The following is a 71,658-nucleotide window of genomic DNA, read 5'->3' as shown; positions in this document are numbered from 1 at the left end:
ATTGCTTCATAAATATTGAAATATGTTCTTATCTGCTAATGCCCTGGTTTTCTATACTTGGACACACTCTGAACACAATTATTTGGTGATTACTCTATTTTTTTAAAACTTTCTGTTCATTAGTCTTTTGGTGAAAGTTTATCCAAGCAAAGATCACACTGAGTTGGAGCGAAAGAAATATGTAATATAGATCATCCCATGAATACAACAGGAAGACAAGAAAACACTTCATAATGTTGACTTACTAAGATTCTGTCCTCCTGGGGCAGGTGAAACATCAACTTTTCTCCTATTTCTCCATATTGATCAACAGTCAGTAAAAGTCAATACAACTGAGTCAATCCTAAAGTTACCTCGTTGAGTTCTTTAATCATATAATATATGAAGAAAGTGTAATGGGTTGAATAATTGTCCCTCAACAACATGCTGGCCATAGACCATAGAACTTGTATTCATGATCTTATTGGAAATAGGGTCTTCAGATTTGATCAAGATTTAAGATGAGGTCCCCCTGGATCAGGGTGCCCCTAAATCCAATGACGACTGTCCTTATAAGAGACAGAATACGAGAGGCAAAGACACAGAGGAGAAATCATGTGAAAACCAAGGCAGAGTTGGGACGTCTTGGACTGGAAGACTCTCCTCACCTCCTTTATTCTTTATTACAGGGAGGAAGGTAGAGTGTACTGAGGTCACACCTGTACAGTCCTGGGCTGGATGACCCCTTCACCTCCTTCATTCCTATGGAGGTCACATCTGGGGTCACCGAGTGGTATTGGCAGTGGTTGTCCATCCGTGGTAGAGGGAAAGGGGACCGGTCCACCCTGGAGGACCACCAGTGCTCTGTGCCAGCATCCCTGGAGCTCTCAGAGCCTGCTGGCCCTGCTGCTCTGTGTTGGCCTCCATGGTTCACTTACATCCCTCAGGATCAGGAGTGGGGGAGAAGGGGAAACTCATCCCACACCCTAAGTGAGCCTGGACCCCACTGGGTCAGCTCTCCCTCACTGGTCAGGGCCACACGCCTGCTGCTGTTCACTCAGACGAGGACGTAACCACCGTCCGTTTCCACAGCCTTTGCTCTTGGCAGGGGTCTCTCACGTGCCGGTTTCCATCACCAAACTTTAGCAAGAGATCACAGAGACCATCTCTAGCCTCCTGGGAACGGGATGGGGATTCTACACTCCCACAGTCTTCATCTCCTAGTGCACGAGCCACTCAAAGGCACCCCTCCCTCGGCTGCTGTCCCCCAGTCTTTGAGGAAGATCAGCCTGTCAACGGATATTTTCTGCTGTATTCTGGTCATTGTGTAGCCTGGGGGCTCCCATCCGGCAACAGCAAGTATACTCCTGTCTTTCTGGACCTTACAGTTGAGGTCCCACAGCTCCAGGGATGGTCATTTCCCCCCCCCCCACCACCACCGACAGGACCACAGGGACCCCAGTCAGGATGGAATTGACTGCCCCTTCCTTCTGTTTCTTACGCCAACACACAGCTCCTGTTCAGGCTCCCTCCATACAAAAAATAGCCCATCTCTATGTGGGCAGGACCACTGAGATAGAATTTCAGTCCTGAGCAGAGCCTCATGGTCAGCTCAGACCAGCTGGTGCTGGACCGTGCCCTCTGAGCCCTCAGGCAGCAGTTCCACTGCTGGTAATGGAAAAGACTTGTTCAGCAAATTTGAACCGAAATATAACCAGCCCTCACCCGTTCCCCTCGGCATCAGGCCCAGGCACCTGGCCGGGGAAGAGTTAATTGCCCACAGGTTTACGATGTCCCTAATTGGAGTGGACATGTCCCGTGAGCTCTGACCCCCACTGGGCTGCCAAGATGCCCTGGACGCTGGACGGCCTGGGTGTTATTTAGTACCTGTGAGAAGCCAGCAGGCCCTTTCCCTCCATGTGAAAATCGTTAACCGCAGGGCAAGATCCCACCCCTCCACTTTGCAAGACGGTGAAATTAACTTTTCCACGTTACCGCTGCCGAGAGGCGGCCGTGAATTGCCCTGGAAACAGACTTTTCATTGATTCTGAAGAAAGCTCTTATCCATATGTAACAATGATGACCTTTTAGAAGGTTTGGGAAGCAAATCTGACACCCCATTAAAAGGCAAATGATTTTTTTCTCCACACAAGAAAAAGAAACTTTTAAAACACAGAAGGCTATTAATCAATAATGGGGCTTAAAAAAAAAACATATAGGAAACACCGACATGAAAGTGAAGCCATAAACTTGATCAGAGAATGTGTGCTGAATGTTGTGGCTTAATTGTCAAGCCTGGGACGGTCTCGTTTTTTATTAGCTGCACAAAAGGTATTTTATGGAATGTCACATCGTAATTTGATTTTAAAAGGAATAGGAGGAAAAAGATGTTTTCTGGGGTTCATAATACTGAAAAGACAAACAAACACAAAAAACACCAACGCCGTATCCACCGTAAGCACCACGGCTACACAGAGGAATGTCCTTCCTCCCAAGAACTGTTAAACGTCTGACACATCCAGATACTCCCCTTTGCTCATTGTCTGTGAAATGGTGGTGAGATTTTTGAAAACGAAAAGAATGGCATAGTTCACACTCCAGAGGGGGGAAAATATCTAGAAAAAGTGGAAGAAAAAGTTGACATGCGTGACTTGAGGAGCTGTGTTTGTACACATCACTTATTCATAGGTGAGGGTTTTCCAGGATGAGAGGGATCGTCATTAAAAATTCATGGGCTGAAAGGGTAAACTCGAAATAGGAAGTTGGCCTTTCTGAGTCCCCTGAAATGCCTGGAACACCTCGACGGCATATGAATAATAATAACGAGTAGGTGAACACAAGTCAGATCCAGCTCTCCGGAGACTTCTGCATGTCAACCGTCGGGGCGGGGGGTAAAGAAATAGCATCTGTTGTTTATTAATAACCCACGACTTTTCTGACTTGCATTCTGAAATGAAGAAGTGTCCCAGCTCAGCTTCTGGAAGGCAGATGCTGAAAAAGAACTTTCTGGCGGGAGGGTCCACATTGGGCTGCCTCTGGCGCTCTCCCCAAAAAGGAGAGACCTGGTGTCCCCAACCCAGGGGCCTCTTTCCTATTTCTAACCTTCCTTCCACGGAGATTTGTAATCACTGCCCTGAGTCTACAATTAAAGTAAATACTTGTTGATGCTTTAACCCAATTCATGCTTTCCCAGATGGTCTAAAATGAGCTGTCTCTGCCCTTGGGTTGTTGCCACCGGGAAGACAAGACCAGAGAGACCCACAAATACCAAACCAGCAGACCCACGAGCTGACCATGGACCACGGATGTGGATAATGACCTGCCCCAGTGGGTGACAACTACAAAAATGCGGCTCTGGGAAGAGTTTCTTTTTCTCACACACCTCCCGTACTAGCAAATATCTGGGTGCATTTGCCTAGGGTTGAAGTTCTATCACTTCTCGGAAACATGAAAAAAAAAAGCTCCTCCCACATTCACTCTGCAGAGTTTTTAATAAATTGATACATGGATTCTGGCAGTTTCCACTGGTCACTTCCCACGAAACACAGACCCCGTCGGCCAGGACATCTCTGGTGCCCTGTGGCAGAACCACTGTGTTAACATCCCCTTCCATGGAGCTGAATCTGACAGCATGTAAAAGTTGTCTGGTGACTGCAAAGACATTCAACGGTGGGTTCATTTTGTTTACTTTTTCCTATTTCTCATAGCCTCGTGGGAGATTAGGCTCATAAGTATGAATTGTTCTTCAAAGATTGATTGATCAACAGTTCCCTCTGGCGCTCGTGCTCATTGGTAGCCATGACAACATTTAAAAGCACAAAGGTCACCCTGGGTTAGTGGCACCAACCCTCACACTGTCCCATCAGGGGTGACCAGGCACTCCTGCCCTATCCTGTTCTGCCCTGTCCCCCAAGACGTGTGTCCCCACAGCTGCATGTCTCCTGAGTCCCTCAAAAAGTCTGTTCCCAATCCCTGCAGATGTCACAGCTGAAGTTTAAAGTAGCCCATTTAAATATGACACCAAAAGCACAGGCAACAAAAGGAAATATAGATAAATTGGACTTCATTAAAATTTAAAACATATGTGCATCAAAGGACACTATAAAGAGAATGAAAATAATAAAAAAGAAAGTGGAAAAAAACAAACCCAGGAAATGGGAGAAAATACTTGCAAGTCACATACCTGATAAGAGTGTAGTACCCAGACTTTGTAAACAACTCCCACAATTCCACAACAGAAAAGACAAGCCACCCAATTTTAAAATGGGCAAAATATCGGAAGAAACTTTTCTCCAAAGAAAATATACAAATGGCTGATAAGCACATGCAAGGATGCTCAACATCATTCATTGATGGGGAAATGCACACCAAAACCACAGTGAGATACCGTTCACACCCACTAGGATGGGTATAATTTTTAAAATGAAAAAACAACAGGAGTCAGTGAAGATTTGGAAAAACTGGAACCTTTGAAGGCACGAAACATTGGGCAGCCTCTGGGGAAAAGAGTTTGACCGTTGCACAGAAGGGTAACCCCAGAACAACCAAGTGATACAGCAATTCCACTCTTAGGTATAAACACCAAAGAATGGAAAATAGGAACAGATGCTAGTACACCTATGTTCATGGCAGCAATGTGCAAAATAATCAAAAGGTGGAAATTGCCTAAACGTCCATCAACAAACGGATGGAGGGCTTCCCTGGTGGCGCAGTGGCTAGGAATCTGCCTGACAATGCAGGGGACACGGGTTCGAGCCCTGGTCTGGGAAGATCCTGCATGCCACGGAGCAACTAAGCCCATGAGCCACAATTACTGAGCTGGTGTGCCACAGCAACTGAAGCCTGTGCACCAGAGCCTGTGCTCCACAACAAGAGAAGCCACTGCAATGAGATGCCCACGCACCACAATGAAGGGTAACCCCCACTCAAGACAACTAGAGAAAGCCCATGCACAGCAATGAAGACCCAATGCAGCCAAAAACAAACAAACAAATAAATAAATTTATAAAACAAAACAAATGGATGGATAAACAGAATGGGTTTATCTATCCATACAATGGAATATTATGCAGCCACGAAAAAGAATGAGGCACTGACATAGGCTTCATCCATGGTTGAAATTTGAGGACATAATGCTCAATGAAATAAGCCAGACACAAAAAGACAAACACTGTATGATTCCCTTTATATGAAATATCTGGAACAGGCAAATCCATAGAGACAGAAAGCAGATTAAAGGCTACCAGTAGCTGGGGCGGGGGAGGAAGGAATGGGGAGCATCTGCTGAGTAGATGTGGGGCTTCTGATTGAGTTGCAGAAAAAGTTTTAGAAATAGAAAGGGGCGGTGATGGTTGCACAACATTGTCGATGTACTAATGCTACTAACCGTATGCTTAAAAATGGTTAAAATGGCAACATTTACATTCTATATATTTCACCGCTATTTAAAAAAAAAAAGAGTTGGGGAAGAAACGTAGCCCAAATCAGTGAATGATGTGGGTTCAAAGCAGCAGCAAACGTGATCTATTTCAAATAAGCCCAAAATGGAAAGTTCCGAGAAAATCTGTGAGCTGGAGATGCACGGTCCCACGTTCATGTCTGGGAGCTGAAGGAAAGAGCAGTTTGGAAGATGAGACCTTGGGGAGGTGGGGTCCCCTTGAGGCTCTGCTCACGATGCCATGTGAGATTTGTCTCCTGCAATCACTAAAGAATACAGCTCATCTGTCAATCGCCAAGAGGGCCATGAGCTCCAGCCCAGAGCTCCACGCATGACATCATCACAAAAGGGCCTCCAGGAAGACCCGCCCTCCCTTCTACACGCCTTTGTCCTGCAAAAGAGATGCTGAAATGCAACTCAGGTTTCCAAGGAACAGAGAGAGAATACTAGAATACACGGTCCCCTTTGTTTCAGGACATTTTCACTGCTCCACAAGGAAATGCTCCCCTTTTAACCAATAAATAAACCAAGAGTCCTTTAGTCACTATAAATGTTCGTGAACCACCATTTAGACCGGGGTGGGCAAGCTTTCTGGGTAAAGGGCTAGATGGACAATATTTTCAACCATACAGAGTCTGCTACAGCTACTCAACCTGTGGGATGAAGCAGGAAAGCAGCCACAGGCTACATATAAACAAATGGACATGGTTGTGTGCTAATAAAACTTTATGGAAAATAACAAGCAGGGGGCCAGATTGGCCCAGGGCTGTGGTTTGCTGACCCCTGACTTTACAGCACCCACAGCAGACATTCACATCTGCTGCTGGGCTGTGCCCACCCCTGCATCATTCCCAAATTCTGTCTCTGACCCTGCCCCACACCCCTGGCCATATCAACTTCAACTTTGAATTTCCCCAGTCCTGGGTTCCCAATCCAGTGTCTGCTCAGGGTAAGATTTCAACAAATGTTTATCAGTTTAAAAGAACACATGCCTATTTCCCCTGAAACAAATGAATACATTTTCCCCACTTTCCTGGTTCAGAAAGACCTCATTTTTCTAAACAATCCGAATCTGGGAGTTATATATTATCCTTATGACATATACGATCACATTATGTTCTGTCTCGGTGTTCTGTGCTAAAAATACTGCAGCTGACCCTATTTTATGATGAAATCCACTAATGATAAATAATGATGCATTCCTGAGATGCCCCATGGGGGGCCCTAATTGAGCCTGGTTAATTTTAGATGCTAACAACGGAATATAAAATGTCACCGTAAAAAAAAAAAAAAATGTCACCGTAAACTCGGTGGTGGTGGCCTAGACTGCATGGTTAAAGACACAGGATTGAAGATCATCGAAATGTTTCTCTCTAAATCTTTGTACCTTCCACTCAATTTTGCCGTGAACGTAACACCACTGTAAAAAAATAAAATTGATTTTTAAAGAGGATGTTTCCTTCTCACAACGCCAGTGACAGGACTGGTGCATCTCTGGGAGACAGATTTAATCCAAAAAGCAAACGCATGAGGACAGATTCTACCACCTAAGTGTGCATTTGTGCCCAGAACGTGGCAAGTCACAGGACGTCCCAGTGTACCCCTAACCCCATCTCCATGTCTTTCCAATGGTAAAATTTTAAAAAGGACACACCATTTTCCATAATCATTCTTTCTGGATTTAGAAAGAAAACAGAATCCGTCTTCCAATGTTCAACGGAACAGCCACCCTTGAAAATAGTTTGGCGGTTCCTTAAAAACAACTAAAGTTCTCTACATCTGTGGATGCCAAGGGGGGAGGAGAGGTGGGATGAATTGGGAGATTGGGATGGACATATACACACTACTATGCATAAAATAGATAACTAATGAGAACCTGCTGTATAGCACAGGAAACTCTACTCAGTGCTCTGTGGTGACCTAAACGGGAAGGAAATCCCAAAAAGAGGGCGTAAATGTATACGTACAGCTGATTCACTTTGCTGTACAGCAGAAACTAACACAACATTGTAAAGCAACTATACTCCAATAAAAATTAATAATATTAAAAAACAAAACAACAAAAAACTAAACGTGCAGCTATCCTATGTCTGAGCAATTACATTCTTGGGTGTTTATCCCAGAGAAAGTAAGAGTAATACAAAAATCTATACACGAATGTTTATAGCAGTTTTATTCATGATGAGCAAAAACTGTAAACCGCCCAGATGTCCTGCAGTGGATGCATAGTTCAACAAAATGAGATCCACCCATGCTATGGAATACTTACTACTCAGCCGTAAAAAAGGACGACAAGCGGCTTCCCGGGTGGCGCAGTGGTCGAGAGTCTCCCTACCGATGCAGGGGATGCGGGTTCGTGCCCCGGTCCGGGAGGATCCCACATGCCGCGGAGCGGCTGGGCCCGTGAGCCATGGCCGCTGAGCCTGCGCGTCCGGAGCCTGTGCTCCGCAACGGGAGAGGCCACAACAGTGAGAGGCCTGCGTACCGCAAAAAAGAAAAAAAGGACGACAATTCATCCTTGAAACAACATGGGCGAATATCTGGGGAATACGATTAGTGAAAAAACACTGATCCCCAAAGGTTACCCACTGTGTGTCTACGGCACGTTCTTGAAATAACAGAATTATGGGGAAAAGGAGTCTGTGAGTACTTTGCGTGGAGAAGCAGGGCCCGCGGGCAGGAGGTAGTGGGCGTTGTCTCCAGAAGCCCAGCAAGAGGGGTCTTTGTGATGGAATGTTGTGCATTTCACTTAGGATCTCAGCGCCCCTCACGGATATCGTCCTATACTGTTGGCAAGACGGTACCCTTGGGAGAAACCCGGCACACGGTACACGGGATCTCTCTACATTATTTCTCACAACCGCATGTGAATCCACAATTATCTCAAAATTAAAAGTGTAATTTTTGAAAAAGAAAGAAATCTTCTGGGAGTGTCTGCATGCACTGTGGACATTTTTAACATGTGGAAACATGGCGTTCCTGGTCCCAGTTGAGGTTCTATTTGAAACTCTTCAGGTCGGGGGTTGGTGTAGCCCTTGATTGGACGGTCTTATGTTTTTCTCCTTTATTTCCATAGCTCGTATTTTAATTTCAGCCTGGAGCCCTCTAATTGGAATGTTGTCCACATCCTGGGAGACTCCACAATCCCCTCTGTGAAGGTGGTGTCTGTTCAAACTCGGGTATCCGTCACTTTCTCGGCCATCACCTGCAGAGCTAGAAGCAGCCAGACACTCACCTGTGCGTGGATATAAACCAGGCGCATCTCCACATGCCAACCATGTCATCACCAGAAATACTGTCCCCTCTTCTGCACACAAACCCATGCTGGACACCTGCCGGGGAACTCATCACCCCCTCCCCCTGCCAGTGACACCAGTGTTCCTGACATCTCACCTTGGGGAAATCCTTCCTTGGCTACAGTCTTCCGCGGCCAAAGTTGACCAGGCCAGACCCCTCCTTGTCTTGAACTGACCAGAGGGTGGATGTTGACCTACACTGGCCCTGAACTTTCAGTCTGCAGGGGTGCAAAGTGACAGGGAGACCAGATGTCTGAGGTCAAGGTGTCCCAGGACCGTGCTCCCTCCAGAGGCTCCAGGGGAGGGTCCTTCCTGCCCCTTCCAGCTTCTGGGGGCTCCAGACGTCCCTGGGCTTGTGGCCACATCCCTCCTGTCTCTGCCTCCGTCTTCACGTGGTTTCTCCTCTGTGTCTGTGTGTCTCCTCTTCTGTCTCTTAGAAGGACGCTGTCATTGGATGTAGGGCCACCCTCCTCCAGGAGTACCTCATCTCAGATCCTTCACTGCGTCACATCTGCAGAGACCCTTTAGCCAAACAGGGTCCCGTTCTGCGGTTTCAGGTACTCATGACATTTTGCAGAGGTATTCAACCCAGGACACCCTCCAAGTCTAGGAGGCCCAGAACTTTCCAGGGTATCCCCATCCTTGCTGCAGAAAACCAGTCTGTGTTTGTCTTGATTTCAACTGAAAGGGCTGCCTGATTGAAAACAAAAAAGCACAGTGGCTCTCCTCCCTGCCCCTAAGAAGGGACCACATAGACAATGAGCAAAGAGCTCACACAGGGGGCATCCCAGACCCCAGCAGATGTGGAGGCACAGCCAGAGGGCAAGAAAGCACGAATATACCCCCCAGCTCCGTCTCTCCTCTCCCACCCCAGCCACCTTCCGTCTTACCTGGAACAGAGTCTGCTGCCCGGTCGCCCACTGCTGCTCTCACCCCTTCCCCTCTGTTCTCCGCATGGCACACTTGAGAGACACGGTCACCTCCCACCTCACCTTCTGCCTTAAAACCTGCAACATCCATTGCACATAAAAAAGAAGCCGAGTCCTCGTCCCAGACCAGAGGCACTGTCTGTGCCATCTGTCCCGTGTGTGTCTCCTGCCATCTTTCCCAGAGCCCACACACCTGTGTGGCAGCAGCTGAAACCCAGATCCTCACCTGTCAGGACCTTTGCCCCCTGCCTGGAGTGCTCTCCCCCAGTCCTGGCTGCTTCACCCTCATTCTGAGGGCAGGGAGCCCATGGGGCTGACCTCTCCTCCAGGTTTACCTCACTGATCCAAGATCTGTATTTCAACAATGGTATGGAAATCACACTTATATATTAAAAAAAACAAAACAAAAACCAAAACCTTCTAAAGCTATGCATTGGGAAAAAGAAGGGCTAGTGAAATTGTGCCCCAAATGTGAACAGTTACCTCTAGGTGGCTATAGTGTGAAGAATCATTTTCCACCTTCTTTTCTCCGTTTGCCAAATTTTCCTTAGAAAGCATGTGCTACTTTTAGGAAGGGAAAATTAATAATAGACTCTTTTTAATAAATTCAGTATTTAAAACTTCCAGGTAGCGCTTGATGGAGAAAGGCAGCCCGTGGAGAATTCTTCTGTAAAAATGAAGCACATCCTATTACTTCCCCATTTTCAAATGTAATCTTTCACTATGTCTGTCTCCTTTAAGAAAGCAGATACCCTATCTGGGAGAAAAGGGAGGGTACTTAAATCATGTGCTTTTATTTTCACTGCACTTTACCTGGGAAGGGGACGTTGTAGTGTAGATCTTTGCTGCCCAGTGGGATGGGATATTGAGATTTAATGTGTGAAATGGGCTCACACAATTTTGGAGACTGAGAAGTCCCAGGATTTGCCACCTGCAAGCTGGAGACCCAAGATGGTATATGTTCCAGTCCAAGGGCAGGACAAGATGAGATGAGATGCCCCAGCTCAAGCAGAGAGGCAGGAGAAAAGGGGGCAAGTTCCACCTTCTTGTGACTTTTGCTCTAATCTGACATTTAACTGATTAGACAAGGCTCACCCACCCTGGGGAGGGCAATCTGCTTTACTCAGTCCAGAGATTCAAATGCTAATCTATCCAGAAACACCCTCCCAGACACACCCAGAGTCACGTTTAGTCCAGGGGCCCTGTGACCAGACAGGCTGACACATGGAATTAATCCAAGGACTGTTCATTCTGCCCTGGCTGTTCCTCGAGACCGGGGGGTCCTTGATTTGATTTTCTTGTGAACACCAGTTGGGATTGGGTCCAGGGCATTTCCCTTCACAAACGCCCCCTGGATGCACCCCCAGGTCTCAGGGATCTCCACACGACTTGAGCATCTTTTGCATAAAACTCTGTGGCTTCCACGTCCATGTTGGGGTTCTGAACCATCTTCCCCGCCATCGATTTACCTTGCCAGTGTCCAGGCTCGGAGACATGCCCTGTGGAGGATTAACAGGGAAACCACTTTCAGAGGAGTCTTCGCTACTAAGGGGGGAAAAAAGCACTAAGTTAAACCCACAGGGTCTGCTTCCTTTTTCTTTATTACTGTGCACCCAATAGACTCTTTATTTTGCAAAATATATCGACTGCATGCTGACTCCTGGATAACGGGCTTCTCTACTCTGTTACGAGGATTAAATTATTAGCGATCAATGGCGCCCCTCGTAGGGATGCAGAATGTGCAGTGCGTATACAGATGTGCAAGCCCCTCCAACTCTAGCACTCTCTCAACTGCATCCGTTTGCTCAAAGGTGGCGAATCTCAAGCAAGAGGGGAGAGGGAAGCAGATAGACAGAGCGCCTCCGGGGAGCATGCTCAGGATGGAGACTAGCTTCCACGGCGACAGGAAGGTGGATTTTCTCAAGCCCGTCATGGGAGAATCCCTCCGTGTCTCCTCTGTCTTCCTGTTCCCTTGGTGAGCACCAATGGGAAGACCCTTGGCCACCAGCCAGTGGCATAAATACCAACATCACGGACACTAGCCAACGTGGATCCAGGACAGCATGTGCTGGAGGTGTCTCTCTGAAAGCCCAGAGTCCTCTGCCCGCGTGGGGTGGACTCTGGGCATTGGGGTGTCCCGGGATGGGCCTTCCCAAGTGCTGGGAGGTGATTATGAGCTCAAGCGGAGCAGGTGATCCACAATCGTCCAACCCTTCACTCAGTGCCCACTACCCCCGGGCGCTGAGAAGGCCAGCTGGACACGACAGACAGTGTCTCGGGGGAGCACGTGGACAGATCCAGAACTTGGGAACGAGGCCAGTGGGGAGTGCCTGGGGGAGCCACTTCAGCTGGGAGGGGCTCTCCATGCACCTGTGGACTTTGGAGGCGAGAGAAGGGTGACGAGCCGGGTGTCCATGGGGCAGCGCAGGGAAGGACCTGGCAGTTTGAGGAGCCCCAGGGCCACAGAGGACGGTAAGCACGCACCTTACCGAAGGGCCGAGGAGAGGCCCCAGGGACCCTGTGGGACACAGCGTGGTCTTTGTTTCAGCGTGGGTGCCGTGGAGGGATAGCTGGACAAATTGGGAAAGTCCTGGAAACAGGAACAGAGCCAGGACTAAAGACCAACAAGGAGGCCCCACGATGATGCAGGCGCAGCAGCAGGGCGTGGATAGACCAGGATTATGCTCGGATGACGTGGACACCCTTCGCAAGGTCTCAAAGGACAGACGTGAGCACCAGGCTGTGAGGACACTGCCCACGTAGACCTGCTTTGTCTCCACCAACGAATGAAGAGGGAACAACCTTAATCGGTGGCCCATCCCCTCCCAGAACCAAGCTCACGGCACGCCCAGGTATTAGGAGAGTCAGAACACCGAGCAGGTTTGTACACCTCTGCAGGTCAGCATCCATGAGTCTGGGTATCTGGGTTACCTGCTTTCCTCCGCCGTGGCACAACTCCCCACAGGCTACGAGGCTTCAATTCAATGAAACATCCGACATCCAGGGATGTCCCAGAGACCCCGTGACCCTTCCCTTGTGGCTCAGGCACCCGTGTGCTGTCCCAGCTCCCCAGAGAGGAGCTTTCCTCTCACGTGAGCCTGCAGAGGCTAATCTCCCAGGTAGTTCTCTCTGCCATGTGGGTGCTGTCTCAGCCACTTGAAAGGGGAGCCATAGACAGATACCAAGCCATCATTAAGATGCTCGTGCCCAGAATGAACGAACCAACAGGATCACAGAGGACGTCTCCTGTAGGTGGCCGGGGCCCTGCCTGGGCCTCCAAGGGGGTCCCCGCCTCGCCGGGGTCAGAGCGTCTCCGTCACCAGCGGGACCGGGCACCCATGTGTGCGTCACAGCCCTGACCCGGCCCCTCGGGATGCCAGGGCCTATTCTACATACATTTTTTCGCTTCCGACGTGGGCCGGTGCTCGTCTGTCTTTAATAGATCTAATTATCAGAAAACGCACTTTGCAATCAGCCCCACACGACACAGGCCTGATTCTTCCGGCGTGCCAGCCAGCTGTGTGGAAAGGCACAGCTCTAATCTCTCCCCCTCCACATGGTCCAGCAGATGAAAGTAATTTTGTGCTCAACTGTCTATAAGTAATTAGGCTGCGATGTAAAGGGGTCTTTATGAATCCGTTCGGAATGAGGGTATTCGGAGTAATTATGAGCAATCGTCCCCCTTACTAAGATACACCTTATGCATTTTACATGAGCCCCCATTATTAGCATAACCTGACTATCAAAGCCCCCCGGATCCACTGACTTCCTTTTCATGTAACAGGCTGAAATTCCCCAGAAATATAATAATTTGAAAACAGGGGCGATGACGGTGATCAGCTTCAGCTGTAATTTGTTACATTTCTCTCCTTTGTTTTTTGCCGGGTAGAGATGCCGGCCCATGGAGGCCCCATTGTACACACGAGCGAGCATTCCTCCTTCACCGCGAGGTGGGTTTCGGTGTGCAAGCGGGGTCTCGTGGCCATAACGCACGTCAGGCACACACACGGAATGCCGTCATCTTACTCATTAGGAGGGCACAAGACGAGAGCTCCATTATGCTGAGTAAGTCGGACTGACTCCTGGGCCCTGTGACTTTGAAAGACGGGTCATATTCACCTCCGACCAGACACTCCTTTAGGGTTCCTCCGTTCAGACCTTCTGGGGTCACGGTGAAGGGTCTGCATTGGAGCCCCCAGAAGGTCTGCCCCCAATAAGTTTCATTGCACCCTCTGTGCAGAACTGGCTGCCCTGTGCCGGCCAGGTGTTAGAAGGGGCTGCTTGAATCGGAGGGAGAGCGTGAGCCCTCACATCACGTGGACGTTCGGAGACCTAAAAGGAAATAGGTGGGACAGTATATTGAATGTGCCTGAGATGTTTTATGGCTCTGGGTTTTTCACGGCCAGCCTCCTGGGTCAGGCATAAACATCCTTTAACTTTCTCAAGATGCCCCCAACTTTCTTGCTCTGGAGTGTCCAGGAAGAGGTGGTCAGAGATGTTTGGGGTATGTAGAGATGGTGAGAAAAGGAAGAACCAACCCAATGTCCATCAACAGGTGAACGGGGTCCATGCACACAGTGGAATATGACTCAGCCGTGAAAAGGAGTGAAGCCCCGACACAGGCTACCACGTCGATGGACCTTGAACACACGATGCTCAGTGAGAGAAGCAGACCCAGAAGGACACACAGTGTGTGATTCCGTTGATAGGAAACGTCCAGAACAGGCAAATCCACAGACAGAAAGCAGGGTTTTGGTGCCAGGGGCTGGGTGGGGGGGCGACTGCTCATGAGGACCGGGTTTCCTCGTGGGGGGATGGAGATGTTTCAGAACCAGATAGAGGTGCTGCTTACACGACATTGTGAGTGTGCTAAATGCCTCTGAATTGTTGCTTGGAAACGGTTCACTTCCCGCTATGCAAATGTCACCTCAACTTCTTAAAAGGAAGAGAGAAGCTATATAGATACATACATATATATATACACACATATATATACGTAACTTATGTGAGACTAATTTCATGCTGTAGAATCAGCACTGCAAGACAGAACAGGATAAAATACCACATCCATACAACTCAGAGGTATTTGGACATTTTTATCTATACAACTCAGAGGTCTTTGGATATTTTTATTTATGCAGCTCGGTGGCATTTGATCATTTTTATTTATGCAACTCAGAGGTCTTTGGTCACTTTTTCCGATGAAGAAAACTGTGTACATCTTTGCTTAGAAACGAAATGATCCAATTTATGACAAGGGACATAAACATTACCTCACACACAGGACTCCCCTCAACACGTGTGACCTCAGAGTGGGTCCTTTGCCACCCGAGGTGTTTGCTGTTCACCTCGAGTCCACAACTTGCTCCCTTCCTCTGGGAAGGCTGTTCTGGCAGCTCCCTTCTCCAGTTTAGAGTAACCTCCACCACGTGCTGCAGGTGACATGAGATTATGCCGTGAGGCCCCGGCAGGGCTACACAATTCACAGGGAACCCACACCAGCTCTCCCAAGGTTCGCTCTGCTGGGGAAAATGGTGGTTCCTGCAGCTCCGTGGGGACCTCGCTGATTCCCCCCAAAACTCAGGCTTTATCTAGACAAAGACCAGCATTCCCCCAAGCGGCGTGTGTCTGCTGCAACTCCAGCCATACGCCGATCTGAAAACTCTCTTGCTCCCTTTAGAATTTATGTCAGCAGAGACCATCCACCAGAAAAAAAAAAGAATTGATTTTTCATTCACACACGCGAGCGAGCATGGGCTCCCAGCTCTTAAAGACGATAATTACATTGTTTTCAAACATCCCCCATCACACCAGCTCCATTAGGATCCAAATTGCTTTCCCACAATTTGAAAGGAAAATATTTCTCTGCGGAGATGATGGCAGACGTTACATTTTCCGCAGCCGTAATGTCCACTCCGTGCAGAGGGCTGTTAGGACCACCTCCAAGCTGACAGATAACCATGATGGGATTTCACTCATCCTGACCTGGTGATAAATAAGCGGTCCAGAGGCAGCGATGTACTGGGTTGGTGATGCTTGTTACGCGCTGCTTCAATGATGATGGAGTGGACGCCCGATTGCCTCGTAATTGCTGGCTTGGTAAACATCCAAGTGTTCGTCCTCAGTGTTCCGCTAAAGCGGTTAAGAGGTCTAACTCCTTAATAGCCGCGAAGGAAAAAAAAAAACAGCCGGCGGGGCTGGTGGGGTGACGGGGAAGACTATTTCTTTGGACACGTAAATGCTTTTGGGCCGCTGGCTAATTGCACTGGTCCAAAATGTCCTTGAGGAAAGCCAGGTCAGAGTTTTGTTTTTCTTACCTCATCTGCATTGCTTTTTTTTTTTTTTTCTCCCTCAGCATCATAACTGGACCATCAAGCATTTCTCTAAGGCTTCAGGATTCTGTTTACAAGAGAGACACTGGCTTGGGAACCAAGGGGCCTTTGGCCATGTCCCGTGCTGCCACTGAGAAGCTAATATTAAAAAGATAATGCTGGCCACTGACACCAATCCCTTCCCAGAAAGAACTGTTCCTGGAATGTAAAGAAGAATATCACTGCAGAAAAAGTACCACTAACTGTGGTGTCTTAGCAATTCCCTGCACCTCCAATGGGTGGGGGGGAAAAAAGGTATAATTCACTGTATTTCCAAATAACATTAAATTGTAGTCAAAATATTTAGTGCTCCAGTCGATTTGGTCCAAAGAAGCCAACTGGTTGGAAAGAGTTTGTGGAATAAACACAAAAATACAACGTAGCAACGATTAGACAAGACCCATCCCAAATTTTATCAGCCTTCTTAAAACCAAAGAGTCATCAGTAAAATTTTTCAATGGGATCCAGGTTCGATTTCAATGATGCATGTCACTGGGGTCAGGTAAAAAAGGTTTTTGTTCGGGTTTTTTTTTCTTTTTGGCCACAGGAGGTTCAAGCTGCCCTTTAACACCAAGATGGTTCGAGGCATTTATAGACTCATCAGCCCTATTTTCAGATTAAGATTCCGTAAGGGTGTAACCATGCATTTTCCCATCTTCAACCCCAGGTGAGTTCTGTAGTTCATCATGGCGTCCATCTGATGTCCCTGGATGCAGGTGACATCGTAGATATCCCAGAGGTTGACTTTCTGGGTTTGAGATCTCAGCCGGACGCCCAGATGTGGTGTCTTATTCCTCTTGCCTGTTCCTCCAAAGCTCACTGCAAATTTTAAAAGGCATAAACCTTTAAGCAATGGCATTTTGAGCACCCGTTTCCCCATGAGAAGGGACCTGACATCACAGCAAATGTGTGAAAATGGACTCCCCTGATTTTGTTGGCCAGAAGCACACAGACCTGGCAGAGAGACGCAGTGACATCAGGTGATGTTTGGGGTTTAGCAAAAAAAAAAAAAAAAAAAAAGTATTCAACTATTTTTTTCAAATATTTTGGTCTTGGCAAAGCCTACTTTTTTAAATGTGTTTTCCTTCATTTTAAGACCCATGAGTATTTCGAGGGAAATGTAATCCATCTGACAGAAGCATTTTTTTTAGCTCACCACAGACAAAGTGAGAAAGCACCACTTTCACTGGTACTTAGAAACCATGGAACTGCTGGGGGAAGTGTGGTCATTTCCCAAACTGAAATATCGTGCAAGGTATGAATGATAAGAAGACGACGAAGAATGCAGTGACTTACCCAGAAGCAACAGATTCGGAAAGGAAATTCAACAAGGGAACCAGAAGTAACTCCCGCTACATGATACCTTTATTCTTTGTTTGCAACCAGACTATATCTAGAACACATCCTGGGCATGGCAGGGAGAAAAGAAATAGAATAAAACACAAACTCTGTGTCCTCTCATAAGTAGCATGGTTCCTAAAGACAGAGAAAGAATTGGAGAGCAGTGAAAACGCAGCAGACACAGCTACAGGAGAGACTCAGTTCCGCAAACTCACTGGCCACATGGCCACAAGTACCTGCATCTTGTGGTTGTTATGTCTTTCCGTGAGCAGCTACTGGGCTCCAGTGAAGACACAGAGATGGACAGACGTACCAGGAGGAGATCTGGATACAAGTGCACTCGTTGCAGGAATCAGAACTCGGTGAGTACTCCTCAACCAACTTTTTATTTTGTCTGTTTATAGAGAAATAAAAGCCCCAAAGGCAAGGAGTTCATTAGAGGAAAGCAGAACAGAATCTCTGCCAGGGAGGAGTCCCCAGTCCACGGTGAAGGAGCCCTCAGTCCATCCAAAGAGGAGGGGAGAAATCTTCAATCCATGGCAGAAGAGCCCTCGGTCTAGTCATTGTAAGCCAATTCTGCAGAACCGAGAAATGAACCACGGCTCAAGTCACTGGGGCCTCTGATCTCCTTGGACCTCAGGGAGCTGTGCCCACAACACGGGGGAGCTGAGCTGGGTACCAGGGGCCACCCACTTATCTCATCCCCAAGAGGGACAGAGGCAGGCGCAGGAGCGGAGGGTGTGAATATCCCAACGAACAGATACGCAGGCATTCCTGAAGAATCAGAGAAAATTTAGCCAATAGGGTTAACACTGCCTTAAAGGGCTTTTCCACAGGGAACATCCGATTAGTTGCCAGGGGCCAATCTTTCCTGCTTAACAAAGCTGCAAAATATTCTAATGTACTCCTCTGTACGATGCTAGGGATCTGCGTTAGAACGTCATCCAGCAGAGTCAGCATTGCTGTTTCTGTAACGATGGAAGCCTCTATGTGGTGGTTAATGTTGTGTCTACTCGGCTGCACCTTGGTGCCCAGAGGTGTGGCCAGACATTCCTGCGGATGTGTCTGTGAGGGTGTTTCAGGATGAGATTCACATTTAAATCGGTGGACTTTGAGTAACGCACATTGCTCTCCATAACGTGGGTGGGCCTCATCTCATCAGTTGATGGCCTGACTGGAGCAAAAACATTGATATCCTAGAGCAAGAGAGAATTCTGCACAGATGGCCTTCAGACGTCAGCTACAACATCGGCTCTTCCCTGGGTCTCGAGCCTGAGGTACTACCCCAGAGATTTTGGACTTCTAGCCCTCACAGTCATGTGAGTCAGTTCCTTATAACAATCTCTTTCCCTCTCTCTAGGCTATGGATATAGACAGATAAATAGCAGATAGATAGATGAGAGATAGATAGATAAAAGATAGATACATAGATACACAGATAGATGCACAGATGATAGGTAGACAGACAGGTAGATACATAGTCACTTCTGTTGGCTCTGTTTCCCAGGAGTACCCTGGCTAATACAACCTGTCTTCCTTTTCGCTCCTACCGTGTATTTTCTGGCAATGTGACTCCTGTGCAGCATTGTGGGTGGCAATGAGACAATAGCTAGAAATGTACAGATAAGTGTTATGCCGTAATTATCATCAATAGGAAGCCTTGGCAGAAGAAAATATTGACATCGTCAGCTGGCCCAAGGAAATGTGAATTGGATGTATCCTTGTCACCTGCTTCAACCACCGGGAAACTCCAAGACAGGAAAATACAATAAATAACCTGAATTCTTTTTGCAGGTGAGTTCTATTTAGACGTTTCACCATGTTTTAATTCCATAAAATTGCCTACTTGTGTGAGAGAGGAATGCTTGGATATCTACCTGGAAATTTCACAGCATGTTTGGAAACACAGGGACGTATGTTATAGCCCACGAAAGGGCTGGATCCCAAGGACCCCCACAGCTACGGTCCTTGCCATGAAAACAAAGAATTGAATCATCTGTAGGAAAGGCGTGTTTGATTTAATTTCCTGATCTCTGCAACACGGCCTCCCTGTACTTGGCGAGGGTGGCGGGCAAGGCTCCCAGCCCAAGTGCCCGTGAATATTCCATTAGAAATCAATTAACCCACGTCTGCTCAGAAACACTCCAATCATCCGAGGTTACACGCCGTGCCTGATGCATTTATAGCCCCCATGTAAGTAGTCCCCGGAGACCCCCTAATGTGTAAACAGCATAAAAAATGATCCTTTATTCCTGCGAGCTTCACCTGCCACCTTAATTGAATAAATGGGGCTGTGATCCAGGAACACTTCTGCACACACGCATCACGGTGACTCATCCACCACACGTGGACACACGCCCACCTCCCCGCTCTCCCCTCGCTGAAGAGATAGTCCAGGACGATTCTCTTGTATTGAATGCACATTCTGCTCCAAATACTGCAGGTCCACACTTTTCTCCTCTCCCCATCCCCAGCCTGCAGAAGGAATAGAAATTAACGTTTAAGGCAACCGTGTCTTATGTCCTACGTATTTAATCGTATAGAAAGGACACGTCCGACTGTGAGGACCATGCCCCAGATGTAAGCTGATTTTACCTTAAACAAAACCCTACCTGCCGGTCAGGGAACCACCTGTCATGACCCAGTTTTGCCAGTCTGTGGGACGTGGCCCAGGCTTGCCCGTTTAGAAAGAAAAGGAATGACAAGCGTTTTGGAAAACGCCCCCAAAGCTGCACAAGTCAACACCAGGCACAGTCCCCAAATCTCCCTTAAAATGAGCTCCATGCCTCCGCCATGGCCCTGGGGCTCTGCCCCGCCCAGAGCCCGCCTGCCCTCGACGCCACCCACCCCGACGCTGTCTCAACACCAGTGTGCTTTCCTGGACACACCCCACCCCACCACTACCCCCGACCACTGGTCACTTTCCCTATTTGATGCCCTTAAGAATTCTCAACAGTGCCTGGGTTGTGTCACGGATGAACTAGGTTCCACTTTTGTCATCTTTCTCCCTCTCCTGGAATGCATGCTTTTCCCCCCGGTAATCTTCAACTGTGATAAAACAACACAACATACAATTTACCACCTTCGCCTTTTTTAAGTGCACAGTGGAGTGGCATTAAGTCCATTCACATGCCACCATCCCCACCATCTTTCTCCAGAACTTTATCATTGCCCCAGACTGAAACTCTGTGCCTGTCGCATTCTAAATCTCCGTCCCCCTCCCCTACCCCTTAGCACCGCCATCCTACTTCTGGTGAATTCAGGAATCACCTGAATGATGAGTGGAATTCTACAGGAGTTATCCTTTCCTCTCTGGCTTATTTCACCGAGCATCATGTCCTCGGGGTTCATCCACGTTGTAGCAGGTGTCAGAATGTCCTTCCTTTTCGTGGCTGAGTCACATCTCACTGTTTAGATATATCCCATCCTGTTTATCTAATCATTCATCGATGGACTTGCTTCCACATTTTAGCTACTGTGACCAGTGCTGTTGCAAACGTGTGTGTCCTGGAAACGATGATGCTTCAGTCCCTGAATCTGCCTGACATGTGCCTGGGCTGCAGTGGGTCCCCTAAACGTACGTGCCAACTAAATTCCAGCGCTCTTCCCTTTTTTTTTTTTTTTTTTTTTTTTTGCGGTACGTGGGCCTCTCACTGTTGTGGCCTCTCCCATTTCGGTGCAACAGGCTCCGGACGCGCAGGCTCAACGGCCATGGCGCGCAGGCTCAACGGCCATGGCCCACAGGCCCAGCTGCTCTGCGGCATGTGGGATCCTCCCGGACCAGAGCACGAACCCGTGTCCCCTGCATCGGCGGGCGGACTCTCAACCACTGCGCCACCAGGGAAGCCCTCTTCCCTTTTATTATTTATTGGAAGCCACTCAATAACTGTACTTCATAGAATGATAATCCCTCTTTCAGAGATGGAGAAAGTGAGACGTGGCACGGTAATTTTCCCACTCTCTCATAGCTGGGAAGTGGCACATTTGGGGTTCACGCCGAGAGCTGACCACTTTGGAGCTGGAGGTATGATGCCATGTGGACCATCGAGGCAACTCCAGTTCAGACACTGCAGTGGGTCCCGAAAACTCCAGGAACCAGTTAACCACTGTCAAATATTGAGTCCTCCCTCGGGCCGTGGTTCCAATTCATGACAGAAGGCAGGCAGAGCTACTTGGGGTTAAATACACAAGAGGTCGAAGAGACAGTAGCCATGATGTAGTTCCCCAGAGTTTAAAAGACAAAGGGTCCCTGGTAAAGACATGAGCAACTTGCTGACCTGCGGGGGCTCGAGCTGATGGAAAGCATGAGAGATGGGGAGAGATTTCCCAGGAATCAATCCCTAAAGGACGGAGCCTATAGGAACCAGAAGGTGGGTATGACGAACTGAATAATAACCCCCAAATGCTCATGTTCTAATCCTGTAAACTGTGAACTTATATGGCAAAGTCTTTGCAGATGTGATTAAACATCTCAAGATGTTTAATACAGTACCCTGGATTATCCAGATGGACCCTAAATCCAATGACAGAGTCCTTCTAAGAGACAGAAGAGGAGAGACACAGACACAGAGGAGAAGCCACATGAAGACGGAGGCAGAGACAGGAGGGATGCGGCCACAAGCCCAGGGACGCCTGGAGACCCCAGAAGCTGTTAGAGGCGGGAAGGACCCTCCCTGGAGCCTCTGGAGAGAGCACAGCCCTGGGACACCTGGACCTCAGACGTCTGGTCCCCAGGAATAGGAGAGGATGAATATGCAATGTTTTAAGTCCCTGGTTTGTGGTCATATGTCACAGCAGCTCCAGGACAATAACACTGAATGATTTTGAAGTCTCCTCTCCAGCTGAAACTTCACATCAATGTATTTACATGTCTCTCTCACTTTGTGTTTGTCCACTCAGTCTGCCAATAACAACATGCCACAGATGGGGTGGCTTAAACAACACCCTTATTTCCCACAGTCCTGGAGGCTGGGAGTCTGAGATCATGGCGTGGGCACATTAGTTCCTGGTGGTGTTCTCTTCCTGGCTTGCAGGCGGCCACCTTCTCTATGTGTCCTCACACGATGAAGAGAGAGCTCTGATCTCTTCCTCTTCTTATAAGGATGCTGATTCCATCATGGGGTCCCCACCCTCATGACCTCATCAAAACCCAACCACCTCCCAAAGGCTCTACCTCCTAACATCATCCCACTGACAGTCAGGGCTTCTGCATATGAAGGACACACATTCCGTTCACAACATCACTCGTACGTTGGACTCTTTTGATGGGAAAATATGTATGTAACCAATTTAACAGGCTCTGGGAGTAGTTTTTACTGGAGAATCCTTGAGATGTATCTGTCCTTACCAGTGTCCCCAGGGTGCACTGGAGGAGGCTGTACACAGAGCTCTCTGATGTGGGCATCGCGGGTACCAAGCATAGCTTTTTAGGGTGATACCTTAATTGTCACTCATAGTCTGCCACCCACATGAAGATGATGACTATGAATCCCAGTCTCCCACCAGGACACCAAGCCCATCAGGCACAAGTTACCTGAACTTAGGTACAAGGTCACAAGGAAAGAAGCAATTGCCAGGGGACAGGCATGGCCAGACCAACGTAAACCCACACGGGTCTGGACTTACAGCCTTAGGGCTGTACCCTGAGAGTTCCCCACATGATGACAGTCCTGGTGGCGTGGCTCCCACCCCCTTCAAATAAAAAGAATAATGTTAAATTATGATCAACATACTATTCTGTGTCCTTAATTCTCAGGCACTCTCTTTATCTAAAATTACTGAAATCAAAACATCTTTCAAAAAGAAATGGACACGTGAACCACAGTGGATTTTATTTTTCCAATAAGTCCTTTCCTTTCAAATCACTTTCCGTTCAAATCACTAGTTTATTAGCTCATGTCATCATTAGATTGAGAAAATACGGTGCGTGCTCCAAGGAATGAAGGTGAATATTTTAAAACATTCTTCGCATTTATGGATTGAATATGTGTATCCTCCCAAAATTTATATATTGAAACCCCAGCCTCCAAGGCGATGCTGTCAGGAGGTGGGGCCTTTGGGAGGTGACGAGGTCATGAGGGTGGAGCCCCCATGGATGGGATTAGTGTCCTTATAAAAGGGACCCCAGAGAGCTCCCACGCCTCTCCCACCAGGTGAGGACACAGAGAGGACGTCCATCTATGAACCAGGAACAGAGTCCTCACCAGACATTAAGTCTGCCCTCGGCAGGACCTTAGACATCCAGCCTCCAGCACCACGAGAAATAAATATCTGTGGTTTAAGCCCCCGAGTCTGTGGTATTTTTTTTGATAGCAGCCCAAAGAAATTAAGACATTCACCAAAAGGATTTTCTGCTTAACATTTACGTAAGTGGGAGAAAAAATAACGTCAACTAATTGCATACAAATGAGCATTCTGTTTAAACAAAGTGTTACCCACTCACCAATTCCTGCTGACTTCTGTAAACACTTCTCCTTAATGCTACATCGTTTCTACTTAAAGCCCATTTAAATTAATTTCATTTCTTCAATTTCCTAGAGAGCTGACAGCAGGGTTTGGGTTTATAGGAAGAGCATGAGGTGAAGCGGGAAGTGAGATTAGAAATCTTTGGCATATGACAAACTTGATCAAGTTCTTGGGGTCCACTCAGAAGGGACACAGCAGAAGAACATGTTTAACTTTGATTTTTCACTTGCCTTAGCCAAGGAAAAAAATGTTAAAAGAGGGGAAAAGAGATGCTATGAATAACTATTACACACACACACACACACGCGTGCACGCACACCCATGCATTGCATGAACACAGAACACCTACAATTGCCAGACAGAACAGCTGGAAGATAGATGTGCAATTTTGGTAAGGTTGTGTTATTAATACAATTGCTTATTTTAGAACAAGCAGTCTGAGGACCGTTGTAAAACTTATTAAAAGTGGATTTTTCCATGAGTCTATATATATTTTAAAGCACACCCCGTGAAGTAACTGACATGTTGTTCTGAGCTGTACGTAAGCAAGTCACTTGTTTAAAGGAAATTTCTGGTTCCACTAGAGAGTTCTAGGTTAGAGGTTTCTGCGGCGGCTTTTATGTGCTAACTCTCATAAAAAGTCCTTCCAATCTGGGCAGTTTTCTCACCATTGCCCTCTCTCTGTTTCTAATTGTGAGTTTTTCTGGGAATAAATACCACTTGGAGGTCAGCACCGCCAACACAACCTCCTCCTTATTGGGCATTTAGAATTGCTCCTCAGTTTGATCTGTCCTTGAAATACTCCACTTTTGTCTTGGGCAAGAAGCGGAAACAAAGACTTTATGAAATTAGCAACCGAATAAAACTGCTAGAGGCGATGTGAAGGTCGGCGAGTTGGGCCGCGCTGGTGTGGATTCCTCCTCGTCTTCCTCCACAGCAGGTTTGGGCTCGGTTGACCCGCAGCTGCAGCATTTCATCGAGGTGGAGACTCAGAAGCAGTGCTTCCAGTAGATGGTGCACCAGATGAGGGAACTTTGTTGGGAAAAGTGCACGGACAAGCCTGGGCCAAAGTTGAACAGTTGGGCTGAGGCCTGTTTTGTGAACTGCATTGAGCGCTTCATTGATACAAGCCAATTCATCTTGAATCGACTGGAACAGACCCAGAAATCCAAGCCAGGCTTCTCAGAAAGCCTTTCTGACTGACCTCAGCATTACCTCTTTGGAAAAGGGAGGTAGTTCAAGAAATGAAGAGCAGTTGATGGGACGGTTGAAGAAAAGGTGGGGGATCGGCTCCCACCTCTGTCACTCTTGGGACATCCTGTCATCTGAGAAAGAACAAAGACCAATTTTTGTGTGTGGGTGGGTTTGAGGGTCAGATGTGTCTGGGGTTGTGTTTTTTAATGCTAATCGTGGGAAAACGATTGACAGATGAACGGAAGACTCTACTAGATGTGTATTATTGTATGTGGGACGATGCTTTCTTGGTAGTCCCAGTAACTGCTCCCTACAATTTTAGTAGAGGAACTGCTCTATAATTTGATAGTGGGACCACATAGGTAATAATCTGTTATTTGTGTGGGTTCCTTTCAGATTTCTGGAGAGATCGATATACATCTTTGTGTCTCAGAAAGGGCAGCAGTGGGAGAAAGAGTAATTTGGTACTTGCCTGTAGGCCTCCTTATCTAATGTTTGATTATCAGTGCTGGAAAAAAAATGTATGGATTATTCATACAGTACATTTCACCTTTCTAGGTTATCTCCCTCCTTTATACTGTGATTCACTTAAATATCTATATAAAGTACAGTCTCGAGCTAGTACAGGTACCTTAGAGTCTAGAGGCCTTTAGTTAAAGGAATCTAGCCAGCGAACGTAATTCTCATACTAAACTGCCACAAGGAAGAAGTTAACTTACCCTGTATATCAGGGCCCCCCAAAATAGAAAGATGTGCCTAAATGAAAAAATAAGTTATAAAGATTTAGGCCAGTCAAAAACTAGCAGCTCTTTCAGATAGAGGTGCATGCCTAATGTAAATCAGCATCGTTTCCGTTTACTGTGTTCTTTTAATCACTGAAATAAAAGCTTCTACAAGAAAAAACAAACAAACAAATACACTAGAGGCACTGAAAGAGGGTGGAGGTAAAGCAAGCATCCCCCTGGGAACTGTGCAGCCACTGCCTCCTTCATCCATGTCCATCTGCCTGGTTCCTTGTCCTTGATCCCAGATAATTGTTCAAAACAGGAAGCTCAACCAGAAAGACTGAGCTGGTCCTGTGAGCATTTCCAGGAGGACACGGACCCACCGTCTCTTGGGAGAGGGGTCTGAACGAGCCTGCGATGGGGCAGAGTCACCCCAGGCGTCAGGATGGGTACTCCCACATTCTCTTCTTGAGAGTTAGCAGGTGATACACAGCCTGCCATCTCACATAAACAGTTTGGTTTATTTTCCCCAAATGCATGCTCTTCACACTGGGCCCTTCTCGGGTCCCTCCAGAGGGTCTCTTTACATAGTTCTCCACTGTTCATCCCCTTTAGAATCAGTTCCCAGGTCTCCCGTGGAGGTGGTCTGGCACACAGCTCTCTCCCCTCCCCTTATCGCTCATCACACCATCCTGCTGGCCCCAGTCCCAGCTCCCCTTCCTGGGCCCCATGGACACCCCCAGAAGAAGTGACTGATGGGTAACCCAAGTGGTTTCCCCAGACCAACCTCAATTCCAGCAACCCCGCCGGTCACACGCAAGGGCTCAGCTTAGCTATCACAACCTGTTTCAGAAAACACACGCTGTTCCCACACAACTCTCCCTTCTGCTCCCTCTGATGTGTGTATGCGTGTCAGCCTGACCACTACAGATTCCATGAGAGCGAGGACCACTCCCGATTCCTCAGGCACCCAGCACGGCCTTGGGCTGCTGAGGCCGGGTGTTGGAGACCTTCCCCAGGGCTGCTTCAGCTCCTCTCTCTGGTGTCCCACCTGCTCCACCTTCTCATCAGACTCACTGGGAACCCTGCAAGGACTGTGGACCTGGAGGAAGCAGCTGCCCACGAGGCCATAGAGAAAGGGGTACATTGTGCCTCCGACTCATGGCCCCTGCAGTGCCATGCCCACCAGCTGCTGTGATTTCAGTTCCAGGAGAAAGGGAAGGGAGGGAGAAGACAGATGGATGGATAGGTAGAGAGATAGCAGGTAAATAGGTAGATACACAGATAAATGATAGAATAGATAGATAGATGAATAAATGGATGGATGGATAGTTAGATAGATGGTAGATATAATGAATGGATAGATTATAGAATAGATAGACATAGATAGATAGATAGCAGATAAATAGGTAGATACATAGATAAATGATAGAATAGATAGATAGATAGATGAATAAATGGATGGATGGATAGATAGATGGTAGATATAATGGATGGGTAGATAGATTATAGAATAGATAGACATAGATAGATAAGTAGACACAGAGAGAGAAGGGAGAGAAAGAAAAAGAAAGAAAGAAAAAAAAGAACGAAGAAAAAAAAGAAAGAAAAAAGAAAGAAAAGAAAGAAAGAAAGAGAAAGAAAGAAAGAAAGAAAGAAAGAAAGAAAGAAAGAAAGAAAGAAAGAAAGAAAGGAAGAAAGAAAGAAAGAAAGAAAGAAAGAAAGAAAGAAAGAAAGAAAGAAAGAAAGAAAGAAAGGAAGAAAGGAAGAAAGAAAGAAAGAAAGAAAGAAAGGAAGAAAGAAAGAAAGAAGGAAACTCACCCAGCGCAGAGAGGGGATGCTGCTGGGGTCAGGGGCCGTGGAGGCATCAACTTATCACAGCCTCCGAGGACAAGATGGATTTTGTAAATGCCTTATGGAAATTAGTCCTTGGCCCCCAAGGCATAAATCTTGATATTGAAATGATTTACCCTGACTCTACTACTATTAGTGCTCTGTAAATTAGGGCCATAAATGCCATTTGCGTTGCCATTAGCAGAAGACAGTCCAGCCGGCTCCCCTCGGCTCGCACAGACACCCTCGGCCTCCTTCCCTTCCCTCTGTCTTCCCTCTCCCCACGTCCTTCGTCGGGGCTGCCAGCCAACCCTTCCACCCACACGGGTACCACCACTCGCTGGCCGCGCCCACCCCGCATGTGTACCCGGTCTGAGACTGCATTACAGTCTCCTTGAGACCTCCCTCCATTCCTGAGATCTAGGGGGAAAAATTCATTATTTATGAGTGCAGAGAAACCTCTACCTTTGCTGTTCAATTTGAAACACGTGTTCTGTAGAATCTCCAGCCTTTTGCTGAATATCATTAGTCAAAGCGGAGGGTTCACTACAAATAAAGGCTGATGGCCAGTGTCCTGGATCGGGCGGGATTTATATCTCGAGAATAAAGGAAGGCGTGTGCCTGGTGTGAGAGGGAAACAGGACGAACAGGAAGACTCGGTTTGGACAGGAGCTTTCCAAGGAGCTGGAGAAAAGAGCAGGGGCTGTGAGGTGGGAAGGCTTTCTTTTTTAATGTTTCTGCACATCTTTTCTGAGATGCCCCGGGCTGATAATTCAGCACTCAGCACCCACACACAAAGAGAAAGGAGGAGATGGGGTCCCTGCGGCCTCACAGAGAACGGGGCTGTTCCTCCATTCCTGACACCCTGACACCCACTGTACACCCTTAACAACCAGGAGAGCTCCCCACCCTGGTCTCTGGGATTTCTGTTTCCTGATCCTTTCATCAAGGATTTTGTCTTTGGGATGTTCCTAATCTTGGGGTGAGAGTCACCATCTTCATCTTGCCCACTGCTATAGATTGAATGTCTGTGTCACTGCCCCTGCCAAATTCATGTGTGGAATCCTAACTCCCAGTGGAATGGTGTCAGGAGGTGGGGCCTTGGGGAGGTGATGAGGTCATGAGGGTGCAGCCCTCATGGATGGGATTAGTGTCCTTCTAAAAGAGACCCCAGGGAGCTCCCTGGCCCCTTCCTCCAGGTGATGACACAGTGAGGAGTCACCATCTATGAACCAGGAAGCAGCCTCACCAGACGCTAAATCTGGCCCCGCCAGGATCTCAGACGTCCAGCCTCCAGAACTGTGATGAATAAATGTCTGTGGTTTATATGCCCCCCTGTCTACCATAATTTGTGACGGCAGCCCCAGTCGACTAAGGCACCCCTCCCTTCCTTGGCGGGGTGGTCCACTGAGCTAGCTCCTGACTCACTCTTGGTTTCTAATGCCTCCCCCATTTTCCCTTAACTTGGGGAACTAAGTTTCTTTTCTGAACGCTTCTCACCGATTCCTAAGCTGCCTTCCAATGTTGGATGACAGTCAATCACTCCCTTCCCTCAAACGTTTTTACCTCTGCTTGTCTCCCTCTGTTAATTCCTTTGCTCTCCCTAATCACTGGTCTTTCGTGCTCATGTCTTTTCTTGAAAAAAAAACATACAAGAAAGGGAAAGCCACCATATATTTCTAAGTTCTCTGTTGCTCTGGTGGCGACCCATCTATTCCTCCTGCCAACTCATGTTTGTGCTTCCTTCTCTCAGCACGTTTTACTTACCTGTAATTCCTTATTTGTGATTCCCTTTTGCTCAGACTCCTGTTATTTACAATTTCCTCTCCTTCCTTGATGGTTGAAACACTCCCACGGACACTAGTGCCCAGAAGGGAGCCTGTGCCCTAAATGGGTTTTAGGGTTGCCATGAAGCCACTGCCATCTGTCTCTAGCCTGTCTGCTCAAGCCTCTGCCCCAAATTTAGAGTCTGGGGGCTGAGGAAGGACTGTGTGACCCCATACTTTTCTGTTGCCCACTGTGTGCCTAAACTTTTCCTCCTTCCAAACAAAATATTCTCAAATACCATGAGACTCTGTTTGCCCTTCCAAACACCTATCTTTGTTTTTGAAAGCCAATGGTAACTTCTCTTGTATAGTTAGAAATATACTTATTGCTCTGTGCCAAAGACATACTGAAGATTGAGTTTCATGATTCCTTTCTTCAGAAGGGACCCTCTAAATTCTGCTTCGTGATACAAAAACCCTCCATCCATTTCTTATAAGCTCTACGGCAGGTCCTGGTGGGGCTGGCGACCTGCAGCCTCACCCAGGGCCACCACCAGTGCTCCTTGATTTCCAAACACGTGGGGAGCAACCCATGTGTCTCGGTCATGTTCCTCCTCTATTTTCTCCACGAGGTCCCCAACTTTCCCTGGCTTCTCTCCTCTTAGTGCCTAGGGTGGGTCATTCATCCATCACCCTCTGCCAGAGTCCTAGAACTTGGGGGCTTGGAGTTGAAGTGTCCTCTCCTCCTATAATTTCAGGTTAGAAATGATGCCCAAGAGGTGAGACATTCCATGAGCATGGAAACCAGGTCGCAAATGCCAGGCTGCCTTCCTGGTTCTCTTTAGACAGTCTCTGAGGGCACACACGGGACCGCCAAAGTGGAGGTTTCCCTTTCTTCTTTAGCACTCCTTCAGCAGGCAGAGTTGTTGGAAGAAACTCGTTAACTGAAGACAAATAGAACCTTGTATTTCTCCCCCCCTGAGTGGCAAAGAGTTTGTTTTTTTTTTAAAATAAAAGATTATACAAAATAGAAAATTAAATTAGCAATGATTTTCCGATGAAATGAGCAGATCCTTTGAGGCAAAGGAGATTTAAAAGAGGATTTAGACATCCATCCCTGCCTCTAAAACCCACACATGGTTTGGGTGAAATTAATTTTGTCCTTGACTCTGTGAGATGCGGGGACACACAGCCTCGCCGGACAGCCCCAAACCCAGGAAGGTTTGTCATCTTCCCAAGAGTCTGAGCTCCACAACGCCTGTGAAATTCTTGGTTGACATGGGACTTATGTGTCTAAGCAATATGGATACAGGGGTTTTGGACTGATGGTCTATGGGTAAACTTTTTTTAAAAAATTGAGGAAAGATTCACATAACATAAAATTAACATCTCACCATGTTTAAGTGGACAATTCATTCCACCAGCGTTTAGTTCATTCACCATGTTGTACAACCACCACCTCTATCTAGTTCCAAAACATTTTCATTCCCCCAAAGGAGGCCTCAGACTTGTTAACAGTCCTTTTCCATTCCAATCCTGGTTATATACCCCAAAGAATTGAAGACAGGTGTTTAAACAGATGCTTGGACCCACACATTCATAGCAGCTTTATTAACAGTAGCCAAAGAGTGGAAACAACTCAAGGGTCCATGGATGGATGAAGAGATAAACAAAATCTGGTTCACCCATACAGTGGAATATTATTCAGCCATAAAAAAGGATAAAGTTCTGTTACATGCCATGATGTGGATCAATCCGGATGAGCTTTTTCTCAAAGGTTTTCTTTGCCCTTGGGTATCGATGTGCATAAGCTATCACCTTTCCTGCTTCTTATCCTGGAAAATACTCCCCACCTGCTCCTTGCATGGGAAGGCATGAACAGCTTCCTTGACTGAGGATGGGCAGACCATAAGGGTACAAGGACACACACATGCAGAAGACACAACATACCCACAAGCATAACCACACAGACACAACACACACACACAGATGAATGCAACTGCACACACCCAACACCAGTGATATTCTCATGGCTGAAGGGGAGAGAAACCCTCTCTTTAGAAGGACCAAAGTGAGTCTCCCCATGAAGAGAAAACTGAAGCTTTCAGCTTTAGACACGTTTACAGTAGGACGGCAGAAACTAACACAACATTGTAAATCAACTATACTTCAATAAAAATTAAGATTGGGATATATATATATACACTATTGATACTATGTATAAAATACATAACTAATGAGGACCTACTGTAGAGCACAGGGAACTCTACTCAGTGCTTTGTGGTGACCTAAATGGGAAGGAAATCCCAAAAAGAAGGGATATATGTATACGTATAACTGATTCACCTTGCTGTACAGAAGAAACGAACACAACATTGTAAAGAAACTGTACTCCAATAAATATTTAAAAAATAAATAACTTTTTAAATTAATTTAAAAAATACTTTGTCAATAACATGGCAATCAATGACTTCAATGTCTATGGTTCTGCCATTACATTCCACGCCTATATTTCTGTTAACTGTTCTTCTTAAATGTCAGCTTATACACAAACGCAATCTTTTAAATGTAACTATCATTGGTTAAACCATATTGGTTCTGACAATAAACCGTTTGATAATGCCAAAGGGGGGAAAAAAAAGAAACCAAATACCCACCAAATCCTACACAGCCATTGTGATGTCAAAAACACATGTGGAACCACGTTGAGTCAGAACAACATGATTTATCCTGCACCAGCCCCTCCCACCAAGGAGACCGAGGGTGGTGGGTGCCATTGCCATCAAGAGGAATAAGTCCTGCACTCAGGCTCCTGAAAAGTAGCCTACGCGCACAATAAAAACACATCTGCAGGTTGGAAGACCCAACGGCTATCTGTCAACTTTGGCGAGAAAGCTCGTCCTGCATTCTCTTCGGTTCTAAATACAAAGTCAAGAGAGCTTGGAAAGGGAAGATTGGGAGAAGGAGAATCCAGTCTCTTTTTCCCTCCATCTCTGGCTTCATTGCCTGTTATCTCCAGTCCCAGGAGATGCTTCACAGTGGAAGAAACCTCCTGGCTCTATTACGAGCCTGTAGACCAGCACGAGGACCTGAAGTTTTGAGAATCAAGCAACCTTCTGTCGAGTCACCAACACGTCATTGAAGAGACATTCATATTTAAGAGGCTCCTGAGATGAGAAATGACTTAGGTCCAACATATTTCATTATCAGGAGGCGGCAGGTTGTATTAATCAGGGTTCTCCAGAGACGCGCGGCAACAGGGTGTGGGTGGTGACGCGAGGGCAAGTAGGTAGATAGGCAGGTAATGGATGGACAGGTAGACGACAGATGAATGGATGGATAGAGAGATGATACAGACAGAGACAGAGACAGAGACAGAGACAGAGAGAGATAGATAGATATATACATACATACATAGATACATAGATATATAGATACATAGATAGATACATAGATATATAGATACATAGATACATAGATATATAGATACATAGATACATAGATAATTAATGGACAGATATAGATGATAGATGAATGGATGGATAGAGAGATGATAGATAGGTACATAGATACATAGATAGATACATATATAGATACACAGATACATAGATAATTAGTGGGCAGATAGACAATAGATGAATGGATGGATTGATAGATGATAGATAGATAGATAGAGGGATGGACAGATAGATGATAGATGAATAGATGGATAGACAGATACATAGATGGTTAGATAGATGATTGATATAGATAGATGATAGACCAATATATAGGTAGATGATAGATGATTGATGGATGCATGGATAGATAGATGATAGATAGATAGATAGATAGATAGATAGATAGATAGATAGATAGATAGGTGATAGATAGAGATAGATAATAGAGGGAGAGAGATGGAGATTTATTTTAAAGAATATTGATGCACATGATCATGGGACCTGGCAAGTCTGAACATCTGCAGGGTAGACCAGCAGGCTGAGACCCAGGGAAGAAGTGATGCTGCAGGCCAAGTCCAAAGACCACCTGGAGGCAGCCTTCCCTCTTCCTCAAGGGAAGTCAGTCTGTTTCCTTGTAAAGCCTTCAACTGATTAGACGAGGCCCACCCGTATTGTGGAGGGCCATCTGCTTTCTTTAAAATCCACCAATTTAAACGTTAATCCCATCTAAAAAATATACCTTCACAACAACGTCTATCCTGGTGTCTGACCGAATATCCGGGGTCAGGGAAGTTGGCACATCAATTTCATCACCAGACAGGACAATTCCTTTTGGAACAGAAAGGACCCCAAAATAGATTGCTGAGAGTTGGAGAACACCTTGTCTACAGTTTCCTTGCCTCTATTGGACCCCCGTATGGACAAGTGATGGCCAACATCTTATAACATTTTCCATCTTCTGTAGAGGTTTCCCATGGCATCTTCTCAGAGCCCCATACCCTGGTGGGAGAGGCACCATCGTCTCGTCGTACAAGTGGGACACATACTGATGCACCAGAGATCGTTCACCTGATTGTAACCTGTTCAGAAAAGAATCAGGTGTTCTGACCCCTGCTTCAGACTCTGCACCCACAGCTCAAGCACACGTCTCCATGTCTGGCCTTTATATGTGTCACCAGTCAGATGGAGTAAAGGACACACGGGAGTTGTTGAGAACGGAACTCCACATAAATCACCTGCTTTTGCCACCTTTTACAGTTACAAATGAAAATCTCAAGTGCTTCTAACCTCTTCATTTATCTGAGTGTGGTTGGTACGTTGGGGTGATGGGGGGAGGGCTGGGTGTTTATCCACTAGCCCCTACCCCTGGCCGCATTGGTGCTCATCCCCGGAGGACATTGCAAACCAAGTTTTGCTTCTCTCCCCACCACCTGACACATTCTGATTATGAGACATTGGCCGCTGTGCATGATTTATTGTAAACAATCCCTCCTATAATATTCACAGCTCCGTAATTCACAGCCCCGAGGCCAGCGAGCTCCTTGGAAACGATAAGACAGCCCAGATCACTTCTCTGCATTTACCATGGGTGCCTCATGTTGAGAATGTATAACACAAGTAAAAAGGCACACGTGGCATTTGTCAATGCTCCCCACCCCTCTGCCTTTAGTTTACATTTTTCCTTCCTATTGCTTTGCGGGGTTTTGAATAAAACGGTACACAGAGCTCGTGCCAGCCACACGGCGAATATCTTGAGGAGCAAGGTAAGCATGGCAGCTCAGGGGGAAACGGGGACTAAGGAGGATGTACCGCTAAGGAAATGAGCATCACTGTGATGGTGGACATGGCGGACGGTCCCCCATTCCTGGAAAGACAATTCCGGGGGGTCAGTCTGGATTTGGGGTGGAGGGATGGGAAAGGGCTGGTGCACGGGTCAACAGAATGGTTTGAGCACAGAAGTGGTCGTGTGGCTGCAACGAACGTCTCTTTCTCTCTGCATCTCCAGAGTCAGAGAACAATTTCCCGGCCCTCACCTGTCCACCCCCCCCAACTCTGTGCCGCCCATGTAACCTCTTGGCTATTTCTGAACACAGTTACCTGTGTCCCTGTGTCTGGGTTACTGCTTTATTTTGACATTTAACCAAGAAAGCACCCAGGTGGTCCACCAAGAACGGTCTTCCTCTTTCCCCTAACCACATGTGGTGCTCCGTAGCCAACGAGCCACTTAACCACATGGGCTGCAGCTCCGTCCCCCAAGCGCAGAGAGTGCAACGGGTCGAATTTTTTCTTCCCTAAGAAAAGAGGTGCTTTCTTAAGTCCTAACCCCAGGTACCTCAGCAAGTGGCCTTACATGGAAATAGGGTGTATTATTCATAACGTTTAATTTTCTGTATCTCTTTCTTTTTTATTGATGAATAATTGAGGTACAATATTACATAAGTTTCAGCTATACAACAGTGATTCAGAAGTTTTATAGGTTATACTCCATTATAGTTGTTATAAAATATTGGCTGTGTTCCCTGTGCTGTACAGTATATTCTTGCAACTTATTTTTTTTATACACAATAGTTAGTACCTCTTACTCCCCTCCCCCTATCTTGCCCCTCCCCCTTCCCTCTCCCCACTGGGAACCACTGTTCTCTGTATCTGTGAGTCTGCTTCTTTTTTGTTATATTCACTAGTTTGCAGTTTTTTAGGTCTCCCATATAAGTGAAAAAATAGAATATTTGTGCTCCTCTGTGTGAATTATTTCAGTTAGCATAATACCTGCTGGGTCCACCCATGTTTTTGCAAATGGCAGAATTTCCTTTTCTGTGTTTCTGATGCTTTGACATCTTGGGGTCTTCCTGACTCTGGAATATGGGGCCCGGGCTAGCAAGTCCCTAGACAAAGCAAACAACACACACTTTTCAAATGCAAATAAACCCATCCAGAGGCCACATCACACCTCCCCCTCTAAGGGGCTCTCACCACCCCTTCCCGGCACCATCTACCTGCCCTCCTCGTCCCAGGGCAGGAAACAGACAGCTAGAGGCAGCCCTAGAACCCACCCACTCTATCCTCTCAGCTTGCTGCACAGAATCACCACTCCCCGAACCATTTTCCTTCCTGAAGCCAAGCCCCATGACCATTTCCCGCATAGAAAAGGCTCTACAGAGGTTGGCAGTGCAATTCTTTCATTCACACGTAAGATTGGGTTCTCATCGTGCAAGAGAAACTCATTGGCATGTGCAAACCTGGCAACACCCAGCTCTGGGTCAGCCAAGGGAGAAGCCTGCAGACAAGCATTCTTTTTTTTTTTTTTTACATCTTTATTGGAGTATAATTGCTTTACAATGGTGTGTTAGTTTCTGCTGTATAACAAAGTGAATCAGCTATACGTATACATATATCCCCATATCTCCTCCCTCTTGCGTCTCCCTCCCACCCTCCCTGTCCCACCCCTCCAGGTGGTCACAAAGCACCGAGCTGATCTCCCTGTGCTATGCGGCTGCTTCCCACTAGCTATTTTACATTTGGTAGTGTATATATGTACACAGGCATTCATTAATTCATACATTCATTGTTTTTTTTTTTTAAATAAGTTTATTTATTTATTTTTGGCTGTGTTGGGTCTTCATTGCTGGGCACAGGCTTTCTCTAGTTGCGGCGAGCGGGGGCTACTCTTCGTTGCAGAGTGTGGGCTTCTCCTTGCGGTGGCTTCCCTCGTTGCGGAGCACGGGCTCTAGGCATGTGGGCTTCACGTGGGCTCAGCAGCTGTGGCTCGTGGGCTCTAGAGCGCAGGCTCAGTAGTTGTGGCGCACGGGCTTAGTTGCTCCGCAGCATGTGGGATCTTCCCGGACCAGGGCTCAAACCCGTGTCCCCTGCATTGACAGGTGGATTCATAACCACTGCACTACCAGGGAAGCCCCCATGCATTCATTCTTTCACCAATAGGCCGTTACTGTGCGACCGATGTGCTGAGACCTCTCAAAGCACTTGGGACATTAAGTCGACCTTGAACTATGAGATCTTCCAATCCAGGGGACCCCACACATTTCTTCTGAGTGACCGAGCCTCACCTGGCAGGAGGTTGGGGCTGTCAAAGCTCAGAACTGCAGCCAGCCACGCCATGAAGCTCACGTTCAAGAGATCCTTTTCCTTACAGGAGAGCAGTTCCAGACCGTTCTGGCCTCTAGGCACATGCTCATTCGGGAAACTTCTGCCCGCCACGGTTTCCCAGGGGATTTCACGTGACCCTCAGCTTTTCCTGAGGACTCATCTAGGTCTACGTCACCCATTCCATTGCCGTGCTTTCCTCCAGGCTGGCCGTCCCAAGGAGACGAGGGCACGGGTGTCGTTTAGCTGGTGTTTCTAATCTGCAGCAGCGACGTCTTGTCAAATGCTGGGTGCACCTTTCCTCCGGCGGTACTTTTCCCCACCTCCCTCCACGCGCAGCCAAGACTTGCTAACATGGGTGAAAGAAACCATTCCTTACCCACCTCCACCCCTGGCCCCAGTTCTGCTGAAACAGTTTGAGTTAAAAGAGCTGTGTTGGAATTCACTTCAAACACAGGAATAGGGCTTGGCGTAGAAGAATGTTGGGTTCCTGTCCTAAACAGACACAGAAAATACCCAAAGCATCTTTCTGTGTCTCTGTCCACGGCCCCAAGGGAGCTGTCCAGGGTGCCAGGTGTCTGCTCCACGCGGCCACTCAGGAACCCAGGCTACTCGCTCCATACCCCGGGCCCTGCACACTTGTCACGGTCTTTATGGTTGGAACTAGGTCACCAGGCGTTCCAGCTGGTGAGCAGGGCACAGTGCACCGAGAGGACCCTGACTTAAAGGCCAGATACAGACCGGGCCATAGTCACGTCCACTCCCATTTTATCACCAAGAACTCAGCCACGGGACTAAACCCAGCACAAAGGGGCCTGCAAAACATAGCTTCATCTTGTGCTCAGAAAAAAAAATGCATCGATTTTGGTGAGCAACCATTAGCTCTGCAAACAGGAATGAATAGTCAGGCCGCAAAAAGACCGTTCTGAAAAGGGAAAGAAAGCATCATTTCTATCGCGCTGATTCTGTTTGCAAAATGGCACTAAATACCAGATGCCGCTTTATCGTAACCAAGGGATGCTCCAGACACTCTACCTCTGTCACGTGTCTCAGGGCAAGAGCGTCTGCCCTTCGGCAGAGGGAATTTACCCCAGCCGGCATCAAACCCTGTCCTTTTAAAGGTAAACTGGCACAGAGCTGTAAGTACACGGGAAGATTAATGAGATCTTGACCCCCTGGAAATCAGAGACACATGGTCCGGGGCTGTGAGCATTGTCTCACCATTATTACCAGTCGTATTTAATCAATGCAAGCAAGATCCTTGCCTGGAGTCTGTGTACCTGGGGTTCCCCCAAGTACTGCGGGGCCGGGAGGCTGCTTGGCAGTATCTGTCAGGCCCTAACTGAGGAGTTCTCTGCCCGTGTGCTCTGCCCGGGCTCTCAGCCCCTCCACTGGCCAAGCCCACACCTTGAGCGGAGCTCCCACATCCTTTGGCCTCTCCAAACCACCTGGGGATTCTGCCCCTCATCCCCAGGGCATTTCTGAGCGCTCTCTGTCCCTCTGGCATTTTGTCCCCTCACCCCAAGTGCTCCAGGGTTGGGGGGAATCCAGAAAGGAATCGATTGACGTTCGCACGTCACACCCATTGGCTGTGACTTTTGGGACGCCCCTGAACTCTTCATATACACCCACCTTCACGTTCAAAGGCACAGCATGCCCTGCGTATAAAATGATTCGTTAAATTCGGCACGTCCTGGGGATGGGTCGGAGCCCCTTAAATTATGACAGTCACTGAGGGTGTTGGATCATGGTCCGCAGGTGCTGTGAGATGCTGCCCAGATGTTATAGGGGGGATGAGATGCTATCAGGATTCTTTGGGGTCACCCAGTGGAGGATGGGTGCAGCCCCCATTGAACTGAATGTTAAAATATTCTATTTAATATGTAGCACCGCCACCTTACGAGGAGTGGATTTTATTCAGGATTTTGCAGGAGGAAATGGGATTACCGTGATTCACAGAATAAAGAGCAAGACCCCAACCTGGCCCGTAGGGCTCTGACACCCTCTGTCCTCCCCTGCTGTCCAGCAGCCTTCGGAGAAGTTGTGATCGGTACAGACAGACTCAGGATCCCTTCTCACCCTGCCTCGGGGGACCTGAGTCCGCACCCCAATTCCTGTGCACCAGACCCCAACACTGCAGTCCAGCCTCCTCTCTTCCCTGAACTCAAAAGACGTCCAACGGGGAACCACTGGTTACCACAGGGGGTGGCCAGACAGTAAGCCCAGTCGGATGGAGTGAGTCAGTGATGGTCAGAGGCCATCAACACTGGCGAGGTTTCCAGAGGACGAAGAGGAAACAGGGGGCAACTCCACCCCAGAAAATGGGTCCCAGCCCATCAATCTGGCCTGGGGTCCGCCTTACACCCTGAACGGTAACAGGGCTACAGAGAAAGCCTGCTTCCTGCGGGCAGGGCCGAGCACAGACTCACCAAGGGAAACAGAAATTGGCAAAGACGTGGCCATGGAAGAAGGTGAACAGCTTCCAGGCTGTTTCTGGAAGCTGCTGGAATCCAGGTCTCCGTCTTCAGGCCAAGGACCAGCCCTCTAAGCTCCCTTTTCCATCCTCCCCCACTAGACCTCACTATCCCTTCTCCTATGACAGGAAGTGGTTTGGTTGTACAATCTGTCACTTGAGATAGAAGCTTTGTCCCAGTCCCAGAATCAAACCGTCTATTCCAGGGTGACTAAAGGTCTTGGTGAAGCATGGTAGAACGGGGTGTCCATGCATCGCTCAGGCACCTGTGCGAATGCCCCAACCCTGGGACTGGCCGTGAAGGCAGCCAAGAGTGCCCAGAGCCCATTACCTCACAAACTCAGAGCCCGGAAGGATAAGCACCATCTGAGAAGGAACAGAGAAGACGGCAAAGTGGGTCCGTTGACGGCAAACACCTGCGACCCCAGAGCCTCTGTTTAATAACTGGCTTTCTTAATACTTCTTTCTCGATAATGGACTTTCTTTTCATGCATTGAGTGCGAATTGGGGCTGCAGAAGAAAAACAGGGGGACATTTATGGAAAGGACGGATGCCCCCGATGCAGTTACCCCTCTCCCCGTGGAGGGTTTGGTTTCCCGACCCCTCGTCTCAGTAGTTTGTAGGGTTCTGTCTTCTAACCAGGAGTAGAAATGGGCAAATCCACCTATGAACAAAGACACACAGGTACAAACCCACAAACACACATTTGCATCCGTTTTGAAATAAGGCCCTTTTTCCTTCTCATCAACTGAATGCTCTCAACGGGCCATAGAGGAGAGTTCCCAGTAAGTTATGTTTCGAACGCTCGAAATTCCAACTGTGACACATAGACAGAGCACAGGTGATTTTAGGGCAGTGAAACTACGCTGTAGGATCCTGTCGTGGGGGACACATCCCATTGTGCATTTGTCAACACACATGGGCTGTCCAACCCCAAGCAAGAACCCAAATAGAAACTGTAGACCTTAATCAATCATAATGTAGCAATCTTGCTTTATCCTTGGAGCACCTACACCACCCAGTGTAGGATGTTTCTCTTCTAAACTTTTCAATTTTATATCCAAGTAGAGTTGATTAACGATGTTGTGTGAGTTTCAGGTGTACAACAAAGTGATTCACTTCTACATATACATGTACCTCTTCTTTTCCAAATTCTTTTTCCCAATTAGGTTGTTACAGAATATTGAGCAGAGTGCCTTGTGAGGGAACTCTGGTAGGAGGTAAGAGGTCCTTACCAGTGTAGGATGTTAATAACCGGGGTACCTGAGGGTGAGATGGGAGGAAATACACCGGAAATCCCTGACCTTTCTGCTCAATTTTTCCGTAAACTTGAAACTGCTCTAAAAAAAATGGTCTGTTAATTTTTTTTTCATAGGAGAATATGGCCAGTTACAAAAACTCAAAGGGATGGCTCTGTCTTATATTTTAGAATGAACAAAAGTTTATACTTCCTTTATCAAATCCCTTCAGTGTTGCAGTTATTTCCCTCTTGAAAAAAATAAAAAATGAATAAACCTGCCAGGCGCTCAAACTCACTGCCGTCCGCCGCATCGCTGGATTCCACATCCCCCCACACGCGGACAGATCTGTTCAGGCACTCTCGGCACAATCTCCTATCGAATGAAATGACGACATAAAAGCATGTGCGCGACATCCTCAGAGGTTACCGCCAACCTAATCTTTTTTCAGTGCAGAAAGGTGATTCCTGTGATTCCACACAGTTTCAGCAGCATGTGAATCCCATCGGCACCCAGAGGCGGTTTCACAGGAAAAGCCAGAGAACGGGTACCCGTTCCGCCTTATCTGTGCATCCAATCCCGCCCCGCAACAACCAAAACGGCCACAGGTGTCTGACTCCGCATGAACCATTAGGAAGTCAAACTTCATAAGCAACGTGCTTTCTGCAATGCATTTGCCACGAGAATTGTTCCATTCGTCTTGTTTTCCGGAAGCATTATGAAGCTGGGACTTTGAGTAAAACTCATTTCGTTAGGGCACCTGGCTGGGGTGTGTCTGTGTCGGGGGGAGACAGGACATCCATATTTGATGAAACCCCTCGGCAGCCGTTACGACCTCACCCGGGGAAGCACACGACCAGGGGCCAGAGAAAATGGCCGGCGGAATTCTGTCATGTTCCTAAAGGAACACGTTGGCAAAGGCTCAGAGATACTCAGACAGCACTGCCCACCGTGACTTTCTCCACACCTCTGCCCAGAGGAAAGCGTTACCAAGTTTCACCCACTTTGCACCGGTTTATCACCAAATCTCCAAAACACAGCCAGCTCTTATCCCTGATCGCAACCTGAACCAGGAGGCCACAGTGTCAAAAAATAAAATAAAAAACTAACGTATTGAAACAAGGGGCAGGATTTCAACCCCAATGCCGGGGTGCAGAGCCCAACACCCCATGTTTGAAGAAACCCAGTCGGGCCCCAAATGCCAGGGCTTCTGCTAGAATCCGTTTCAAAGCCCAGGGCTCCTGTTCCAATGACTCCTTTGGTCTGAATTTACAATTGTTGAAGGAAATCACATGTACACACTTTGTAAATCAATTGCCCGCCGCCCAACGTCCAAGCTTTTCCAAGCGCCTCGGTAATTAATCGAATCCAGGGTGGAACAGAGCCGGAGTCACAGACAATTTACAACCTAAGTCAAAAAGAAAAAACAAGTCCGAGGGTCTCTTGGCATTAAGGTCTGGGGGTCTCAGTGGGTCTGCTTGGTGACAGTACCACCGAGAGTCACAACCTTCGTGGGCCCTTCTGAACCAGGGTGGGCTAGGGGAGTAGGGCGAGAAAAGTAGGGTGGAGGGTCCCCCTGCCCCAGACCAGCTGCCCCCTCTCTGGGACCTGTCATGGGTTGTGTGTAGGTTTTTCTATAAATCTCCGTGGAGACTGGTCTTCACACAAAGGGTAGCATGAAGCCCTTTGTGGGGTCTGTGTTCAGCTCTCACCCCTGCCTAGAGCTTGGAGCAATGCTGGCTTTGAACGATTCTACCAGCTCTGAATTCCACAGGGACTTGGTCACAACAGCCATTCCCCTGGACCCCAAGGGAGCAAACATCCCCCTGGCCGACTCCTATGCTATCTGTGCAGTCAAATCCGGCCGCTCCCCTGCAGGCCACGGAGTTGCACCTTCCCGCCCCCCCGCTCCCACAAATCCTTCTCCTGCGTAGATGGCGTGCCTCTTGCCTCCAAGGGGACCTCCCTCTCCCCAAACCTGCCGCTCCTCCAACCTAATCTAACCACACTGCATCCTGAGCGATGTTCCCAGATATAACCTGTTCTCATCCCACTTCCACTGAAAGCCCCGCCTTGCCCCCAACTCCTGTAGCCCCAGGAAAAAATCCCCCTCCCTCCTGGTCCGGGCTCACCAGCTGGTGTCCATCCCAGTCACCTCTTCTCCATCCCTCCTTCCTTGACCTCCCCCTGCCTCCCTGAGGGTCCTATTTCTCAGGAGGTCCACTTGTACCACATTTGCACACCTCCCCCAGGAAGCCATCTCTGACTGCTTGTGGTCTGCCTGTCCTTTCAGGACCCAAAACTGTCAGGTAACCCTTCTGCCTTCCCCCTCCCCCAGCCCCGGGGGACCACCGCTCCCAACAGCAGGGGCCACCGTGACTGTCTTGTGGACATGGGTCCCTGGTGCCGAGCACAGCACCTGGCACGTAGTAAGTGCTCAAGAAATGTTTTTGAGATGAATGACTGTGGGAAAATGCATCCGGGTGTGTAAACCCACAGGGAGCCCCCCACCCCACAGCTACAGGTCTGCTTTATTCCAAACAAGTGTTTCAAAGGCAGGGCGAGGGGCCTGGGGTCACCCACGCTCCCCAGAACCACGGGGCTGCTTGTCGGACACCGTCTCCCTGCCCATGCGGATGGCAGCAGCCCACACTCCCCTCCCGCCCACCTGCCAGGCTGCGGAGAACGGCAGACTCACGGCCTGCAGAAGCCCTCATTTCTGTCTGCCTGACCACGTAGGAGATGGTTCACAAGAAAAAATGCGTTTTAATTATTTTATTGACTGAAAATAAGAGTCATACGCCAGCCGGCCACACCGTGCTGTTGGTCCTAACCTCTGATACTTTGAGTCGCGTGGGTTTGTAGGGCGAGCTGGGTTTTCCTTTTCTACCCAAATGGAAGGAGACTTGTGACTCAGATGCCCACCTCACCTCCTCCACTGAGAGTTGAGAGGTACCTTCTGCTTCTGCCGTGGGCTCAGCTGGAAACCCCAGGGCCACAGAGAAGGCTCGGCCGTGTCCACTGGACATCCTGCCCCCCACATCCCAGGAAAGGCCAGTCCACATCTGTCTGATGGATCAAAGAGGCCAGCTGTTTCCTCTCGAGAAGCAGTGGTGACCACGAGGCAAGTTTTGGTCCATGGCAAGGATGTGCCCAGGAAGCAAAGCCCATTGTTTTATGTGGCTCTTCCCCAAATCTGCCAGAAAGGTGGACAGAACCCCCCAAGGACCCACATCACAACCCACTAGAGTGAACGTGTCCTCCTGGGTCACCTGAGATGCATGTTAACATTTGGTGCAGGGGCCGAGTCACCTTGGTTAACTGTTATCGAACCAGAAATCCAAGTGCCTTGGGCAGAATGCTGTAACCTCATGCTGTTTCAAGAAATAATTTTATTTCCCACATTTGGAAAAAATCAAATGATACAGTGTGTGAAGTCCGTGGCCAGTAGTTCATTGGACACATAGACCCCGTCACTCCTCTGCTTAGAACCGGCCATCGGGAATGAAGGCGTAAACAAAACGTAGTGTGTTCATACAATAAAATATCATTCAGCCCTAAAAAGTAAGGAAATTCTGACACATGCTACAACATGCGTGAACCTTAAAGATATTATGCTGAATGAAATAAGTCAGTTGCAAATGGACAAATACTACATGATTCCACTCACTTAAGATACCGAGCAGAGTGAAATTCACTGATAAAGAAAGTAGACCTCTCGTGGCCAGGGGCTGAGGGGAAGGTGAAATGGGAGGTGACGGGGAGGTTGGGTGCAGGGGGGGTTGTTAAACAGATACAGAGTTTTAGTTTTGCACGATGAAAAAATTTCTGCAGACAAACAGCAGTGATGGTTACACAACTGTGAATGTACTTAAAGTCACTGAACTGTACCCTTAAAAACTGTTAAAGTGGTCAATTTTGTTATCTATATTTTATCACAATAAAAAAAATTATTTGAAAAAAAAAAGAAAGTGCGTTATTTCCAATACCTTGTTCACGGCAGTTAGTCTCTTCACTTGGCTGATGTGCCCGCTTTCTGAGTCCTGATTCTGTGCCCACCATGGCTTCCAATGTGACCCCTAAGCTGTGGGCAATTTTCAATCCCCATCTTTCCATGGAATCCCGGGGACTTTCCTACTGGTTCCCGTTGCCTTCTGAGAAGCTCTTCCCTCTCTCCCCCTCTCTCTCTGTGTCTGTCTCCAGCTCTCTCTCCTCTGTGGCTGGTGTATCCATGTCACCCAGACACTGAAGGGTTCTGGGGTTTAATTACACAGCATGAAGTGGAAACATGTCATCAGGATGAACATCAATCCCTCCAAAGCTGGCTTCATGGGTGTAGGGTCCAGGCAGGCATACAGGACACACGCTGAGAAGGATCCTGGCCTTGGCCTAACCCTCTGCGGGTGCCACCTTGAAATTCTCAATAACTCTGGAGCAAAGGGACTCTACATTTTCACTTTGCTGCTACCCACAGACGTGGTAAGAAAGCAAGGTGCCTGCAATGCACTTCCCAGTTCATATGCTGAAATCCTAACCTCCAACAGGATGGTGTCAGGAGGTGAGGCCTTTGGGAGGCGATGAGGTCATGAGGGTGGAGCCCCCATGACGGGATAAGTGTCCTTCTAAAAGAGAACCCATGATGGGATGAGTGTCCTTCTAAAAGAGAACCCATGATGGGATGAGTGTCCTTCTAAAAGAGAACCCATAATGGGATGAGTGTCCTTCTAAAAGAGAACCCATGATGGGATAAGTGTCCTTCTAAAAGAGACCCCAGAGAGCTCCCTTGACCCTTCCACCATGTGAGGACACAGTGAGAAATGTCCATCTAGGAACCAGGAAGCAGCCTCACCAGATGCTAAATCTGTCCTCACCAGGATCTCAGACCTCCAGCCTCCAAAACTGGGAGAAATAAAAGCCTATTGGTGATACCTCATTGTAGTTTTGATTTGCATTTCTCTAATAATTAGTGATGTTGAGCATCTTTTCATATGCCTCTTGGCCATCTGTATGTCTTCTTTGGAGAAATGTCTATTTAGGTCTTCTGCCCATTTTTTGATCGGGTTGTTTGTTTCTTTAATATTGAGCTGCTCACACCAGTTAGAATGGGCATCATCGGAAAATCTATAAACAGTAGATGCTGGAGAGGGTGTGGAGAAAAGGGAACCTTCCTGCACTGTTGGTGGGAATGTAAATTGATACAGCCACTATGGAGAACAGTATGGAGGTTCCTTAAGAAACTAAAAATAGAACTACCATACGGCACAGCAACCCCGCTCCTGGGCTTATACCCTGAGAAAACCATAATTCAAAAAGACACATGCACCCCAATGTTCACTGCAGCTCTATTTACAATAGCCAGGTCATGGAAGCAACCTAAATGCCCATTGACAGGCGAATGACAAAGAACATGTGGTACATATACACAATGGAATATTACTCAGCCATAAAAAGGAAAAAAATTGGGCCATTTGTAGAGACGTGGATGGACCTAGAGACTGTCATACAGAGTGAAGTTAGTCAGAAAGAGAAAAACAAATACCGTATATTAACGCATATATGTGGAATCTAGAAAAAATGGCACAGATGAACTGGTCTGCAGGGCAGAAATAGAGGCACAGATGTAGAGGACAAACGTATGCACACCAAGGGGGGAAAGCGGGGATTGGTGGGTTGTGGTGCTGGGATGAATTGGGAGATTGGGATTGATGTATATACGCTAATATATAGATAATGGATAACTAATAAGAACCTGCTGTATAAAAAAAATACAAAAAAATCCAAAAAAAAAAAAAGCTCATTGGTTAAGCCTCCCAGCGTTACTTTGTTACAGCAGCCCAAGCTGACTGAGACGGTGCCTGTATTGACAAGAGGGAAGCGTGCAGCTGAGCCCCTCCACATGGCCCCTCCACCAGCCAGCCAGACTGTCCACTCCCCGTTTCCCTGTCCCAGCCAGACCCGCAAACCTTGCACGTGCATCACCTTGGGTCTGCATTACTCCCCCTCAAATCCCCATCGGGAGTCTTTGAAAGCTCAGGAATGAGTATCTCCATCAGAGACACCCCAAGTCAGAACTCTTTGGAAGCAGCTCACATCCCCAAGCAGAGCCTCTGTGCATAGCTCTGAATCCCACCCTCAGCCAATGGAAGTGCATCTGGGGGACTTCCCTGGTGGCCCAGTGGTTAGGACTCCGCCCCACTCACTGCCCAGGGCCCGGGTTCAATCCCTGGCTGGGGAAATAAAATCCCATAAGCCGCATGGCTTGGCCGAAAAAAAAAAAGAAAAAAAAAAGGAAGTGCATCTGTCTCCATCAGGGTGGGCCTTGCATGGGCAGCTGGTACCTCTGCACCTCGCCAGGCATGAACACCATAGTGGTGCAGGGATGCTGAGCCCAGACGCCTGGACACACACACACACACACACACACACACGCTCTCTCACACACACAAGTGCTTGAAGGGGAAGCAGGAAATATTAACTGGAAACAATGATACGCCTGTTACAAGGTAATTGCCGAGCTACGAAACAGCGCAGGGGACCCCTCTGCCCTCCGACGCAGACAGACAGCTGCAGAGACCCCCCCTTCCCCGCACCCACCACTGTCTGCCCAACGTTCCAGCACAGGATTGGGGAGACGGCTGTTTAAGACAGTTGAATGGCGTGTTTATCACGTCTGACGGCTGGTCCTGCAGCCAGACGCTCCGTTTATGGTTCTGTGGGCTAATGCACTGGCCTTTCACCTCTGGAAATGGGAGTTTGCGGTGGCCCTCAGTTCCAGCCAGGCCCCTGGCCGGCGCGCGTGCATCCGATAGTCTCTGAGAGTCACCTCATGAATGTCTGCACACGTTGCCAGATCTCCCGCCGAAACGGCCCTCATTTCTCTTGGAAGAGACCCAGGAACGGCAGGGAGGAGGGGTGTGGGGCTCTGCTCTGGGTGTGTGCGCGACTCCCAGACACCCTCTGCTCCAGACCAAGTGCCAGGAGGAATTCTGGCCCCTGTCGCGGCTCTGCGCTCTCCCCAGACTGGAGCCTGACCCTGAGCCCACACCCTGGTCCTGAGCGGCCCTCAGCATCTCCTTCCTCAGACCCCACTCTGTCTGTGCTCTTTGGGGCTGGACCTTGATCTCATCGGCACAGCCAGCATGGACCCCTCCAGATGGAGGCTGAGGCCAGCTTCTCAGGGGTGGGGCTGGACCTTCAGGGGCGTTCCACGCAGGTAATGCAGGGAAGTCCACACCAGCCATGCTGATGGGCATCTAGGGATACCCACCGTGTACCCAACGTGTTCCTAGGATGGACAGAGCAGGTAGTGTGAGACCACCTGCAGTGGTTTCCTGCTGTTGTTAAAAACGACCACGAATTGGGTGCCTTGACGTCACACCCAATTTACCATCTCACTGTTGCTGTGATCGTAAGTCCAGGACCAAGTCAGCTGGGTCCTATTTGGGGCTCACGAGGTCAGCTGACCTGCACTGTCTCTTGGAGACTTTCAGGAAGATTCCGCTCCCAGTGCGTTCCCGTCATTGGCAGAATTCCGTTCCTTTCGGTTGCAGGACTGAGGTCCCTGCACTGTGGCTGGTGGCAGCCTGAGAGTATCTTCTTTACAGTTAATGTGTGTGTGTGTGTGTGTGTGTGTGTGTGTGTGTGTGTGGAGTTTCCCTCCTTTATCTGGAGCGTAAAGAACTTTTGAGAGAAACTGAGGTGAGTGAGAGAAGACAGAGGCTTCACGTGTAGAAATGAGGGGCGTTGTGGGGTCCGGGGATGCCTTCTGAAGTGGTAGCTGCGGCTCTGCAGCCGTCGTCTCCTCTCCCGGGAATCCCAGACCCTTTCAGGGAGATGGAGGTGGAGCAGGGCTTCCAGGGCACAATTTCTCATTTGAGGGCAACCTGGTCCCGATGGGGGAGGGTTTCCAGAGGCAGAGGTGGCCAGCCTAGCAGCCAGGCTGTTCAGGTCTCAGTGTCTACCTAGAGAGGGCAAGGGGTTTCGGGCAGCTCAGAGCCACAGTCCTCCTCCCCTGGCCCCATGTGTCCCGAGCTGTCCCCAACCCCACCCCCCAGTCCCTTTTGGGAAATCCTTTGCATATTCCCTCCTTGACCTCGGCCACCCTCCGCCTTTCTCTGCCTGCAAGACCCCTGTCCCTCCTCTTGCCCCCAGGGGCACCTCCTGTCCCGGCAAAGGGGACGTTCCACAACCCCCCTGAGTCTAGGTGTCCAGCCTGAAGTCGGGTGTGTTCTCACACCACTGTCATTTTATTAAAACCACCTTGCGTTATGCTTTTATATCCACAAGACCGTCCCTGGGTTCAGTTCCTCTTTTTCTTCTCACAGACACTAAGCTGTCACTGGACCCAAAGGAAGCAGCTGACGTCACACCGCGGGGGTCTCAGGTGGCACCAGGTCAGATTCCCCACGCTCCCTGGAGCTGTGAGTTGGAGAACTCTTTCACGGCACCTGGACGGCCCGCCGAGGGCAGAGTGAGCACATACGGACACACCCTCGGAAAGAGGCACACCAGATACAGCCGGATGCTGGGGAGGCCCCAGCCAGGGGAGGGCCCCGCACCACCCTCCTCTCTCCACACAAAGCGTGCCTGGGACATGGCTCTGGAAAGCTCCATTTTTTTCTTTAAAATCCACCCTTGAAAGGATCCTCTAACCATCTCTGAGCCGTGTTGACAATAAAAAAGGGCCCTCCCTGGTTACAGAGCCAATGGCAGGCTCGACAGAACACAGGGCTCCTTTCAAGGTGGAGATTTGCCCTCCACATGCCTCCTGGGCTGGGAGGGGGCCGGGCGTCCAGAGGCAGGAGGGTGGGTACCACGGCCAGGGCTGCCGCCTTGTGCAAAGCAGGAACGTTGACCTGGATCATCTACACCGAGTGTCAGGAGACCACCTGGAAAAGATCACAGGGGGAGGTGGACACGCAGCAGAGCAGGCAGACCACCTTGTTGGTGAGCGGATTTACCAAGACCAAAGACCCTACGGCAGGTGCCTTATACCATCGCCTCCCTGGAGACATCCTCCCTGACAGCAAAATCCCCTTTCAGACCCTTTTCCAAAATGTCTACAATCTGAACACTTCCTTCTCCCTCCTGTGTTTTATACTCGGGTTCACTCATCACCTTTCTTCCCTAAAACTTGAGCAGGCTTATGGCAAACACACGTAACATGGAATCACTAAATAGGAACGGAGGTCAAGATCGAGGTCCAGACGTTCACGCGATGATGTTCATCAATGCGTGATTCTGTCTCCTGGTTTCCTGGCAACCACAGCAAAAAGGGAAAGGTGTCCATCCCATGACCAGATAGAGGCAGCCTATCTATTCCTCGAAGAGATATACTTTCTCCTGGACGTACACTCTAATAAAAGTTTGCGGTGGGTTGAATCGTGTCTCCCTCTCCCGGATTATATGTTGAAGTCCTGAGCTCCCATACTTGTAAATGGAAACTTATTTGGAAATAGGGTCTCTGCAGATGTAATTAGTTAAGATGAGGTCCTACTGGAGGAGGGTGTTCCCTGAATCCAATGGCTGGATAGTAAGTGTCCTTAGAATAAGAGGGAAAGTTGGACACAGAGGCACACCAGGAGAAGACCTTGTGAAGACACAGCAGACATGCCCTTCTCCACCCCCTTCTTATGGCGCTGTCTTCCCTTCCCTACTCACTGTCCTGGTAAAGGTCCAGCGGCCAAGTCCAGCGCAGTGAAACTGGACAGAGTCACAAAGGTCCTAGCCAGAGGCAGCGTGTTGGTAAGAGGATGCCACAGGGTGCTCCCCTGTGCTGTCCCAAACCTCCAGCTGTCCCTGGAACGCCGGTTTCTCTTCCTTTGCCCATCACGTCCCCCCAGACAAGTCCCTTCACTTCCTGTGTCCCAGGGTCTTCCTCGCTCCAATGCCTATGTGTCCACCTACCCATTTGCTTTTAGGATAAATTACAGAATTACACCTGTGCAGGGAATCTATGTATATCTAAATATGCGAGGAGTATCTACAGACACCTACACATGTGCACAGGACCTAGAGATAGTTACACGTGTGCAGGGCATCTACAAATATCTACACACGTGTGGAGTACCTACAGATGCCTACAAACATGCAAAGCATCTACCAACATCGACACACACGTGAAGCATCCTCACATAGCTACACATGTGCAGGGATCTACAGACCTACACGTGTGCGACATTTTAGGGACCAGGCACTGCAAAGGTCCGATGACGTGTGGGCGTCTCTCATGAAGGTGTGTCCTGGCACCACCCACCCTCGGGAGGCTGGCCCAGGTGTGAGACGTCCAGAACCAGGTGTCCATAAGAGAGCTCCACGTTCACCGCCCTGGGAGATGAGGCATCCGTCCTCCTGTGCGAACTCAACCGGTGGTCACCCTAATGTTCCCCTGTCCCTGGGCGAGTGATGATCCCATTAGCCACCTTGAACTCTAACCTCCGTTCCAAGAAAGACCCCGGGATGAGTCTTTGCAGATGGGTCCTCGTGAAGACACTATTAACACAATTCATTTTGCCAAGAGCTGTCTACTTCAGTAAGTTGTTCCTAATTAGCTATCAAGGGAAGAAAGAAAAAGAAGGCAGCGCTGGGCCCTGTTATTATGTATTGATTTTCAGTGACCCCCCCACCCTTGCAGCTGGTGGTGTGTGGTCAGAGAGAGAGCAGAGGGGCAGACACTGCTAAGCGCGTGAGCTGTGCCTCTGGTCCTGTGGAGGGAAGCTCGCCTGCCGGCTTCCCCGTGCCTGGCCCTCATGAGAATAGCTGTGTGCCCGGGAACTCGAGGAGGCTTCTTCTATGATCGCAGTTGTCACAAGTACGGGGGGCTATAAGCCCAGACCACAACAAGCTCCTCTTGCTCTCATTATGTGTTTGGGAAACACCACATCTTGCCTATGGTGTATAAGACGTTCATCGAGGTCTTGGGGGAGAAAGAAAGAGGTGAGGTGGGGTCTCTGCTCTCCCATCCACAATTACCGATGACCCCCCCACCCCCCGCTTTGTCACTATCCACAGCATCTCCATCCCTCTGCTTCTGGGAACCCCACAGTCCCCTGCACCCCGGCCTTAAGGCAACCACACTGTCTGGGAATATTCATTGAAGCCCCCTCCCCCTTAGGACCTCCTGGCCCCGTATTCCCCACTGGTCGCTGAGTTCCACACCTCACTGAGCCTGGGAGGAGGGGGCAGAGTGCACCAGCTCTAGCCGCTGGGAACATCCTTCCCCAGAGACACCCGGGGTCACACAGGAAGCTCAGCCCCATGACAGGTTCAAGGGGCTCCACGCAAAAAGTTTTGGGGGGCAAACGGCCATCTTTGCTGTATCCCTTTGGAGCCCTCCCATACACAGGTAGGAGAGGACAGTGTTCCTTTTTACCAGGACACTCCTGACACAGAGTAGGTACAGGTGGAACTTGAAATGCTGGGCGTCCAACCAGACACATATCTCAATGGGATCACATGCCCTGACCGGCCCTGCTACCTGCCTGTCAGACCTTTTCTCACCACACATACACCTGCAAGGTCACCTGCCCACACATGTCCAGACCCTGCATCTCCAGACTTTCTTATGACACTCCCCCTGGTGGTTTCCTAATCTCTTTACCCACTTCCTTCTCCGTCTGGGGGAGGGCATCATGGTTGATGTTGATGGTTTTTCATGCACAGATATTCAAATATTCCTTAAATGCTTTTTTCTTTATTTGTGGCAAATAAATTATCAAGGCCCGGGAGCCTCAAGTGCCACAAGCATACCTACAGCATTTCCTTTAGGGGTGACGGAAACGTTTCAGAAGTAGATAGAAGTGGTGCCCGTACAACGTCGTGATGGTGCCAATGCCACTGAATTGTCCACTTTATTTTATTTAAAAAAAAAGTTTTTTTAAAAAAAATATTTGGCCATGCTGCGAGGCTGGCAGGACCTTAGTTCCCCGACCAGGGATCGAACACATGCCCTTGGCAATGAAAGAGCAGAGTCCTAACCACTGGACCGCCAGGGAATTCCTGAATTGTCCACTTTAAAATGGTGAATGTTAGGGTGTGTGGATTTTGCCTCAAGAGCAATTTTATAAATACACACGTGCAAACACGTCACAGGCACCCAAAAGACACATTTAGGATTCAGCTAACCAACTCCCAGAGGCCGGCATACCCCAGCTATGTTTCTCTCGCTCTCTCACTCTCTCTCAGTCTATAGCCACCCCTTAAAACTCACCATGGGGTCTCAGCAGCCCTTTCTCGCAGCACCGAGCTGTTCGACCCTTCATCACTTCCTGCTCAGTAGATGTCAGCCGACTGGTGGCAGGGAAGGCGGGGAAGGGGGCATTCGGAAGATTTACCCGTTCCTGGACAGGCTTGGCCCCGCCGGCCACAAAACTCGAGTCCGTCTGTGCTCTTCCATAACAACGCTGTCCTGTTACCTGGAAGCCAGCATTGTTATAAAGCAGAATGAGGCCGCTTTGAAGTTGTTTTTGTTTCTTTTTTTTTGTAATAGAAGGCAAAATTCACATGGTTGCAAGGAACACGGTTAAAAGGGAGGAAGACTGTCAATATATTACCTTCCTTGTTTTTCTTTTCATGGAAAGGCATTTTATTTTAAATATAACAGTGTGTACATGTCCATCCCAGGCTTTGAATTTTTAAACGTGCACCCCGTCCTCTCCGTGGGGTGGCGTAAGGCGGGGACGGAGCTCCATTTGTTTCTATTTTCCATCAAAGCATCAAGCACCTCCCGTCGGGGGAGTTTCGAGTCCCGTTAAGGAAACCCAGAAACTGGTGCCAGGACCTCTTTGGTTCCCACCTGCAGGCACGGAATGGGGAAAAGAAAGACAGAAGAAGTTTTGTGTCAGTTTCCAGGCAAGCCTCGTCTTCATCAGGACCTGCTTCTGGAAAGGGGGGAGCTCCTTCTCACTGGCGGTGGGGGACAGCTCCAGGCTGAGCTGATGTTTGCTTTGTCTTTGGAGGGAAAAGTTCAGAGAAAGTCCCTTGATTGTGTGCTTTTGTTTCCCCCCATACCTCATCCCTTATAACCATTATTTAATGAATTTTTATTAGAAAAGCATGGCTCTGCTTATGATTTTTTTTTCCCTCTGAAACCAGGAGTAGGGGGGTGGATGTGTGTTTTCCCTGGCATCAGCCTCTGTGTTTTTTAATATCGGGTATGCACTGAAGTTCACTCCAGGCTCACTCTGGAATCAAAAGACAACAAAGGGACTCGAGCAGGAAAGGAAATCAGGAAGATAATGCGGCGGAGAGGAGCCCCCGTGTGAAGGGGGGGCAGGAAATCAGCACATGCTCCTTGCCTACCACCAGCTCCCACTTTTCTGCCCTTTGTCCTATGTCACCTCTGGCACCTGGGGAAGCTGGGCAGCGGGACCTGAGGACAACCTGAGTTTCCTTTCTTCTGAAATGAAATTGCTTCTACTCTGCCTGTTTTTCTTTTTCTTTTTTCTTTTCCTGCAGGAAAGGTCAAAAGACACAGAGATGAGGTTCATCACAGGTGGAAAAGTTCCCAGGAGAGGACCTCGGGGCAAACACGGACTGGGCTTCTGGGCATGCACACCCCCAGGCTCCTCCAAGATGGGTGAAAGGGGATCCCCATTTCTGGCTTTTGCACATTGCACGTTTCCCCCGAAGGAAAGTCCCATATCTGCATGTGCCTTGGCTTCTTGAGGACAAGTCTTCCTTGGGTAGATGAGCCCCTTTTATGCCCACCCCCAGCACAGACCCATCAATCTCATTGGGCCCCATCTTACATAGACCGTTGACTGCACCCAAATTTCAGCATCATCTCATTCCCTCTGACTGTCTTTGAACCGCTCCCGTGGGGCCCCAGACATCCCCACCTGTAACACCAGGCACTTGCAATGTCTGTGCACACCTGGAGGGCATGTGTTATTTGCCCGCCATCCCTGGGCCAGAGCAGTCGCTCCACAAACATTGATAAACGGACGGATGAAGGATGCAGGAGAGACATTCCTGATGCTTACCTTCCAAGCTTCCAGCCGCGATTCTGTTGCATCTCCCTTGGAAAGACGAAGACGCTCAAATCAGCCTCGTACTTGGAACTCATGACTCAGACAGACAGCCCAGGGGTTCTTTTTAAGCTGCAGCATCAGTCCTTAAATGCCACCCGATAATGCTTAATGTGAAGGAATCTCACAGTCCTGCTTGTTTGGATATAGAATCACTGCTGCTAAGTGTGCCCTGTGGAGAACAAAACAGCCAGTCCTGGGGTGCAGAAATCCAGGAATCCACCCTCAGAGCTTCAACTCGTTTGCACCACTTTCATCAGCAAAATGTTTCCCAAAAGTGGCCAGTGTGGGTTGATGTAGGTGAAACTCAGAGGACAAGAACAGTGCCATTTTATTCCATCACGAGAAGTAAACGTAACAGCAAAGGATTCTGTCCCTGCAGTGTTTCATAGGAACCCTAAACTAGCAAAGCATTAACTAGCAAAGCATTCTGTCACTGCAGTGTTTCATAGGAACCCTAAACTAGGGGAGTGCTCAAAAAAAATAAACATTTGGGAGTGTGTATATGCCCGTGCCACTCTCTCACTTCGTCCCAGCTTACCCTTCCCCCTCCCCGTGTCCTCAAGTCCATTCTCTACGTCTGCGTCTTTATTCCCGTCCTGCCCCTAGGTTCTTCATGACCAATTGTTTTTTTTTTTTTTTAGATTCCATATATATGTGTTAGCATACGGTATTTGTTGTTCTCTTTCTGACTTACACTACCAACTCTAAAACCGATAGCTAGTGGGAAGCAGCCGCATAGCACAGGGAGATCAGCTCGGTGCTCTGTGACCACCTGGAGGGGTGGGATAGGGAGGGTGGGAGGGAGGGAGACGCAAGAGGGAGGAGATATGGGAACATATGTATATGTATAACTGATTCACTTTGTTATAAAGCAGAAACTAACACACCATTGTAAAGCAATTATACTCCAATAAAGATGTTAAAAAAATATGCAAAAGATCAAAAAAAATAAACAAATAAGCACAACTTTTTACTGTTTCATAAATGCCTCATTTTTACCTCTTGTGTGATGACTTTCTCTATTTCAGTCAAATATGAAATATGTAATTCTTGAAACCTGAAAATGTATATATATATATATATATATATATATATATATATATATTTTTTTTTTTTTTCGATACGCAGGCCTCTCACTGTTGTGGCCTCTCCCGTTGCGGAGCACAGGCTCCGGACGTGCAGGCTCAGCGGCCATGGCTCACGGGCCCAGTCACTTCGTGGCATGTGGGATCTTCCTGGACCAGGGCACGAACCCGTGTCCCCTGCATCGGCAGGCGGACTCTCAACCACTGCGCCACCAGGGAAGCCCTATATATTTTTAATAGTTTTTGTTTGTTTGTTTTTAATTTTATTTATTTATTTTGGCTGTGTTGGGTCTTCGTTTCTGTGCGAGGGCTTTCTCTAGTTGAGGCAAGCGGGGGCCACTCTTCATTGCGGTGCGCGGGCCTCTCACTATCGCGGCCTCTCTTGTTGCGGAGCACAGGCTCTGGACGCGCAGGCTCAGTAATTGTGGCTCACGGGCCTAGTTGCTCCGCGGCATGTGGGGTCTTCCCAAACCAGGGCTTGAACCCATGTCCCCTGCATTGGCAGGCAGATTCTCAACCACTGCGCCACCAGGAAAGCCCTGTCTATATATTTTAAACATGGAATAAATGGGTCATGATTTACTCATTCGTCTAGAAGACACACGTCACATATGAACTCTGTAAAATGATATATACCAGACACAGCCATACGTGGTCCAAGTAGTCAGACAGGACAACGGTTTTCTCTGCTGAGCTTTGCTCATGGAATCACACCGATTTGGGGTACTTTTACAAAGAACCTCATGTTCTGACACCCTGGGGAACCACCAAAGGGATAACCGACATCCCAGATTTTCTGGGGCTGGTGAGATTCTGGGATGCCAGACTCTGTGAGTTCAAACTGGGAGAATTCTGGGCAAAGCAGGGCCCTGAGAATGGACCCTCGCATACAGTGGGTCCCATCTCCTATGACAGCTCTCTCTGGTTCCAAAAGAAGGGATCATTATCTCAATGTGGAGGGGCCCTGCTGCCCCCAGACTCACATTTTCTTTTTCCTTTGTGTCCCTTTGCCTTTAAAGGCAGCTAAACTTTTCATTGATAGCAGTCCATACAGAATTGGGAGAAGGATGGGGTCCAGACCACTTGTCCTAGCGTCTCTTAAAATTTCTTCCCAGAAAATGATTGGGTGATCATTTACACATTCTGAATTTAACTGGAGGTAATTCTGTTTTCAAGGTATCTTCTTTCGGGCTTCCCTGGTGGTGCAGTGGTTAAGAATCTGCCTGCCAATGCAGGGGACACGGGTTTGAACCCTGGTCCGGGAAGATCCCACATGCCGCGGAGCAACTAAGCCCGTGCGCCACAACTACTGAGCCTGAGCTCTAGATCCCGCGAGCCACAACTACTGAGGTCACATGCCACAACTACTGAAGCCCGCGTGCCTAGAGCCCATCCTCCTCAACAAGAGAAGCCACCGCAATGAGAAGCCCGTGTACTGAAACGAAGAGTAACCCCCGCTTGCTGCAACTAGAGAAAGCCCCCTCGCAGCAACAAAGACCCAACGCAGCCAAAAACAAATAAATTAAATTTTTTAAAAAAAAGCAGAATGGAAAAATAGCAAAATTATTTTTTTTAAAAAAAGATATCTTCTTTCACTCTTGTCAAGATTTTACCCACACAGATCCCTGTTTAATTAAACGAGGGAAAATCCACGAGGTGTAGAAACACCTACTGCATTGGGCCACAGCCTTGCAAACCAGCCCAGATTAGAGACGAAATTTTTCCCGCATTCAGAGGCAATTGCCACACGTGAAGGGACAAAATATGGAAAAAATATTTCTATAAAGTCACCACCTAATAGTGAGGAGAAGCAGCAAAGTGAGAAAAAAAATTGTGAGTACACGTCTCTTAGAAACCACATCCACACTGTTTTGGGAAAAAAAAAGAAAAGAAAACACTGCACTATTCAGGACAGAGAAGGTGAAAATTATCAGATTTGTAATAACTCAAGGAGTAGGAAAAGCTGCTTTCGCCTTAATTATCAGTCCCCAAGGGACAAGTGCAAACATGATCTGGGAACGTTAACCTTCTTCATACCAGAGCTAAAAAAAAATTAATTAATTAGATGCAAGATTTTCCCCCGAACAATATTATCAGTACCTAGATTATCTATTCAAGATTTATGTTATTATTATAGCGCATTCTATGTGTCATATATTAATTATGTATTTTTTAAACATTAGACATTTATTTCTCCCAGCCCTGGAGGCTGGAGTCTGAGATCCAGGTGTGGGCAGGGCTGGTTCCTCCCGAGGCCTCAGTCCTGGGCATGTAGACGGCCGTCTCCTCCTTGTGTCCTCAGAGGGTCGTCCCTCTGTGTGTGTCTGTGTCCTGATCTCCTCTTCTTAGAAGGACACCCATCCTATGGAATCAGGGCCCACCCTAGTGACCTCGTTTTACCCTACTCACCTTTTTAAAGACCCCATCTCCAAATACAGCCCCATCCTGAGGTCCTGGGGGTCAGGACTTCAACATATGGATTTGGTCGGGGGAAACAATTCAGCCTGTAACACAATATTACTAGATACTTTCACCATCAAAAATCAAGAGGAGTATTTAACAGAAAAGACTTCAATGTCTTCTCCATTTTCAGGCTTAAAAAAAAAAAAAGCAAGGAGAACTTTAAAGCACTTCCTTTTCTAAAATTGTGCTAAAAGCACGTAACAAGAGATCCACCCTCTTCACAAACTCTCAGCCTCACAACACAGCACCGTTTGCTGACAGGGACAACCACAGCCCAGTGGTGGTCCCCACCTGCCAGGTGGACGTTGTCAGCAGCGCCCACCCGTCACCTGTGCATCCAGAGGCAGAAGCTTCTAGACCTGCTCTTGGTGAGCAAGGGAGGCCCTGTCCCCACCCGGCCTGGCTGACCAGGGCACATCCTCCCCCTGCACCACCACGTCATTTTCCTTGTACACCCGGCCCGGCTGACCAGGGTACATCCTCCCCCTGCAACACCACGTCATTTTCCTCATGGGGTCCATACCTGCTCTCCGTCACAGTGCCTGGGGGCTGAGATCTTTGCAAGTTAAATTACTGGCCCCAAGTTCCCATGGAGAGCTAGAGGCTAGGTGCTGAGTGCTAGGTGCTGGGTGCTGAGTGCTGGGTGATGAGTGCTGAGTGCTGGGTGCTGAGTGCTGGGTACTGAGTGCTGGGTGCTGAGTGCTGGGTACTGAGTGCTTGGTGCTGAGGGCTGGGTTCTGGGTCCTCTCCAAGGCCCAGCATCACCCATGCTTGAGTCAAGCCCAGATCCCGGTAGTCTAGGTGGCTCAGGTGGAGACCTGGCTGATGGATCCTCGGGTGACCCTTTGTGGAGACCCCTGATCCACCCTGCCTGTGATGGGGGAGTCCGGGCCAGGACACATGCCCAATGTAGCCTGGGTCCCTCTGTGAGTCACCGTGAGGCCAGGATTAGACCCGAGCTCTCCTGCATGTCGGGGGCCAGGGTTTACTATAAGGGACCCTGTGCGGTAAGGGTTAATTTTGCCCCAAGAGAAGGCTGACCTTTGCCCTTGGCTCCCAGGTGGTCCCCTCTGAGCCCTTGGGATGTTCTGTTTCATTAGAGTCTTTTTACCGGGGGCCACACCACATCCTCTGTGAGACAATGTGATTTAGGATGGAGGGCTTGGACCTTGAGGTCTCAGCTCGACCTCTGCCGGGTCTGGAGTCTACAGTCAGCCGTGTGGACAGCCAGCCATCCTACCAGACCTGGACCCCAAGTGCCACCCACCCCCAAGGCACAGTCTACCAAAAACGAAAGAAACAAACCACTTTCTGTGCTGAGCGTGGCATTTTCATATAAGGTTGAAAATTTTAATGATTGAAACGCACTCTTTATTGACTATTACTGGATTAGTCCAGATAAACATAGCCAATAGGCTGTGTATAGATGTATATATGCCGGGGTCTGTTACAGGAACTGACTCAGTGCATTCTGGGGGCTTAGACATCATTCTATCTGCCGTCTGCAAGCTGCAAACCCAGAGCTGCTGGTGGATTAAGTCCAAAGTCCCAAGAGCCAGGGTCTCTGATGTCTGAGCACAGGAAAGGGTGGTCCCCCAGCTCAAGGAGAGAGAGAGAGAATTTGCCGTTTCTCTGTCTTTTTGCTCTATTCATGCCCTCGATGCATGGGCTGGTACCACCCACACTGAGCCCTGATTCAAGTGCTATTTCCTCCTGGAAAAACCCTCGCAGACAGGCCAACTGCATGTTGGACCAGCTACCTGGGCCTCGCTGAGCGCTCTCAAGTTGACCCATAAAATTACCCATCAGAATCTCTGAACAATAATAAGGAATTGGTGCAGGAAACCATTTGGATGACTCTCCAAAGAATTACCCTGAGGGGGAGGAAAACATTCCCAAAAGGTGGATAGATACGATTCCATCCATATAACATTTTTGAAATGACACAATTCTAGGAACGAAGGACAGATTAGTGCTTCCCAGGGGGTAGGGATGGGTGGGGATGCTGACCGGAGGTGAGCTTGATGGTCAAAGGGGAATCTGAGGGATCCTGGCGGTGACGGAAACATTCAGGATGCTGACTGTGGCGATGGCAACGCAGACCCGCACAGGTTATAAGATTGCACAGTGCACAGAACACACACACATACACAGAGTGTCAGCATCCCGGTACTGGTGATACCACACTCTAGTTCTGCAAGATGACACCATTGGTGGGAAACTGCATGCCAGGCACTGGGGATCTCTTTGTATAATTTCCTACAACTGCAGTGAATCTAGAATTATCTCAAAATAATATTTAATTAATTTTATTTCATTTTTTATTTCATATTGCAGTCTAGCTGATTTACAATGTTACGTCAGTTTCAAGCGTACAGCAAACTGATTCAGTTGTACATATTCATATATCTATGCTTTTTCAGATTCTTTTCCCATATAGGTTATTACAGAGTACTGAGTAGAGTTCCCTGTGCTATACGGTAGGTCCTCATTGAATATCTGTTTTATATATAGTAGTGTGTATCTGTTAATCCCAACCTCCTAATAAAACATTTTTTAATTAATTTTAAAAGAGCTGCAAAAAAGTGTTCTTAGCCAAGCATGAAAGAGTGAGAGAAAGGAAAGAAAAAGGAAGAGAAGGAAGCAGGGAAGAAAATAACGAAAGGGTGGACGTAGCGCCTGGTTGGAGTCTGTACAAAGCGGAGGAGAGAGAGGGAAACCAGAGGGAAGAGGCTCTCAGAGATCTCCGTGCACACCTGTCGGATTCTCTCTGCCCTCCTCGTGGACCGAGTGTTCCCTCCACTAGGGGGGCTGCAGACAGAGGCAGCCGGTGGGGAAGCTGGAACAACCCCAGGCTCTGCAGAAGAAAACCCAGAGAGCACCCGCTGGATGAAACTGCAGCCTCGGCACAACTGTCCCAACACTCTGAGCCTCAGCTCCCTACCCCTTCCTCGTAGACTGTACCCCTTCCTCCGAGGCTGTTACGAGAGGGGGGCCATCCTCATCCCTCCCCAAAGCCCGTGCCGTGGAAATCCGAGGAGGTCTCTCATGATCATTCCCTGCACAGCCTTTAGTCTACGACTCTGCTTCAGAGCCGGCAGCCTTGCAGAGATGATAACACACAGTAAGTCAGGGCCGGCAGAGTATCAGGCAGACCGGCCTCAATTCCCAGCTGTCACACAGAACGCTTCTTCTGTGCATGTTATCGTGTTAGTTCTTCCCTCTGAGCCAAGCGGCGAGGTCCACCTTTTCACAATGCACCCTGGAGGCTGGACGCCCAGCAGCGAGGGTTCATTTATTCCCCTAATATGAATACACGAATGCAAATAACCAGGAAGGATGGATTGGTACACAGCCCGTGCGCCCAATGGGGCACCGTGTCGCTGAGAAATCCATCTCTGATCCTGCATGTTCACCAGCTCCAAGCTCTTCTTAGGTGTAATGTCTAGATCTGCGTCTAGATAGAGATTCTGGAGTGTGGCCGGCGTGTCATCGGCACCCAGAAAACATAACTCTTCACTTTTGTAAAATAAAAATGAGCCCCAAAGAGAAATGTTAGCCTGGTCCGTATTAAACCCCTTGGAGACGGAAGATTATAGAATCAGAATTCACAACTGTGTGTTCAGTCCGTGCTCAGAAGACCACACACTGGTCATCCCAATTCTTTATAATTTTGGAAGACGGGAACTTGCATTTTTATTCTGTGCCTGGCCACCGGGACACGAATATGACTCATCACTTTTTCTGAGAAGGCTGGGATCAGGAAAGTGCCCGGTCAGAGCCGGCTACTGGGTGTTTAAGAAGAAACAGATGTAAGTAGATGCGCCTCTGAGCACAGACTTTGACAAGAGTCAGGGGACGTGGCTTGCTCCAGGAAGGGCTGCGTTATGTCTGGGAGAAGGGGGTCAGGAGGCAGAACTACCTCCCACCCTCCACCCTTTTCTACCTGGCGAATGCGATGCCTTCTGCGTGCAATCCCTGAGAAAATGTTTGTTGGTCATCCTTGCTGTGTCCCCAACAGCAGATCTCGAAGAAGGGTGCACGGCTTATTTGGGGCGGGTCCCCAAACAATTCAACAGGGCAGTGAGATGAGGTGCAGGGTGTGTGAGGGGAGGGGAGTGGTAAGCAAACAACCTGTTGGAACATTTAACCCCCAATTTCTAGCCATACAGGGAGGGCTGCTGATGGGGGTAGCAGTGTCCCAGGTGACTGTGAGAAATGAACACAGACTGGGGGATGAAAGCAACAGGACTTTATTCCCTCTCAGTCCTGGAGACCAGACGTCTGAGGTCAAGGTGTCATCAGGGTTGGTTTTATCCAGAAGCTCCAGGGGAGGGTCCCTCCTGCCTCTTCCAGCTTCTGGGGGCTCCAGGCGTCCCTGGGCTTGTGGCCGCGTCCCTCCCGTCTCTGCCTTCCATCTTCACGGAGCTTCTCCTCTGTGTCTGTGTCTTTCCTCTTCTGTGTCTTAGAAGGACCCTGTCATTGGACGTAGGGCCACCCTCATCCAGGAGGACCTCATCTCAGACCCTTCACTTCATCTCATCTGCAAAGACCCTCTTTCCACATAATCTCAGACCCTTCACTTCGTCTCATCTGCAAAAACCCTCTTTCCACATAAGGTCATACGTATCCCCAGGTACTGGGAATTAGGACCTGGACATACCTTTTCGGGGGGTGGGGATCACAATTCCACCAGCAATAGTCAGGAACCTCATCATCTTTGGCAGGTTACTCCTGTAGAATCTGGCTCGATGTTTCCCACATACGACAATGTTTCCCACATACGACAACAGATTGATGCATTTGACACAGGTTCAGGGGAAGATCCAGAAGCATAGGGCTCACTTTGGAAAACGAATGTGTCAGGGATGAAATGAAGACCAGGCTGCAGCTACAGAATGTCGAGGTGCAGGTCGGCTCTGAGCTTGGGCTGATCCTGAAACACCCCATGACATGTCCTTAGGCGGGAAGCCCCCTGAGAGAGCAGAGCATGCCATTAGGAAGCAGCCCACTTGGATGAAGTCTAGATGCAAAAGAATGACCAGCGGTGCTCCCCTGCAGAGAACACGGGCAAAGCCTTTCTCCATTGGTTGCAATGACTTTTATCCAACCTCATCATAAATTCCCAGTTGTCCAGAAGACATCAATCATTTGGAAAAAATAATAATTTTGTTAATAATACATTTCCTGTGGCCACTACAGAGGTGGCCCCATGAATCGCAGTCATGGTTCTGTGGCCTCAGCCTGGGTGGGATCACGCAACGTAACTCAATTTTCCACTTGTGTTAAGTGATCTTTTGAAATTGATTTTTTTTTTTTTTTTGCCCAATAGGCGTAAAAGAACGAATGTTTGTGTTGGCTGTCACACGGCTCTGGGTCAGTTTGGCAGTCATATTTCTTCATATAAATTAACGTGCCCTACCTCACACGTATGTGCTGGGTGGGAAAAGTCCAAAATTTCATAAAGTATTATTATAACTATGTAAAAACTATACTCAAAGCCTGGAAAAAAATATAGGAATGTGGAAACAGATGGTTCACTGAAGGGTAAGATGCAGGGGGGTTGTTTTTCCATCATTGTCGATACAGTCAGAACCCTAAAATATCACAAGTTTGGCTCCAAACCACCTCAGGAAAGCAAATATCGTGATAAAGTGAGTCACACAAATTTTCTGGCTTCCCAGGGCTTCTAAAACGTATGTTCACGGTAGACAGTAGTCTCTTAACTGTGCAATAGCATTGTGTCTAAAAACAACAGTCACACATTAAAAAGTATCATTTATTTAAAAATAGCGCTCTTGGAAAAACAGTGGCGATAGACTTGCTGGATGCAGGGTTGCCGTAAACCTTCAATGTGTTAAAAAATAAAAAAAAGAATATCTGAGAAACATCATAAAGAGGTGTGCCTGTATTTTTTAACATTCAAGTCTTATGAAATCTGTGTGTGTGTCCAATTGGAACACCACCTCAAATACAGAGGAGAGGTCTGAGGTACACTCCCCCCACACAGAGGTGCTTGTGATGTAGGTTTCAATACTTTTTACTCCAATTTGTGTCTCTGAGAGAAAGAAAAGAAAGACATCCATCCACACAGCGCAGTGTGACTCAGCCATGAAAAGGAGTGAAGCTCTGACGCAGGCTACCACATGGATGGACCTTGAACACACGATGCTCAGTGAGAGAAGCAGACACAGAAGGACACACAGTGTGTGATTCCGTTGATAGGAAACGTCCAGAACAGGCAAATAGAGACATAAAGGAGATTTGTGGTTGCCTAGGAATAAAGGAATAAAGAGGATGGGGGAGGAGCTTAGGAAGTGAGTCCTTGATGGGTACAGACTTTTCTTTGTAGGACGATGAAAATGTCCTGGAATTTGATAGTCGTGGTGATGATTGCACAACATCGTGAATGTGTAAAAACAAAAACAAAAAACACTGAATTTCACACTTTAAAAGGGTGAAGGGTGAACTTTAGGGAATGTGACTTATGTTTCAATGAAGAAATAAAAAATAGATTTTGCAAAAAAAAGATTTAAAAGATGATGCAGGCCTTTCTGCCACAGAGCATAACTAATTAGGTCATTAGCTCACATTAGTGCTGGAACAACTCAAGGAACCCAGAAGACACCTCTTACGTTTCTCAATCCATATCCAGAAACAGGATACCCTATCAAATAAGAGCAGCACCATGAGGTCTGAGGACAGACGCAGATGAAACGCCCACCCAGACAGACCCAAGCCATGCGTCAGCACCGTGTGTTGGGAAGATTTCAAATCAAGGGCCCCCGTGTCATGGGGTCAGCCCCAAGCTGTTAGCAGCCGTGGGCCCCTCTCAGGATCTCACTGCCTGGACATTGAAAATAAACGTCCAGTACATGCCATTTCCACCTATGGTCACGTGTTTGGAGAATCTATATTTAGGACTCCAAGACACAAAAAGTGCTGTACCTCCTGAGAGCATTTTAACTGTGTTTTTTGAAAATCCTTCTCCAAATATATATGGATATGTGTGTGTATTATATATATATATATATAATTACGTATTAAGCAGAATACGTATATAATTAATATAATATTATATAATAATATAATTACGTATTAAGCAGAAGTGAGCCCTTGTGTTCTAAGCTGAGATGTCGTAAGTCTCTGTGGGGACCATCTGGTGATTCTGTCTGTCTCTTCTCTTTAATGAGAAGATCAGAATTTTAGCAAGTTTCCCAGACAATTAAGGTCCAAGAGCCCATTCCCCTGCAGCTCAAAACCTTTCCTGCGACTCATATCTCTCAGCCTCATCCCCGCTGCTGTGTGTTTGGTCCAGGAATTCGTGTGTTTAATATCTCAGGAATAAGTGACTGGTCACTTCCCCCTTCAACCTCCCTGAGGCTTCGCCCAGGTCAGAAGGAAGAGGCCCGGAGGTATAACCGCAACCTTCATGACCCAGGATCAACTACACATGTCCAAGACAGGAACCCCAGGAAATGTGAGGGCTGCGCCAGCCTGCACAGTGGTCCTCAAGGGTACCGGGTTCTGATGCCTGGAACCTGGAAATGGGACCTTATGTGGAAGCAGGGTCTCTGCAGATGTAATGAAGTGAAGGGTCTGAGATGAGGTCCTCCTGGAGGAGGGTGGCCCTACACCCAACGACAGGGTCCTTCTAAGACACAGAAGAGGAGAGACCCAGACACAGAGGAGAAGCCCCGTGAAGACAGAGGCAGAGACGGGAGGGATGCGGCCACAAGCCCAGGGACGCCTGGAGCCCCCAGAAGCTGGAAGAGGTGGGAATGATCCTCCCCTGGAGCCTCCGGAGGGAGCACAACTGTGGGACACCTTGACATCAGACGTCCAGTCTCCAGGATGGGGGAGGATGAATGTCTGTGGTTTTAGGATTCTGGTTTGCGATCCTTGGTCATGTTAAACCTGCACAGCGTCCCAGTGAAAAGCAAGCCTGGTTCTGATGCAAGTCAGTGGTGGAGCCCAGCCTCACCTTCATTTCGGTTGTGTTTTGCCGGCATCTCTGTCAGAAGAGAAGAAGGAATTAGGAGCATACTTGCTGGGCACAAATGCATCAGTTGGCGTTGTTGGTACAAACTTGGCCAGTACTAGGTCTCAACTCAGGGTCAAATTGTATTGTTCCTAGTGGTTTCCTGAGACGTAAGCTTAAATATCCAGTGATTGCTTATGTACCACTTCATCTTGGAGGACGCTTGTCAAGAACCTTGGAGAAGCCTGGGTGTCTACAATGTGTCAGTGTTAGCAATGACTTCTATGTCCTGTTTGCAGCACCACAAAGCTTCCCCGACAGGGTATTGTGAGTTGGAGAAAATTAAGGACATGCCCTGTGGTCCTACATGGGCTGACATGGCGGTGGTTGCCTGACGTCTCACATACGCCACCCTACTTACCTGAGCGAGGGAGGGAAGGAAGGATTTGTTTCCTCCCAGACACTGGTTTCTCTCTCTTGTGCTCCTCTATGGAATTCTTCCTTCACCTTCCGTCAAGGTGCGGAAACTACACACTTTCTAGTTCCCTAGGAAATGACCCAGACCATCAAACATTCTCTGAAACGCATGAGAGGGAAGAATGAGAAGGAAGGAGATGAGAAGGAAGCACATGTGTGCCCAACCCGCTACAACCTTGGGTACCTTCCTAGCTCTAGTCGTGCACGGAAATCTCATCCTTCAGTCGCAAGCTTCAGCACTCAGTGCTGTGCTCTGATACCTGGTCACCTGGAGCCCCGGGTATGCAGAAGCTTTGCAAGTAGCTGGTGTGGTCGGTGCATGCGTGGTTTTCCAAAGTCATCACTGTCTGCCAACTCTGTGAGTCAAACAAATCCACCAGAACTTGTGGTCATACTTCACTGAACTTCCTGAATACACAACATAATTCGAATGGGCTACATGTTTCTACTCTGTGTGTGTGTGTGTGTGTGTGTGTGTGCGTGTGCGCGTGTGCGCTTGATATTCTATTTTTTTCCCCAACAATCATTAAAGCCTTACTTGTGTATTATCTCTTTGGAAGGATTTCATATATCAGTATATGGTCTCTTTGGAAGGATTACACATATGAGTACATTGTCTCTTTGGAAGGATTTCACATGTGAGTATATTGTCTCTTTGGAAGGATTGTACATATGACTACATTATAATTTGGGGAGGATTCATTGGGAGAAAGAGCCTGTTTGGGGTATCTTTGTATTGTAGCACTGCAGTGCAGAGCCTCTAGATCATATGTATTGCATAAATAATTGTGAAGATAAAACATACCATACCCTTTAATTGACCAGTTTGGAAAACTCACAGTCCCTCCTGAAGGCATATTGGCTCGTAGGTCACACACGTCCCTCCTGGTCCGGTAGGATGGGGGGCAACCTGCTCACCACACTCTCTATAAAAGCATATTCTGCTCCTTGTGGGGCCTCCTGATCTTAAGAATATGGGACAAAAGTAAGACCATGTGCTGGGTCTGGAGACCCCAGCGTTGCCAGGACTGGTTGGCCTTGACATCAGTCAGAAGCATACTTGTACCGCCAGGGAGAAAACACATTCCCTGTCTGATCGCGTCCGATCAGTGCATCCTTCTACTGCCCTCTGTTTGACTTGCTTCCTTGTGTCTGATCCACAATTCCTCTTCCCGCTCCAGCCCATTCTCAACACATCTTTCTGCGCTGGTGCATTCTTATTAAATATGGCAAACACATTGTGGCTCTTTAAATATCGACAGATTGAGTCAGTGGGCTTTCTCATTTTATAGGCAGAACCTAGGAGGATGGCTTCAGTCGGCTTCCTTGGGTCTCTTGGGCACACGGTAACACACATCTCCAAGGACACATGCCAAGAAATAAGACGGCCCCGGAGGGAACTGTACACCACCGATGGCATCTGTATTCCCTCCCCCGCGTCTGCTGAAAGAACTGTGCATCTTATCCCAAAATGCTGAAGTAGCTGAGGCTAGACCATTTTAGAATTTTAAGGTAATTCTCCATGATTTTAGGTAAACAACATAAACAAAGGTACTAAGAAGGAAAGCCTTACCATTTCAACCAAGCGCAACAAAACACAAACAATCTGTAATATTGATGTGCAAACGAGGCAGATTTGGCAGCGCTCTGTGTTTCGCTTTATTCTAAGAATGTCAACGTTCCAACAAAAAGGAATCGAGTCATTTTTTTGCAAATCCCATAAAACTGGGAAAGGGCCGTGGGATTGGACGCAGATGACCCCCTTCTCTTGTCTGGGCTCCATCTCGCTGGGAAGACAGACACGCTGGCGAAATTGAAAACGACTTTATTTTTTTCCAACAACGGCTCCATGAGCCCTTTGGCGGGCTCCATCCGTGTGTGTGTGTGGGACATGTGTGCCGGCCAGTCCGTGGTTTTCCCTTCTATCCCCATGCTTCCTGTGACTGACTCTGAGAGGCAGACGCCCCAGCAGAAGCCTCAGGAACCTGGATACAGAAAACACACGTCTGCAGGAGGCAAAGTAAACGTGCTTTCATGTTCAATTTAGGGATCTGAGAACCGGTCATGAGAAACGGCTCTCCGAAAACCCCCAGGCCCATGCTTCCCCAAGCTGCATCCGCGGGTGCAAGTTAAAATAATTTAAAAAGAGAAATGAAACTGAGTTTGAGTCCAAGGATCGTCCGCAGCACAACGCATGGGAAAAACAAACAAACGAAACAGAAAGAAATTCTGGGCAGGCGACTGACATTTCAGGTTAAAATACTCTAAGAACGTCTTAAAGGCAGAGTCTACTAGACCTGCTCTTATTGGAAACGGATGAGTTACGTTTGGCAACGAAGTGAGTGTCTGCTTAGAAGGGAAAAGATCTCAGACGATGTTAAACAACATGAGCGGATCTGCTGAGCAAAGCTGGACGTTTATGGCTGTTTTAACTGAACAATAACCGTGCCGATCACATGTTGTGGGGATGACCGGTGTTGGCTGCATTGGCCCCAAAAGGACAGAGCTTTCTGGAGGCCCGGGACTGAGTGCCTGAGGTGGCCACCAGAAACCCCCCCAAGGCCGTACCCTGGGGCTGCCCACTGGTCACTCGGACCTTGAGGACATCCCTGTTTTGAGTGACCCGGGCGCCCCGTATCCTACATCCAGGACACAAACAGGCTTGGGGAAGAGAGCTCTGGGCGTAGGCCACTTTTGTGGCATCTGAGTCAGAAAAGAAAAGGAAAACTCAAGTTGGATGCTCAGGTCAAACAGCAAAGGTCCTCAAAACTCCTTCCCTGTCTGACAAGGTTTCTAGGACCAGAGCCACCAGAACCCACGGGAGCGAATCCACCTGCCCTCGGCACACCGGGGCAGTGGTGGATGCCCCCTAGCGAAGAGGCCCCCCAGCTGCAGACACAGCCTCCCTGGCCCTCAGGTGGCTTCCCCCCCACCCCCCGCCAAGTCTGCCTGCCTTTTTCCCCTCCCATGTGTGGTTTTTATCGAAGCTGGAAAGCCATCAGAGAATGGCGACATCAGGTCATTGACTTTCCTTTCCAGAAGGAGATAAAAAGCACAGGCCAAAAAAGGTCTCGTTTATAAAAGTTGATTTTTTTTCCCATTTATTCTTTTTTTTTTTTTCCCAAAAGGTCTCCACCATCACTGCAACACCCTTTTGGAGAACCCACACATGGTTCCAAAAGAAATCAAACAAAAGGTAAAATTTTAAACTGGAAACCAAAGCAGGTGGGCTTTTCACAAATGCCCTTGCTGCCCACCCCCAAATTCAGACTTGCTTCGAAGTGGAGATTTTTTTTTTCTCTTTTCTTTCCCCACCTTCAGGGGGAACGTACCCTTCCTCAAGGGGAGGGTTATAGGAGCAGAAGTGGATGCCAAACGCCCACCAGAAACGCGCGCGCACACACACACACACACGTGTGTGCGCACACACACACACACACACACGGGCATCGCCCCGCAGACAAAACTACTTCCAGCCACCGTGGACTTGGGATTTGGGATTTTTTTCCCCATCTGTCTCCTCTGGGGAGAGGTGAGAATTTTTTTTAACACGTGAATACAAATATTTATAAGTTTATTTATATCTCCGTTTTACAAGAGGTACATTCATACCATATGGTTTGACAAAATACACTTTGTAACTAGAACTAAACTTGAGGGCGTTTTGTGTCGGGGGCCTGCGAGCACGGCCAAAAAACCTTCGGCGTGTTTTTCCTCCCCACAATAGCAGAGGGTTGTGTGATTTCTTTTCATTTTGAGCGATCCCTGAAAAGGTCTGTAGGTCCAGACACACCTTGTATGCATAACCCAAACACAGGTGCTGTATCCTAAATCATCCTGACTGCTTATAAAGTCGGGGGAGAAGAAAACAACGGGATTAAAACATATAAAAATAAAGGCGAGGCAACGTCAAAGTTACACTCAACATAATTAAAATAGCACACATTTATGAACTTTCAACCAAAGGAAAAGAAATAAATAACACATCCACATCCAGCCACTAGCAGGAAGCAGAGAACCTGCCACTCTCGGATGGGAGCTCTACGTACAACGGGGCTGGCTTTGTGAAACCATCGCCTTTCAATAAATAGCGCGTTTAATAGCTTTGAAACTTGATATTATTCTACATTCCTCAACTGATTTCTCATTAAATATCAAATTTCAATAAAACATTTATAAATTGCATCGTGTTCACGTGTATTGAAAAATCCGCATATTCCTAAGCTAATTTTTAATAAATTAGGCACCAGTTTTTTTTTTTTTTCTTTTTAAATGTCGAGCGTGTCCACGGAAAAGCCCTCTGCCATCCCAACCTCCCAAACTTGGGGCGGAAGAGGAGCAAAGTGCCTCAAATATGTTTGTCATTGAAGTCAGCTTATTGGCTATCCTAGGACTCAGTGACAACGCCGTGTAGGAGCGGGCTGGGGGTGACCCCCTTGTACTTGAGGAAACGTTAAAAGGTTTAAGTGAAACCCACCAGTGGGAGCAGAGGGCTAGGGTAGTAACCAGCAGGAGAGGGGTGGTCATGAGCTCACACACAGCCGCTTCCCGCTGCAACGTCCAGATGTCCCCACACCGTACAGACCTCGTAGCCAAGGACACAAGTGCCTGCAGGCAGAGGGGGCAGCTGGGGTACCCAGCTCGGATAGGAGCAAGATGGGCCGGGGGGGTGTCCCTACACCCCGGGGACATGTGAGGCTCTGAGGACCGGCTTCCCAGGCTGGGGACGCCAACCACCCTGCATGACCAACTTAGCAAGTTTGAAAACACGTGAGTGTGGTTCATTTTGTCTGCAGCTACTTTACGCAGGAACCTCAGCCGGCCCACACTTTGCCTCCGTGAAGAAAGCCACCCTATCAAAACCGACCAAACAATGACACCCCTGTTCCCTCTGGAAGGCGTCTCCTTCTAGGTCTTAGCGATGCTAAGCTGCAGAGCTTCTCTAAGTGCACGAGAGCCAGATGCTTCATCACTGAAACTACATCCGATGCTCAGACCCAATCAATGCAATATCTTCCCCTGTGAGATGAACTTGCA

General features: G+C 48.2%; 1 pseudogene; it reads left to right on the top strand.

Moving 5' to 3' along the window:
• Positions 1–16,653: 16,653 nt before the first annotated feature.
• On the top strand, positions 16,654–25,021 carry LOC137217879 (mitochondrial import inner membrane translocase subunit Tim8 A pseudogene; annotated as a pseudogene).
• Positions 25,022–71,658: the final 46,637 nt, after the last annotated feature.

The sequence above is a fragment of the Pseudorca crassidens genome, chromosome Y, assembly GCF_039906515.1.
Source record: "Pseudorca crassidens isolate mPseCra1 chromosome Y, mPseCra1.hap1, whole genome shotgun sequence".
NCBI classification, from domain to species: Eukaryota; Metazoa; Chordata; class Mammalia; order Artiodactyla; family Delphinidae; genus Pseudorca; species Pseudorca crassidens.
Note: the sequence above shows the minus strand (reverse complement) of the source record. Positions and strands in the feature narration are given on the sequence as shown.